The sequence below is a fragment of the Peromyscus maniculatus genome, chromosome 2 (genome assembly GCF_049852395.1).
Source record: "Peromyscus maniculatus bairdii isolate BWxNUB_F1_BW_parent chromosome 2, HU_Pman_BW_mat_3.1, whole genome shotgun sequence".
Classification (NCBI taxonomy): Eukaryota; Metazoa; Chordata; class Mammalia; order Rodentia; family Cricetidae; genus Peromyscus; species Peromyscus maniculatus.
This window is the reverse complement of record NC_134853.1, coordinates 39,650,052-39,708,198: the sequence shown is the minus strand read 5'-3', so window position 1 is coordinate 39,708,198 and position 58,147 is coordinate 39,650,052. Positions and strand designations below refer to the sequence as shown.

Sequence of the window (58,147 nt, the reverse complement as noted above, 5' to 3'; positions counted from 1 at the left end):
CCTCAAACCCACAGAGCTCCATCTGCTTCCTGGTGCTGGGAGTAAAGGCGTGCATCACCATGGCCAGCCATTAATTTACACTTGAAAATAAGTTTCAACATTCCTAATCTAAAAGTCTGAAATATGATACAATCCAAAACCTGAAACTTTCTGAATGATGCCATGATATCATCAGTGGAAAATTCCACACTTGAAAAATTGCTTTATATATAATATCATTTAAAATAGTATCTAAATGTAATTATCTTAAATTTTTGTTTAATATGGATGTGCTTAGACTTTTATTTCCTCACTAGGACCTCTCATTAACTATATGAAGTATCCCCAAATCTGACAACATCCTGAAATTCTGAACACTTTTGGGTCCAAGCTTCTCAGGTAAGGAACACTCGACCTGTATTCTTCCATCTTGTATCTGTAGAAGTGTGATATATCTATAACTAAATTCAACCTAATAAGAATTTTATTCTGGTGATTCAGACTAGTCATCTTAGCTACTTGAGAAATTGAGGCAGGAGAAATGAAAACTCAAGGCCAGCCTAGGAAACTTCTGAGACTCTATTTCAAAACAAAAAGTAAAAGGATGGTTGGAGAGGGATGTGTAGTTCAGTGGTAGAGCTCTTACCTAGCAGGCACAAAGTTATTTAAGTTTAATTCCAAGTATCAGTCCCAGAGTATGGAGGCATTTTAATAATATACAAAACAAAAATGTAAAGCAAAAAGTCATTGTCATAGTATCAACTGGCAGTGTCTTCTTCATGTGTTGCAGGACATGACTGTAACCTAAAATTGATGATGTGTTATTTGTTTTTATTTATTTAAGACAAGGTCTTACCCTGTAGCTCAGCCTGACCTTGAACTCACTAACCAGTCCAGGCTGGTCTATAGCTGCCTTCCTGCCGGCTCTTTTCCAGGATGGAGCTCTGTACATGTGCCTGCATGCCAGGCTCAGCGTGCCTCTAACCTTACAATCAACAGTGTTTTAGACTTGTCAACATGCAGCATTTAAAGAGCTGGTTCCACAGTCAGGGAAACACCTATTTAAGGCTGAGTAGCTAATAGGCCGTGGAGCTGAGATGTAACAAAACAGCGTGGGCCCAATGCCTGGGTCTGAAGGGTCGTGTATGCGCATGTGCTGGGCTTCATACCGTGGGTTGGCTACGTCTTCTGCCCTTGCCTGCGGTTGGTTCCTCAGCTTCCCCAGAGCATCTGAGAGACTCAGAACATGCTTCCTCTTCGGTTGCTGCGATCCATTTCTGTTTCGAGGAAGGCACTAAGGACTATGAAATGAAGGACACTCACTGAGGCTTTAATACGGTGAGAACGAATGAACTCTGTGGGCAGAGGGAGAGACGCGGGGCCCGATGGGCACTCCTGATAGTGCTGAGGAGATGCTCCTTCACGTGTCTTCTGCATGTGACCTGGTTCCAGTTCCTCAGCCAAGCAAGTGCTGCTGTGGAGATTGAAGGTTTAGGGCATCACGGTACCCAGACGGCTTTATTCACCTTTAATGCATTGAAGTGTTCTTCTGCACTAATCAAGACATTTGGAAGTTTGTTGTTATAATTATTTGTTTAATTCACCTTCCCTATTGTGCCAAGTCCACAGGTATTTTCATACCTGGTACTAAGTAAGTGTTCAGACTTCATCTTGATATGCAGTTTTCCCAGCCTGGAGGGTCCTCGAACTGTATTCTTATTTTACAAATGATACTGAAGGGTGTGGTTCCAGAAAGACTATGTGCCCTGTTTTCTCTCAGCCAGAAAGGGGCTATCAGCACTGCTACTCCAGCACTCCACTTATGGTTCCCATTTTCATCTCAAGGCCAGCATCTGTGTCTCATGTGTTCTTCCAAGAGAGAATCTGGAGCCACTTTATCATACCCAGAGGCATAGCTTGTAAGAGTTAATTCGCAATGCTTTGGTCATAGCTGGATACTGACTGGATGGCTGAGCAATGGATGAATGCATACATTCCAGGAGGGAAAGTGGGTGAAGTCCAGTAGCAGCGCTGGAGGTAGGCCCCGCCACGCATGGGAGCGGTAAGCTTGTGAGCAAGCAAATGTACTACCAGAGTGCTGCAGTCACTGCTGAGAAGCAAGGATCTCATGTGGCCTCTGTACCCAAACCTGTCTGCCTGTGCTTTCTGCCTTCCCTTGTGGAGAGATCTGCCTGGGAGGCTCCTGATGGAGGCATCAAAAACCCAGGACACTCTCAAGACACAGTGGTGACTTGGATGTGGAAGGGGCCTGGCAGTAGATGTAGTACTGGTTGTTTCATCACCGAGGGTGAGGGCTCCACGCTGGCTTCCCTGCCCTAGGAACAAGCTCCCTTCCATGCACACAGGTCACAGGTGTCATAGTGCAGACCAGCAACAATCACACTTCTGGTTTCTCCTCTTGTTGATTGTTTTGAGCATGGCTTTCAGAGGGGCTGATGTAGAAGCTGTGTGTCTGCTTCCATCCTCAGAATGCTTAAGGGCTTCATGCTCACTGCACAACCTTCATCCTACACTTGAAAGTCTGAATCAGTGACTGAAGTTGGGACTACAGATACATCTTGGAAAACTTGCTAAGCATGTTTGGGGCTCTGGTTTTGATTCCCTGCACCACCAAAAATATTTTGTCTTTTTAAAAAATTATTTTAAGGTAAGGCTCCCTTTTGGGTTTGTTTTCTTTTCTTTCTCTTCAATCTCCCCACTTGGCCAGGCAATCCTTGAACTCATAGCATCTGTCTTGCTCTAGCCTCCTGAATGCTGGTATTACAGGTGTGAGCTACCACCCTTTGCTGCTTCTTTGGTTTGCATAAGGTTAACCCATCCAGAATTCAAACGCAGGTCCAGTTAAAACAAGAAGACAGTCCTTTACAAGTGGTTTTCTTTCTTTCTCTGGATGTTTGGTGTCAAGATGACAAGTGGCTGGTAGGTGTGGGATCTGTGTGCGAAGTCTCTGACATGACCACACTGAGAATGTTTATTGTAGAAAGGGACCTTTTGCCCTGTGAAGTCACCTCCTCCGAGTCACCAGTAGCTTTCTGAGATTCTATCACAGGAAATTCCTGGTGGTCCACAAAAGCAGTCTTTGGAGTGCAGCTGCAGGGAGAGAAATAATTGCTGAAAGAGACAGTCTAGGAACTGTGTAAGGGGAGCTGAGCACCTGGGCCCTGGGCGATGCAAACTGGAGAACTCTGAACAATGTCAAAATGAACCAAGGGACAAAGGTCAATAGAATTCTTATGGAATACACTCTGTCAGTGGGCACTAGAGGGTGTCCCTTCTGTCCTAATTAGATAATAGAAAACTGCTGATTTTTAAAATTTTTTTCTTGGGGAGATTATGTTTTGATACATTTTTAAAAAATTACTTAGCCTAGTGTGGTGGTGCACACCTTTAATCCCAGTCCTTGGGAGGCAGAAGAAGATGGATCTCTATGAGTTTAAGGCCAGTTTGGTCCACAAAGTGAGTTCCAGGACAGCTGAGGCTGGTACACAGAGAAACCCCTGTCCAGAAAAACCAAAAATAAATAAATAATAAAGATAAAAATTATTACCGGGCGGTGGTGGCGCACGCCTTTAATCCCAGCACTCGGGAGGCAGAGCCAGGTGGATCTCTGTGATTTCGAGGCCAACCTGGGCTACTAAGTGAGTTCCAGGAAAGGCACAAAGCTACACAGAGAAACCCTGTCTCCAAAAACCAAAAAAAAAAAAAAAAAAAAAAAAAAAAAAAAAAAAAAAAGATAAAAATTATTTTAGTTTATGTGTGTTTTGTCTGCTTGTATGTCTGTGTACCTTTTTGCACCATGTATGTGCCTGGTGCCCAGGGAGGCCAGAAGAGGGCAGATGCCCTGGAAGTGGAGTCACAACTGTCCGTGAGCTGTCCTGTGGAGCTGAGAACTGGGTCCTCAGGAAGAGCAGTCAGTGGTCTTCACTGCTGAGCCATGTCCCCAGTTCCCGGATGCAGCTTTTCTGAAGCTGTGAACCTGAACCCATAACTGTCTCATCCTGTACTCAACATTTGTCATCAACACATCAGCTCCAAAGTTTGAATAAGACAGTGGCATGCATAAAATATTAGATCGAGTAACTAACTACCAACCAACCAAGCAATTAGTTAATTAATTTTTCAGGGCTGGGAATAGGTAACAATTCTACAATTGAAGTAGATCCCTCACCTAATGCACCAAATTGTGAATGAATGAAACTGATTCACACAAGTGATTTCAACTGAAAACATTGGCAGGACCCAAATACTTTATAGATTTTTCTGTATCAAGCCTGTTAGCTGGCTGCCCAAGTCTCCTGATTCTCTGGCCCCCGATGTCTTTTCTGGAAAGAAGGAATTTTCCTGAATCTTTTTTTTTTAAACAAATAAAATGTATTTACTTAGAAACATTCAGAATGCCAACAAAACAGCTGCATTTTTTTTTTTTTTTGCAATTACAGAGTGGTATTCAGCTAATAGAACAACAATTATCTTCGTAATAAGCTGCATCAGAGACAACTGAAGATGAAAAAAATAAAACAAAAACAAACAAACAAAAACCCTACCGTCCCCATATATAACTAATTTGTGCTGTGCACCAACAAGAATCTGCTTTAAATTTCCATGCCAATTTACAACCCCCAGACTGTACCAGGCAAGGTTAGTGGCTATTGAGAATACCACCAGGACAGGGCTATCTAAAGACACATTCGGTAGTGTGTTAACTAGACAAAAAAAAGACACTGTACAGTTTAAAAACAAATCTTACACGGCCTTAGATTTCAATTTTTTTCTTTAAAAGGAGTGAGTTGTGTACAGGGGGTTTAAATGCTTTATAGACAAGAAAAAAACTGCGCTAGAACCAACTTATCATCATCATCTTCATCTTCCTCTTCCTCTTCCTCCTCTTCCTCATCCTCTTTATCCTCCTCCTCATCTTCTTCTTCCTTCTTTTTCTTGCTCTTTTCAGCCTTGACGACCCCCTTCTTCGCCGCCTCGGGTTTTCCTTTAGCTCTGTAGGCAGTAATATCCTTCTCATACTTCTCCTTCAGCTCGGCAGCCTTCTCACAGGGCTGCTTGTGGTCTGCAGCGGTGTTGCTCCACATTGCAGTACATTGAGCTCCATAGAGACAGCGCCCGGGCCAGCGCGAGACGGACGGGCACTGGGCGACTCTGTGCTTCGCGGAGGAAAATCAACTAAACATGGGCAAAGGAGATCCTAAGAAGCCGAGAGGCAAAATGTCCTCAAATGTGCAAACTTGCCGGGAGGAACACAAGAAGAAGAACCCGGATGCTTCTGTCAACTTCTCGGAGTTCTAGAATAAGTGCTCAGAAAGGTGGAAAACCATGTCTGCTAAAGAAAAGGGGAAATTTGAAGACATGGCAAAGGCTGACAAGGCTCGTTATGAGAGAGAAATGAAAACCTACATCCTCCCAAAGGGGAGACCAAAAAGAAGTTCAAGGACCCCAATGCACCCAAGAGGCCTCCTTCTGCCTTCTTCTTGTTCTGTTCTGAGTATCGCCCCAAAATCAAAGGAGAGCACCCCAGCTTGTCCATCGGGGAGGTGGCGAAGAAGCTGGGGGAGATTTTCCTGAATCTTTACTCCTCCAGACTCAAGATCCTGGAATTGCATGACTTCCCATATCCCTGCGTAGGAAGGAGCAGACCACACCTGCCACACGGTCTGGGGGCAGGGTCTGGATGAAGTGATGTGTCCTTAAGATGTGTCTTCAGGGTATGCTGAGGGCTGGTGGGTGGTGTGTGCATCCCCTTTCCCAGGAGTACCTACCTCTCTGGCTGGAACGTGAGAGTGGAAAGGAGCAATGCCAGTCTAGAAGATCAGCTCAGGGGGAAGCAGAGGCTGCGCTCTCTATGGTAATGATAACCCATCACTGCAGATTGTGTCTGCCCTTTCTGAAAAATCAGTAACTGCCCTTTCTGGGGGCCCACATGACAAGTCTAGAATTTGCATTAAGTCTTTGTGTGTGTGTGTGTGTGTGTGTGTCTGCACACGGGAAGGGTGTTGTGTGTCCATGTATGTGGCAGTTGGGGACAGCCTCAGCTGCTGTTCCTTAAGCACTGTCCACCTTGTTTTTTCAGGACAGGGTGGTTTTTTCACCATTCTGGAAATCACCAAGTAGGCTAGCTTGGCTTGCCAGAGGGCTGCAGGACCTACCAGCCTCAGCCTCCAGCATTTTTACGTGGCCAATGCGTTCAGTAGCTCACTTGACTTGGCTGTAGCAGCTCTCTTCCTCACCAAATTTTGTCAGCCTCCTCTGCTCTGCCTGCAGTGGGCTTCAACTCTTGGCATTCTGTGTCAATTCTGTGTCACAAGATTGAATCCATAAAACTTGGTGCAGCCACATTCCCCCATCCTCTGCATCTGGTCACCTGCCTCATTTCCATGGGAGGTCTGGCCTTGCTGGCTTGTCTCCAGCAAGACTGTGGTCATTCCATTTTGTTCAGGACCCCACTTTCCAAACTCTGGTGTTTCCTTTTAATAATTCCCCACTTACTGACTCCACCGTACCCTGGATTATGTCCCCCTCCCCATAGATGTGCTGAATGGACCCCAGTTCTCCACTGAGGCCCTTTTCTTCCTGTGGCTACAATACTGACTGACTTCTGTTTTTATTCACTATCTCCTCTAGCTCTAGTTTACTCTGAATCACCCTAAAGGCCAAAATTTCTTTTGATGTCTTATAAATTCCATAATAAGAGTACCTTATAGGGCATGGGTGTGTTCTTGGTCTTCTGGGCATTAAGGTTGAAGGTTTGGGGTAAGACAACTTCACAGGGACCAATGCAGTTCTGAAGTCAGGAGAAGTTCAGTCATCTCTGTGGCCTTCTTCTGGCAGCCTGTACATTCCAGTCATACACTTCCCACCAGCCATAACAACTGGTGGAAATTAATAAATTCATTTATTGGGAGAGGTCATAGGTCAGCAGGAAGATCAGTCCCAGTTTCCCAACAAGAGCCAGTAGCCATCTTCACAGCATGGAATATTTGTAGCAAACTGAAGTGGTTTGAATTCTTGAGGAGCTCAGCAAGGTTAAGGCAGTTCTCTACTCGAGAAGATTTTAAATGATCTCATCACAAGGAAACAGGAAATATTCAAGGTAGTAGATAAGTTCACTCTTGCTTGTACAGGGATGTTCTTAGCAGTATTCTTTTTAAGATTTATTTATTTTTATTTTATGTGTATGAGTGTTTGCCTGCATATATGCATGTGCATGGTGTGTGCTCCTGGTGCCCTCAGAAGCCAGAACAAGGTGCTGGTGAGCCACCATGTGGATGCTGGGAACTGAACACCAGTCCTCTAGAAGAGCAAGAAATGCTAACTGCTGAGTCAATCTCTCGAGCTCTAGAAGCATTATTCTTAATAGCCAAAAAGCAGAAATGGCTCACCAAATCATGAATGAAGAGAGAAATATGTCTACCAGTGCAGTGGGGGGCTTGTAAGTAATAGAAAGAGATGAGGTACTATATCTGCCACACTACCAAATCCCTCAATGAGAACATCCCACTGGTGAACACAGCCAGGCCTGCAGGCCACACTTATGATTTTCTTCACCTGACTGTCCAAAACAAGAAAATCTCTAGGGACAGTGAGTATATTGTGCTTTTGGAAGGACGGATGATATGTATACATGTATATATCTTTATGAGTTCGTATGTGTAGTTTGTATGGGTATGTATGTGTATGTACTCATGTATATCTGTATACTGATGTGCATATGTGTGTATGTATGTATGAATGGGTATATGTGTGCATGTGTGTGTTTGAGTGTATTGTATCTGTGTGAATGTGTAGGTGCATGTGTATGTGTAAATGGGTATGTATGTGTACGTATTCATGTGTATCTGTATAACAATGTTCATATATGATATGTATGTGTGTGAATGTATGTATGTGTGCACATGTGGTGTGTATATGTGTGTGCATGTGTGAATGTGTATATGTGTGCATATGTGTGATGTTTGTGTGAAACTGTTAGGAAAATGACTGATAATGAATTTCTATTTAGAATGATGAGGATATCTTAAACTCAGCTCATGGCAACGCTTGTAACTTGTGTGAATAATACTGAAGTTAAGTCGTGCACTTCAAGTGTGTGAGCTCTTTGCTGTGTGAGTAACTGACACATGGGTAGAGAGTGGCAGGATATTAGCCATGCACTTTCTAGTCCCTGCTGAGCATGCTGTTCTTCCCCCTTACTGATGCTAGCCCTGCAGTCCGAAGGAGGCTTTATTCAGTTGTGAGAGGAAGTGAGCTGCTTCTCCTCCCCTTTTCTTCTTTGTCTGAGTCTCATAGACAATAATATCCCAAATGACATCCTCAGGCTGGTGTTTTGATTAGGGAGAAAAACAAAGATGATCCAATACATTGAAAAACATGCTGCTTTGGCTAAGGTCAACTGAAAGACCGTATGTATGTATGTATGTATGTATGTATACATGTATGTATGCATGCATGTATGTATGTATGATTGTATGTATGTATGTACGTGTGTATGTATGATTGTACTCTTCAAGTTTTAAAGATGATGTTCAATTGCCCAAAGTATCCTTTCTGTTTGTTCTTGAGATAGGACCTCACCATGTTGGCCAGGCTGGCTTGGAGTTCTCTGAGTGCTGGGGTTAGAGGCCTTCCCTACCATGTCTAGGCTGTGTGAGCTTCTGAGACTGGCTTGTTCACAGCTCATAAATTCTCTTGAGATCCATCTGAGTTGCCACCCTTGTGTCTCAGGAGTTTGTTCCTTTTGAGTGGTGTTGTACAGTGTGGCCAAACCAGGGACACCAAACCATTTAGGCCTGAAGGTATACTGGTTGTGTCTAGATTTCTTGTGTTCAGGTTTTTCCATTCTCCCTGAGATTCTCCTTTGGCTTCTGCCTCTGGTGCTGAGATTACAGAAGCAGGCCACCACACTCAGCTCACAAAGGATACTTTTTAAGGAATAAATATTTGCATGCTGCCTAGTTTTTCCCCTTGAACGTATTTAAAGCACACATACATGCAATCCCTGGAATAAAACATTTCTGACTCTCTTATTTTCATCTTTTCCAGCTCCACCTGTAGCATTTCTCCTTTGATGCTTCCTGAGTAATGGTCAAGACAGAAGAGGAGAGACTGCTCAGAAACGGTGGAAAGTTGAGATTTTCGTGCTACTCATAAGCTTTCAGGTGATGTGCCCATAAGGTCAAGGAGGCATGAGGCCTGAGGCTCCTGAGCCAGACACAAAGAACTTTAATAGCATGGCTTGAGTTTTCACATTTTTTCATTCACACCTCTATTTTGGTGGGGTAGGCTTTTACCCATCCTGAAAGATATCTACAAATACTAGCAAATATTTATAGCTCCAAACAGTAGGACTGATTTCAGTAAAGCCCAACTCCCCATCCCCAGGCCCATTTTCTCCAGTCCAGATCCCTCGTGGAATCTTCCTTCCCACATTGGGGTTTACCTGAGCACAGGTGGTACATCTAAAGGTAGTGTCTTTAACTAGGCTTTCCAAATTTGAAACATAATACCTGAGTCTAAGAAGTTAATTTTTTATGGCCCCTAGCTGAGTGGCTTGGTGGAGATTCATAACCAGTTACCTTCCAGACTTGCAGGAAGGATGGTATACTGTTGGCAACATCCACCATTTTTGTTTATCAGTGTGGCTAGTTCTTGCTTTACCCAGTCATTCTTGCCCTGGCTGTATGCTGAGTGGTCCAGTAAAGTGGGCTTCAGCAGGGCTACCAACACCTGGAGAGACCTCATTGATTCTAGGACCACTTTCTTGGTGGCCAAGTCAGCCACTCTGTTGCCTCTGGCTTCTGGGGAATCCCCTTTTGTGGTTTCCTTTATAATAGATAACTACCCTCTTGGGTAACCAGACAGCTTTCAATAGGGCTAAGATTTCTTCTCTACTTTTTGATTTCTTTTCTTACAGAGGTTGGCAGTCCTCTTTCCCTGTCTAGAGCCCCACTGACATAGGCTGTGGCAGAAGCATGTTGGCTGTCAGTGTATGTGGTGATAGCCTTGTCTTTTCCCCAGTGGAGTTCTTGAGTAACAGCTAAAAGCTCAGCTCCTTGAGCACAGGCTTACAGACTGTGTTCACATGGTCTTATCTTGGGGCACCACCACTGCTTCTGCATACTCAATCCCATCTTGAACAAAACTGTTTCCATCTGTGAAATGAGAGCTAAAGGATGTATATATGAATATAAATCAATTTATTAATGGGTGCTATGGGAAAACAGACTCACGGATACAGGATAAGGCAGATTGCAGAGTCCTTCCGTTTTGACCAGGAAAGATGGGGATTGACACATGCCACTCCATACTGCCTGATTGGGTCTCCACTACCCAAGAGAGAGCGACCCCCTCTCTCTCCTCTTTTAAGTGTTCATGTAGGCAGAGAAGAAGCCAGGCCCTAAGGCTCATACACCAAAACTATTGGCGGGACAAATTCCCACAATACCTCCCTTTTTGTCTAAATAAGAAAGTTCTAAACCTAATAGAAAACTATATATAATAAGAACAATTATCAAGTATTGTCCAGGAGAAAGAAAGGGTAATAACATAAACAAAAATGAAACTACAACCAACAATAACAACATCAAGCAAGAAACACATACTAAATGTCCAGGCCAAAGGTAATTGGCAAGTTACAGAGATTACTCCAATAGCTGTCCTATCTTGAAGAATCTAAATCTTGTATCTGATATGCTCTTAGATAAAATACAAGAGGATTGTAACTGTAACTATCTAGTCTTCCACCCCATCTAAGATCTGAGAAAGAAAAATAATATTACTTGAGTGAGCAGGAAGCAAGAACCTTCTGAAAAATGCAAGAAGTGATAGAGACAGCTGGTGCCTGCTTCTCTGCAACATTGGGGCATCCACTTTTGGCTACAGGCCTAGAATATCTGGCAGACCATTTTCAGAAGCATGAGAATTTGAAAGACTCTTCTACACTGTCTTGGCAAGGTTCAGCAGTTGCATTTTCTAGTGTCCTGCTTGTCGGGATTGGACAGAGTGCTCCCTGTCAGCAGTCAAGGCAAGGGCAGCACTTTGCCTAACAGCCATTTTTTACCAAGAAGAAGACAAACAAAAATCAACAAAATGTATTTCCATTTATTTATATCTTTAAAAGTCTTTCCAGTACTTTATTTTAGATTTTAAAGAACTTCTACTTCTTGGACAACTCTCTTCCTGTAGATCTTATTTTTGACATTATGTAATGAAATCCTAATTTTCTTTTCGGATTGTTCATTTCTAGTACACAAGAACAGAACTGACGTTTTGTGTTGACTTTGTATCCAGCAATTATGCTTAATTCACAGCAGCCACAGCTTTTGTGTCATCTTTAGGTTTTCTAATACTAAAAATCCTGTTATTTGTGAACAATAATCATTTTATTTCTTCCTTTGGACACCCTTTGTCCTTCTTCTTTCATTGAGTAGTGAAAATAGCCTTCCTTCCTAGTTAATAATCTTAGGGAAAAGCTGTCCTTTACAGTGAATAATCTCGTCCCTTTGCTGAAGATTGCTTGATCAAGTTTCGTGGAGTGCACGTCAGCTGTGGGTCTCCATCTGTGACCCACTTATGCTCAGTGAGAACATCTCCTCCTGCTTCTAGTGGACTGAATGGTTTTGTTTTTGTTTTGAGACATGTATTCCTGGCTGTCCTGAAACTTAATATGTAGCCCCAGATGACTTTGAACTCACAGAGATCTTCCTGATCCTGTCTCCCAGGGTACTGGGATTAAAGGCATGTGTCACTATGCTGATTGGATTGAGCGTTTTTGACATAAAAAGTTGTTTGACAGATGGTCTGGATATGGAGCCCAGGTTGACCTCAAAACTGTCATTCTCCTACTTTAGTCCCCCAGGGTCTAGGATTCAAGGTGTGCACCACAACCCACGCACAGTATCACAAGAGCTGGTCATTCATTTTGTCATCTAGTCTGTTAATTTCATAATCAAGCTGATTTTGTAATTAGTTTTGCTAGCATTTTATTGAGAGTTTTTGGATCAAACTCATAAGGGGTATTTACTTAAAGATTTTATTTCTTTGAGAGTATCTTCTGCCTTCTTTATGAGGGTAATGCTGGTCTCATAGAACAGCTTAACTGTATCTTCCTCCTCAGGTTTTCAAAATAATTTCAGAAAGGTTAGTCTTAATTCCTTTACGCATTTGCTCTAATTCCCCAGTAAGGCCCTTAGACCCTCAGTTCTGCTGGTGGTGGGAGGGTTTGGATTAGTCATCAGCGTCCACCATGGCTGTAGGTACACTTAGGTTTTCTAGCTGTCTATTAGTCAGATCTGGTAGGTTGCATACATTTAGGAACATGTTCATCTCATTCACATTATTTGGTTTTACAACTTTCCACCATAGGTGTCTTTGTGGTTTGTCTATGTATCTCTAAGGGCCTGATCATCCTGCCTCAGTCTCTTAAATTCTGAGATTACAAGTGTGTGCTACCATGATTGACATGGAATAGTTCTTGAAGAGAGTGGTGGGTGATATATTCTCAGCAGACATTTCATATCATAACCATTTGTATGTGTCTAGTTCAGTGGTATTAATTATAGTCAGACACTGTGAATCACTACAATCACCGATCTAGGAAAGTTTTTCTCAACTTGCAAATTGAATCTCTATAACAATAATCCCTCTCCCCACCCAGTCTTTATGAGTTTGACTATTCTAAGATCCTCATATAAATGGAATCAGCCAATCTGTCATTTTATGACTGACTTATTTCACCTTGAGGAACTGTTTGGTTTGGGATAACACTGAAGTGATAATTTGAATGTAATTGGCCCCCATAAGTTCATACAGAGTCGCACTATTAGGGGGTGTGGCCTTGTTGGAGGAAATGTGTCACTGTCGGGGTGGGCTTTGAGATCTCCTATGGTCAAGCTATACCTAGTGTGGACACAGATTCCTGCTGCCTGCAGATCAAGAGGTATCTCCTTCTCCAGCACCGTGTCTGCCTGAATGTCACCATGTCCCACATGATGATAATGGACTGAACCTCTGAACTGTAAGCTGCCACTCCAATTAAATATTTTTCCTTTATAAGAGTTGCTGTGTCTCTTCAGAGCAATAGAAACTCTAACTAAGACAATCGATAAACCAGATCAATGAGTTACAGAGCTGTTAAGAGAAGAGAGTTCAGGGAGAGGCAGTGTTGTGGGGCAAATCTGTTGACTTTGATAATGGGGGAGCAGCAATGGAGAGGTGGCATGATCAACTTTACTTTTTAATGGGATTCCTCTGATTTTGGCATGGAGAAGGTGAAAGGTGTGGAGCTAGAGTGAGGAAAGAGGAACACTCTTGTCAAGAAATGGTGGGAATCTCCTATCTGTTTTAAACATGGAACCAACAGAATTTGCCAGTGATGAGCTGGTGTGAGAAAGGGGCTTGTTTACAGGCTATCAGGAGCTTCCTGTGTCATGCTGCTCAGGGCAAGTTGCTTCTCAGCAGCACTAGTGTCCAGAGGATCTCCCTCTGATGCCCTGAGCCAGGCTTCCGTGTCCTCTTGGTGCGCCATTGTCCACGTCCTTTGCAGCCATGACTTGTATCTCTAGTGCAGTGCTCCTCCATCTCCCTGCTTTGTCTTCAGTTTCCCTGCTGACTGTCCTGACCAGGAGGCTGTAGTCTCACCTGCCCTGTTTACTATTGAAAACAACACTCTAACTCTGTAATTCAGCCAGTGTTCAGCCACAACCATTGACTTTTTACTACACTATCTTCACCCGCTATAATGGCGATAAGGGTGGTTTCTCATCTCAAATGTAGAGCTTGGGGTCCACTCACAGGGGACTCATGTATATTGAAAAGTCAAGTGAAAATAGTTCCTAATTTGTAGGATTTGACTTTGAAATGTTCAACGAAGGCTTACTTTATGAGCTCCATGGTCAGCTGACTGGTTTGAGGGAAGTATTGGCTTTTAAGGCTCTGGTCGAACCAGTGAACAAGCTCCTTGATGGATTTGAGGTGATGGACAGCAGAACCTAGCTGGTAGAGGCTGATCACTGAGTGCCTGACTCCAAAATGTAGAAACATATATCTTGTCCTGAACCTGTTTCTTGGTCATTCTGCTTTCCAGCTCAACGCAGTGAATGGCTTTGTCTATTACTGTTTCTGCCATGTTCAGCCTGAAACCACAAACCAGAATGAAATGTTTTCCTTTGGAGTTTTTTTCTCTTCTTAAGTATTTTGTCTCAGATAGCTGAATAACACCAACTATGACTTGCTGGGACAAAGCTGTAAAGTAGCCAATTCCTTATGAATATTTTGCATTAATTTCTTGTTCATAATAATTCATTAAAATGATATTTGTCTTAGTTACTGATGTCTGTTTTACTGTATAATTTTGGTGACCTGGGAAAGTAGCTGGGCTCCAGGCCCTGACCCTGGCATTGTTGTAGGGCATGTGGGTGATAAGCAAGGTACTATAGGGTATAGGTTTAGGGTATCATGTTTTCTGATTGGTACATGAAAGACTTTAAAGAGGAAGGTCTTGTGGCTTAAAGACTTCAGTTCATCTGAACTGCTGTAGCAAAAATACTTAAATTTGGGAGGCTTAAAAGCACAGATTTTCTCACAGTTTAGAAGCTAGAAATCCAAGATCAAGGAGTTTGCATAGTTTGATTTTGGTGAGTCCTCTATTCCTGCCTTGAAGGCAGGGTCCTTGGGTCCTCCTGTGGCTATCTGGTATGTATCAAGTGTGAGCTCTAGCATTTTTGCCTCTTGTAAGGATACATTTCTCTCAAATATGGTCTCAATTAATCTTTGTTGACTCCACAAAGCCCTTATCCTTAAATACAGTCAATCTGAGAGGTAGAGTTTCAACATCCAAGTTTTTTTTTTGACAGACACAATTGAGCCCACAATAGTAGTAGGTCATGCCATCTGATGTGGGAACTTACATGGGAAAACCTAAGTTGTTGGAGTTGAGTGGAAAATGGAGATGAGATAAAGCTGAGTTTTGCTTTTCTCTTTCAAATTAGCTGTGTCTTCCTGGACTCATCAGCTCTTGCCTCCAGACACTGGCTTCTCCTTCTCTGGAGTCACTTAATGTCATTAATTTCACATGGAGATAGAGATTGATCTGAGAGGTGGGTAACAACCTTGAGGTAAAAACTCTAGGTGATCGGAGACAATGCTCAGTGACGATCAGGGTACATTTGGGAAACAAGTGGAAATAGGCATGACATGGGATTCGATGCAGCTCAGTGGTAGAATGTTTGCAACCATGCACAAAGCCCCGAATTCCATCTGTAGTGTCACAAAAGAAAGTAAAGAAAGAGAGGGGGGAAGAGAAGGAGGGATGAAAGGAGGGAGGGAGGGAGGAAGAGAGGGAGGGAAGGAGGGGGGCATTGACACTTGTAGTTAGGTTCATCAAGCTGTGTTCTTGGACTCCATGTGGATGAAGGGCTAGTGAGGGGCATCCATAGAAACTGCTATTCTGCATTCCAGTGGCTGCATACTCTTACCCCACAGATTAGATCTTCAAGCAGACATTGGGCAAAAGTCCCAGGTTCACAGACATCCTTAGGTCAATGAGGAACTTTCCATAGCTGTCCAGTTGGAGAGAGAAATGCTGAGTCACAGATTCGTTTCCTTCGGATTCCGTGTGGGTCTTATCGAGTTCGTCAGGAAGTGCTAGCACACCCAGCCATTAATAATGATGGTGAAATGAAGTTTCCGAGTAAATCCGGGGTGGAGGTGAGGGTCACCTGCCTGGCTAACCTACACCTCTATCTATCCAGGAAGGAAAGGCACTATCTGGAGTCAGCTTAAGGAGACAGGAATGACCAGCAGGCTGAGAATCCCTCAGCTTCACACGACAGGACAACCCAAGCCTCCTGAAGGTCACTGTTGGGTGGTAGGTGTGGATGTTGGTGTTGGCATATTTTTCCACCCAACTCTAAAATTTCTTAGTAGGCAAAGTAGATTAAAACAAAGGAATGAACAAACCAAACAGTGTGGTGGTCTTGCAGTGGTCTTACAGTCCAGGAGGAAGTGCTTGTCTAGATGAGCACAGGACCATTCTCACCCCATCAGCGTGGATGACTTGTTTTCAGTTCTCTTCACTCTTAGTCCTCTGGCTACCTTTTGAAAAGCAAGAGTTTCATGCATGCAATTCACTGGTAAATACTAATTTATCCCAACATCCTTTCCTCTAACTTCCCTGTCTACAACCCCCAAACCCATCCCCAATGCCCCTTCAGTCAGCTTAATTGTATTGATGAACAGCAAGTGTTTGATGCCTGGAACTCTCTGGAATTTATGATTATCAAGTAATCCCAAGAAAGTCTTCGATTCTGTGTTTTCTACCAGAGGTGGACAGTTCTGACTAAAGCCCTCAATGCATAGACTATTTTAGGCAATGGTCTGTGTCGTTGGACTCCAAAGGTCATGACTTCATCCATATCCCAGATGGAAAACTTCACTTTGGTGACAGAATATACATCAAGTTCAGTCAGTCCTTACTGACATAAGGGAAAATTATGCTCAACTATTTTTGGCCCCTTCCCCTTGTAACATTCATAGCTGAGAAATTTTCACAACAAAATTAAGTTTCCAGTATTTAAATCAGGCTATTAATTAACTCAAGGAATCCAGGAAGAACTGCTGTTGAAATCTGTTACTACAAGCACAGGCGTCAGGGCACTGCAGCTTACTAAAGCAACATATGTGGACACGTCATTTATCATGCCAAAAGGCGCCACCTAGTGCAGTAATTACTGTTCACATATGGCTTCTGGAATGTAAACCGAGTTAAAAAGAGAAAGTCAGTTCCTTAGGTATACCAGTCACACTTCAGGGGCTCAGTAGTGCATCCTGTGTGCACGTGGCATGTGGGGCTTCTCTTCATCCCTGTTTTGTCGTCTCAGAGGGGGAGATGTTGCACGTAGAGGCCCTGTACACTGTGAACTGCTCCCCATACCTTGTATTAGTCCTGGCATGGCATTTGCAAGGATGAAGAGTACAGTCCAGGGTTTCTAAAGAAAGGTTGTGTGAAATAGTATGACTGAACATGTATTTCTAGGCATTCTAGGCGGAATGAATGCTACCCACTGAACTACACTTTCAGCCCCTCCCTCCCACCTTCTCTTTCTCTTTTAAAACCTGTTTTCTTATGTCAGGTTTCAACAGGCAGCGCAAACTGGCCTGGGACTTTTGGTCCTCTCGCCTTCTTGACTACACGGGTGCTGGCATCACCATGCTTGGCAGCTTTAGTGACTCTTTCTAATGGTTTTCTGAGTTAGCCTTATTTCTTTTACTGTAGTCAACAGGGTTAAAAAGTCCCATCCCTAGGGCAGGAAGAGCCCTTCTTCACCCACTCAGCCTGAGAAGCTCTTCCTGGACCAGATTCTCTTGGCTTCTTGGCACGCCAAACTTCAGCTTCCAGGAGTAAAGCCATGAAACACCTCCAGGAGCCTCACGTGTCTTTTGCCTTCTCTACTCTGTCACACACCCTGGGTGCCTCTTCTCCCCCACAAACCTGTCCTGGAACTAGGCGGTGAAGATGTATCTCAGGGAACACTAGGCTTCGAGTAGGTAAAGGACTGGTGCTACTCTTTCATTCTCACTGACTTTGAGAAGTTACTTGACTTCCTTGGTATAAATTTTTTTTGCCCCTTTAATCTGTATAAATAGAGGAAATAACCTCCATTTTATAGAATTGTTGCAAGAACCAAATGAGCTAATGGGTACCAAATGCTTAGTGCAGTGCTAAATAATAAACAATAAACAATAGATGTATTATGCAAGAGATGTCTCAGTCTGGGGGAAATGGTTTCCCACTTCACTTACAAAGCAGTGGAAAGATCAGACACTGTATCTGTTAGATGGGATTAAACAGCTTCAAGCAAATATGCTAGATACCCCTTGTATGTTATGGTAAGTAGATTTGGCATCAACCTACACCATCCCAACTTTGTTTTTTTTGATAACAGAATACAGATTTTGTTTGATATCCAGAGCACTTTCTTGAGGTCTGAAGTACTGGATTGTCATTGGTCAAATCCATAAGGTTAATAGTTCACTTTCCCAGCGTGTCTTATGAAAATGACCAAGTGGCATACTTTTGATTTGTGAGACACAGAGAAAGTTGAGAGGAAACATAGTTCCAAGGAAGGTTTCTTGCCTAGAAAAATGAAAGGAAAGCAAGTGAGGCCCTGCCGTTCGATCTAAGATTGTTATCTCCATGTGGACTGGTAGCCGTCTATATCCATGAGGTGACAAGTTCAAGGACCAAGCCATCATAACAAATGACAGAGAGAATATAGATGCATGATGACATCATGCTGTTACATCAACCATCCCCAGAAGCACCCAATTTCTAGACTTCTTGGTAAGATAATAAATTAATGTTACCATTTACATAAAAAAGCTGACATTTTCTGTTATTTATACTGACAGTATTCTAAATAATATGCAGTATAAGTAATCAATGCTTACATACTATCTATGTGTGTCTTATAGTCCCTTTTTAATTCTACCTTCTTGGAGATCTTTTGTTCTTGTTCAGTCTCCTAACACCTGATTCAGTATCTTGCACATAGGAAACATTAACACATAGCTTATAAATGAATGAGGAAGTGAAATAATGTGAGGAAAAGGGGTTCTAAGAAGCCTCTACCACAGGCTGATAAGACAGAGGGTTGGTGGTGTGGAAGGGTGTGGAGATAGTCAGGACTGGATTATGCCTTCTATTCTGTGTAGACACTGTTCCTCATGGGGACACTGATGTAGCAGTCTGGTGCTGCTGTTGCCTCTTTCCTCATGCCAAATTCTTGTCTTATCATCTTGGCTTTTGAGCTTATTCAGGGTAAGCAGATTCTAGGGGAGGGAAGCTTATATTCTCTAAGCAAATGAAAATTTCCAGAGACAGAATGACCATGTCATTTATTATAACAGGAGAACCACTTTTCAGAAGGAAATCTAGACTAAGGCCAGAAGGTGGCTTGTAGGGACAGATTAATGCAGGGCTGTAGAGATTGTCCCAATGTCTCAGCCCCATAGGCGCATCCCCTGGTTTACAGGGCCATCCCACTCCCAACTGATGGAGACTTCTGCCTTTTCTCTGCTCTCTTCTTGGTACCTATGAGGCTGGCAGTAGCAGTGTGAAATATTAGGAACCTAGACAGACTCTTGTCTCACTCTCTGCTGGCAATAATTCTAATGCTCTGAAATGGACTCTCAGTCTTCTAGCACTCAATGCTGTGAAGTTCTATGTCTTCTCCAGATCTGAGCAGGATGACTTTTACCTCCCCATGATCTACATTGCAGTTTTTCTTCAGGCCATGGTGCAGTTGGCTGAGCAGCCAGGGAGTTCTCCTGGAGAGGAAAAGCCATGTGAGGAGGACCTTGACTTTCTATGGAGTGTGAGACAGAACACTTCTATTGTCACATGGGTCTTCACAGCTGGCACTGCACAGGGAGCTCTTGTGTCATGGTTCCCAGCTGGTGGCTATCTCCTCTGTGAAGGCTAGACAGAGGTTTTCAGGATGACTCACTGGCAGACCCTGACTGATTCCATCTCCACATCAAGGAATCTTGTCCCTTTCACTCTTTCATGGTCCTCTGCTTGGACTTTTCCCTCCAGAACGCCCGTCTGGTGGCTTAGCATATGCCCTGTGACCTGCTGGGAAAACCAGGGTGGGTGGTGATGGGAAGAGAACTCCATCCTGTGGCTTGTGTGTGGAGAGGACACAACACTCTACAGCTCCAAGTGTTGTGAGACCTGTGATGTTGCATTTCAGATTTGAGGAGTGGGAAATGAGTAAGAGAAATTTAAAAAGTGTACCAAGAAGGAATACAAGGAAACGGAGCAAGGCACAGTGGCCAATATCTGTAATCCCAGCACTGTGGAAGGTGAAGCAGGAGGATGGTAAGTTTGAGGCCAGTCTGGGTTACAAAGCCAAACCAACCAAACAATAAACCCAAAACCCCTGAACAAAACAGGTCAGCAAGGAGGGCGCAGGGAATAAAAATTGCAACAGAAACAAATGTAGAGGAAACAACCATAAGCCACTCTGAGACCCTGAAATTTTCCCTTATAATCTGGGGAAACTGACCTACATCTCCCCGATTGCTGCTTGTGATACAGGGAATGGAACCCGGGCCCTTTTTAGTAAGTACCGTTCCATTGGTTGATAAGACTCAGTGACCAAGGCTGCATACAGTGCTAGAGGGACATGAGTCCATCATGTCAGGGACACATGGTAACCAGCAGCAGACATAATGCTGGAGCAGAAGCTGAAGACTCACATCGTGAACCTCAAACACCAAGAAAGGACTGCACTAGAAGTGATGTAAGTCTTTTAAACTCTCAAAGCGTGCATTATTGATATACTTCCTTCAACAAGATCACATCTAAGCCTCCCTAAACAGTACCATCACCTGATGACCAGTTTTTCAAATGCCCTAGAGCATGGGGGACATCTCATTCAAGCCTCACACGTTAGGCCAGATTTCTGCCACCAAAGCTACATCCCACACCAAGATACATTTTAAAAGATATTATCTATTTATTATTATAATTGTGAGTGTGATGCAAATGTCACAGTACACATGTAGAGGTCAGAGGACAACTTTGTGGAACTGGGTCTTATTTTTTAGTTTTTCAAGACAGTGTTTTTCTGTGTATCCCTGGCTGTCCTAGAACTCACTCTGTAGACCAGGCTGTGCTCAAAAACAGAGATTTGTCTTCCTCTGCCTCTGAAGTGCTGTTATTAAAGGTGTGTACCACCATGCCTGGCTAGAATTGGTCCTTTCCTTCTACACTTACATGGATTCTAGGGTTGAACTCAGGTGTTAAGCTCACAGGGAAGCATTTGACCCACTAAACTACCTCCCTAAGCCCCAGATAGATTTTTGTGTTAGTTTTGCACATAGTAATAATATAGTGGGGTCGTTCTTGTCATTTTCAATGACAGTTTGTTCAATGCCTCTCACCGTCGTTCTTGTAGAAGTTAGAGCCTTAGCCATGAGAAGAAGCCTGGAGGTCTGGTGTTGAGCTTTTCAGAGAAAGGGACTCCTCAGGCTAGAAACATATAGTAGGTGACCCAGGGAAGCTAGGATTGAATTCTTCCTGTACCAGGGCTCCGACAGTTCCAAGCAAGGCTTACGGTGCCCTCAGGCCTGTTTTCAAATACATTCATGCTTCTCTACCTACCGAAATTTGTAATTTCTGTAGCACTTTCTTACCAAGCTTTATGAATTTAAATCACTCTCTAAAATTGCTAAATAGCATTCTATCATGAATGTAAACTATTATAGAAACATTATTAATTAATGCAGAGTCACATCTTGAGCCTTTTTCCAAGGTCAAGTACATTAACACTGTAGCACATTACAATTTAAGAGCTAATATTTATAGAAAACTTATTATGTGTCAGGTATTTCATAGTGTGTATATAAATGTGTATTTAGTTCTTATATCAGTATGTTAATGATTGAATGATTAATAACTTAGCTGATATTCAATGAAATTTATACCATATTCAGACACTATGCAGCTGTGTGGTTACAATCTCAACTCTCAATTTATATGTTGAATTTCTTGCCCTTACTACTGACCTTATTTGAAAATAGTGTTGTTATTATGTGGAGTGATTTATAATTCAATATGACTGGTGTCCTTATCACAGAGGGGAGTTAAACCAGAGAAAGACATACATGACAAGAAGATGGTGTGAAGCCAGAAGTTAGGCAGCTCCTGGGCAAGGAAAGAAAGAACCTGGGGAAGATGTTCCCTCAAAGCCGCAGGAGACTTTGATCTTGAAATTCTAGCCCGCAGAACTGTGAGAGGACGCCTTCCTGTCATTTAGTCTTTTCAGCCTCTGGTACTTTGCAATGGCAGCCTTAACAAATAAATACACTGTTACGTATTTTCACTCTCACAGTCAAACCTACATGTTGATACTTAGAAAAAGAAAAAAGTTAAAACATTCTTAGAGTGAAGCCATTAACCTAACCCCAAATGTGGAGTATTCAACAAGGAAAGTGATACAGCTGTTCTAGCAACACAGTGCTGTGACAGGTGGCCCAAGATATGTGGTCAACCACACACCAAATGCAGATTTAATTTGCATTGTGTTATAGCGAGAACAGAAAGAAAAGGCTCAAGAATACCAATTGCCACCACCCGCTTCTGATTCCCGACTGTGAACAAGAACTGTGGACTCTTAACTACTGGAGAACTTGACTACGGATTAGATATGAGATGGTGTTAAGGAATCATTAGTTTTCCTGGATGTGACAGTAGCATAATGGTCACATTAATACGAATAATCTACGTTGACAGCACGGTCCAACAGCACAGTGCCTGCCTCTCTGTACCAGGTACAGCATCATGATGGGAACATGTAGTCTAGCACAGCTATTTACTTTATGGCAGCTGGGGATCAGAGAGGGTGGTGGCGGTTAGCATTCTTGTGCCTTTTCAAGGACACACACTGAGTGGCCTCTTAGAGGTTCTACTTCCTTCAGCTACACTGCAGACTGGGACCAGGCCTTCAAGCTGCAGACCCTGGGATGCACAGGGCCCACACAGTAGCAAATGTGTTCATTCATTTGTGTTAGTCATACAGTGCCTCTATACAAATTAGCATGTGTACAACTTGAATATATACCATGTTTGCTAATTAAATATTTAAAAATAAAAATTAGTATACTACCAAAACAGTTTGGCAATGCAATGATAAAGAGAAAAACTCTGTGGCATTCTGTTATCACTATTTTATAGAGATAAACTGGAACTTTGAAGGTGCTGTAAGTGTCCTCCGTGTGGCTTCAGAGTGTAACTCCACATGAGCATGTTAATAAACTAATTTTCAGTGGCAAAATGCTGATGCTCCTTATCCCTTCTAAAGCCATTCTCTGAGACACACAGCAATTCTCCCTTCCACACATCTTTAAAATGGAAGCAGAGGTGCAGAGAGACATGGGCACCCTCTGCAAGGCTGGACTAAGATTAGAATTCAGGCTACTTGTCATGTGGTTAAAGACCAAACACACCCATCAGGAACAACAGCCAATGTGCATCATATTTACAAAGGAATTAGGGATCCACTTCTGCATAGGGGTCCCTTGGATAATTTACCTCAGTGGGCCCCAGATATTCACTGCATAAGCAGATGACATGGCCCTGTGTGCTGCATGTCCTGAGGTCCAGGTGAAGCAATGATTGGATAAAGAAGTTGGTTAACTGTAAAAAGTGCTATGGTGATGCTGCATGCATGCCCATCTATTTGAGTAGCATCATGTATCACTGGTATGGACAGAAAAATGGAACTAAGTAGATTTCAAAAGAATCTGTTTTGCAGGTGCTGTTGAGATGGCTCAGCTGTAAAAGTGATTGCTGCTCTTGCAGAGGACCTAGAGACAACCCAAGTTCAGTTCCCAGCACAGCACCCACACCAGGCAACTCCCAACCACCTCTACCTCCCACTCCAGGCTATTCAAGACCCTCTCTGGCTACTGTGGGTACCCATGCACATCTCTCTCTCTCTCTCTCTCTCTCTCTCTCTCTCTCTCTCTCTCTCTCTCTCTCTCTCTCTCTCTCTCTCTCTCTCTCTCCTCTCCCTCTCCTCTCTCCTCTCTCTCTCTCTCTCTCTCTCTCTCTCTCTCTCTCTCTCTCTCTCTCTCTCTCTCTCTCTCTCTCTCACACACACACACACACACACACACACACTAAAATTAAATCTTTTTTTTCTTTTTCTTCCAGATTGTCAGATGTACTCTTACAAGAGTCTAAGATCTTGAGATGAAGTGTGGGCACAGGGGATCCACTCAGACTGTTCCTGGGAGACACTTGGCTTTTCTGAACTTATTCTTGACATTTGGATTGTAGATGGAACACTTTCAGCCTACACTTCTCAGAAGCAGCCTGCATTGTCCATTAGGGCTGTCCATCCAGTCCAACTTAACAGTGATAAATCTCACAGCCTCTAAGGGTCCTCACAAAGGTGGGTGTGGTGTGCTGATAGCAGGCATGATTAAGTGTTTTCCTGTGTCAAATATAGCTGTAATATGCTACAAACAGGCATTTGAGCTTTATGCAAACTGATCTGGCCACTATCAGCTACTTTGACATTTTATACTAATACTTAAAATAAATCTAGAAACAGGAAAGAAAGTACAGAATTATTGTTTTAAGCAGCTTGTGAGAGCTTATCTTCAAAGTGACAGAGGTTCCATTGTATTTAGAGAAACTGCTCACTTCACTGGCATAAAGGTTAGTGGCCTGGGCTGCATGGCTGCACTGAGCCAGTTTCCCACGTGAGCACAGAGGTTCACAGGCAGCAGAGCACTTACTGCCCCCCTCCCCCCCCCCCCCCGGCCCTGTCCTCTTGCTTGTATGAGGACTGTCCCTTGCACCCAAAGGCACCAAACACATTTTCAGAAGCAATTTAGACATTCACCTGAAAACAAATAAAGCCATTGTGATCTTTTTGTTGAAGGCAAGCCATAAGAACTGGAAAGCATTTTCCCTGTTAAGCATGTTGATCTTTACCTGGTATGTGATATCTTTGCATACATACATACATACATACATACATACATACAGCTCAAAACAAAATACTCTGAATTTTCTTTTTGGCATAAGAATCCAAGGGAAAAGTGTCCCTTGAGATGGAAAGCTGAGTGTTAGTTTTTTTTAGTTTTTTTGTTTATTTATAGTTTTGGGGTAAAGTCTCTCATGTAACCCAGGCTGACTTTGAACTACTTGGCCCAAGGAAGATTACTCCAGTCATGTAGCTGGGGCTGCTGGTGTGTGCCATCCTGCCAAGCATTGAAGACTTTCTTCATTTTGTTATCTGCTTGTTATTGCTTATTATACAGCTTAGGTGGCCTCAAACTCTCAGTTCTCCTGATTCAACCTCCCTGTATCCCCATGCCTGGCCCTAAAAGGTGTGAAGAGATCGTAGCTAGCCCCTCCAGTAGTTCTCACCTCTGCCAATACACCAGAGTCACTTGGGGGGAACTTTTAGAAAGTACTGTTCCTAGAACCCACTACTAAAGTCCAATGCAGTTGTCTGGGTTTTCTGCGTGTGAAGATTGGGACACTGGTGGTATCTGATACTGGACATGATTCTGTTGGGCAGCAGAGGAGAAACCACTGCTTGTCTCTCTGGTTCACCAGACTGGTGGTGCTTGAGATCTGGAAAGCAGAGCTGTGGGACTCCCTGGAGGGGTGGGGAGAAGGCAACCTGGGCTTTCAAGTTCCTCATATCATTCATTAGGATTTATTGGTACCTTTTACTGAAATAAATTTAAGAATGGACTTAATGCTCAAGGGTTGGATTGTTTTCTAATTTTATCTCATAATTTAAAGAAGTTTTCTTCTACAATATAATAATGTGTTTTTAAACTTTTGATCTCTGGAAACCTCTTTATTTCCTGCTTGTTCCTTTCTTACTCAGCAATTTTGTGCAAATTTGGGCCCATAAAAGACTAGAGGCTGGAGAGATGGCTCGGCAGTTGAGAGCACTGGCTGCTTTTCCAGTCAGGGCCAGGTTCAGTTCCTAACACCCCATTGAATCTCACACTCATCTGTAACTCCAGTGCTAGGAAATCTGATGGCCCCTTCTGGCCTCCATGGGCACAAATGCACACAAAGTGCACAGACACACATGCATGCAAAACACCCACACACATAAAATAAAATAATAAAAGAGGAAAGGCTGGAGGCTCATGCTTATGTTCATTCTGTAGAGATGAAATGGGGGTTAAAAATAATGCAGCAAAGACAGACCAGAGTAGAATTGATATAACTTGGCCCAGTGTTTAGAGAACTCTTCCTGATGCCATTTGTAAGAATGAGAAGTTAGTTACTTTTTCAACTCTAATGGTCTCTTTTTTCAGGGAAAATTTTCAAAAAAACATTTTCTGTCCAGGATCTAACCCAGGCAATACAAGATTGTAGAAAGCATATGCCCAGGATTTTCTGAGATTGTCCTATTTTAACTATTCTATTTTAATAGTCAAACAAAAAAGTAACTAGAACTCAGAAATGTCTATTTTTTTTTCAAGACAGGATTTCTCTGTGTAGCTCTGGCTGTCCTGGAACTTCATCTGTACACCAGGCTGGCCTTGAACTCACAGAAATCTGCCTGCCTTTGCTTCTCTGAGTGCTGGGGTCAAAGGCATGTGCCACCACCCCCGGCAGAAATGTCAATATTTTGGTGTCTGAACAATATTTCTCAGACTGTAAAGATGGTATAAAATCATTGTTAGCTGTGGTTCACCATTGGAGATAATTACGAGGTCACTTCCATGGTATATGTAGAACCTCTTCAGGGCTCAAAGCTGAAGGAAAGGGTCATTGGTCTTTTTGTTTTGTCTCCTCACATGTGAGGAGGAACAGCTCCGGAAAGCGGGTGACAGCACTCTGCACTCGCCTACCCAAGGTTACTAGTCTCACTAGGGCCGGAGTTACCCAACCTTGCTAAGTCACAGGAAAAGCCTAACCAGAATGTCTTTTAAAAATTAAACAAAATGAACAAGCAAGCAAGCAAGCAAGCAAGCAAGCAAGCAAGCAAACAAACAAACAAACCCAGGTCCTGGATTAAGAGGCTGGGTCTTTTGAACGTTGGGTTTATTTGCTTAATGGAGCAGGATGGGTAGAGTAAGCTGCATGGCAAAACGCTGTTGGGAACGGCCAATCACAACGCTCACTCCCAGAGATAATGGCTTGGGTCACACATTCTGTGCAGCAGGGGCTCAGTTGATTAGTGCACACAGTGTGACACTGATCACTGCCTTCCACATTTTGTGTCTTTCACACCTTCCTACTCACAAACATCCTTGCCATTTTGTTTTTCTGTTTTGCTCAAGAACAAATACTGTTACTTCTGGAAAGGACATCTACAAAAGAGCTCATGCTCCGCCTGTGTATGGCAAAGCCTTTCCCACGAGGAGGGCCCTTCTTCTGCTCCCTTCCCCCTCACACTTTTATAAAGATGACTTACTGAACTGCCAAGTGTGTTACAGTCCCAACCCTGTGTTGCACAGATCCAGCTGCTCACAACACAAGAGGCAATTCAAACAACTGTGACTTGTAGATGTTATGGATTAATAATGAGTCTTCAAGCTCCACTGTTAGCAGTGTGTGACCCTAAGTGAATTTCTAACCAATCTAACCCATATTCTTCATCTAGAAATAGATACAATAGTAGCACCTAGTTATCTCAGATGTGTTGAGTGCTGAGGGACTCCTGTGAAGTCCTTGCTCAGATCTTAGTAAGCATTTAGTAAACATTAACTTATTTTGAAAAGATGGCTGGGACTTTTTCCTCGAAGTCTTAATCTTTTGTGTTAACAGTGGCATTTCCTTTAGAGAGACATTAAACTGAACATTTCCTATAACTAAATATGACACAAGGAGGAGACAACTCCATCCAAGTCCAACATTATGTCCTGATGTCACACTGGTTCTGTGCTTCCCCACCGCCCCACCCCCAGCATGCATCATGTGTCTTGGAGGGTTGTTAGGCCACAGAGCTGGGTGAGTATAGAGCAGTGCTTACATTTCCAGGTGTATGTTTTCTCCTAACACTGAACTTTCTAGTTGCATTGGGCGTGATATCTCTGCTCACACACAGCTAGGTGCTAATTTAGCTTTTTTTAATCTCACAGTGGATACCAAAAACATTTATCATATAAAAAGAAAAAAAGTGAGAAAAATCCAGAACTTTTTCATAAAGATATTTTTCTATTTCCCATCTTAGCTGGTATCCTGCACAGAAATTGGTTGTAAGTTTTGGTTAAAGTGAGAGTGACACATGTGTGTTTTAAGGCTAGAGATCAGTGTGTTGGGAAGTGCTGGATGGCTGTTTCTAAAGAGCAGACCTGTGAGTTGATGGAATTTACCTAAAGAAGTACTCAAGGTCCTTCTTGAAAAGAGAAGCCCTGACCTTCAGAATTTTAAGGTCTAATAACTTGGTAAAAGGTTGAAATCTCTTGTAATTAAACAGGGTTGAATGAATAGTAAGCTCAGAGCTGAATGACACAAAAGATTCATAAATTGAGATAAATTTGGCTGGAGGGGTGGTAGACTGCTTGCTAAGCATTGTGAAAATCCTGGGTCCTATTCTTAGCAACAGAGTGGGTGGGGAAGATAAATTTACTGAGAGAAAATTTGATGATAAAGATATTTAGGATCTGATGAGGGGGCTCAAAGCCAAAGTGCTTTTCAGCAAGACTGATGGTCTGAGTTCAAATTACAGGAGCACATGGTGGAAGGAAAGAAGCACCTCTAAGTAAGCTGTCCTCTGAGCTCTGTGCATTTGTGTGTGTGCATGTGTGCATGGGTGTGTATGTGTGCCTGTATGTGTATGAGTATGTGCATGTGTGTATGTGTGTATATGCATATACATTCACATGCATGTATATGTGTATATATAGCATCCATATGCACATATATAAATGTCATTAAAAATAAAAATAACTAAAAATGTATTGAGGATTTATGCTCTATGTATAGCAGAATGTTCCACTTGAAGTTTTCTTCTCCTTAATCTCCTTACAACAGGAAATGCTAGATGACAGCCAGGCCTGTCCCACTGGGTCACTTCCCAGCTCTGGCTTTAGAACACAGGGTCAGACTAGGGTAGGCTTTTATTGAATTACAACATTTTGCTGCCAGCCTCTTGACTTATAAATCATCCCGGCTTCACTGTCACGTGTAATTAGTGTTTCTTCAAGGTGACTATGGCTCATGTGACCACAGTGAGCAAACCGGGCTCATCCCAGCCCACATTTCACCAAGTGCCTTTTAGGTGGTCAGTCTCAGGCGGCTCATGAAGAGAGACTGAAGGCAGAGTCATGTCACAATTCACAGATGGACTTTGATTAGCTGACCTCTGACAGTGTCGCCACCTGATGAGCCAGGACAATGCCTAATAAAGTTTACTCCTGCAACCTTCCACTGAGCAGAATATACCCAGATAAGCTGGGGAACATTCTTAACCTGCTTCCCCAGCACCTGCAAGGAAGTCACTGTAAGATTAGAAAAGGTAATTACATCTGATAGAGTGATTGACAGCACATTGTTTAAAGAGAGGACTTAATCTGCCCTATTGTGAGAAGGTTAATGGAAGCCCAGGCCACTGGTCTCTCACCTCAGGCAGAATGAAATCTGTTTGATGTGAATGTTTAGAGAGCAGGCAAGGGCTGCCCACAGTCCCAGCACCCACTGGGTACCCATGTGCTGTCAAGCACCCTCATCTAGCTGAGTGCTCAGTTCTCTCTTGCCCTCTCCCTGCTCCTCCCTCCCTAGCATATGCCTTGCTCAGCACTGACTTCACTTTATTAAAATTCTTCTTCACTCTCGAGACTGAAAGACCCTTAAGAGACAGGGACTCATGTACTGTGTATTCCTAGAGTCGAGCACAGATTCTGCCTTGGGACTCACTTCCAGTGTTTGCTGATTTGACTTGAGTTCAGAGAAACTCTTGGTATGATAGGGGAATCTATGAGGTCTCAGGGTGAGCTAATCATAAAAACCCCGAAAGGTTGGAGGAAGAGGGAGTTAACATGGAAGGAGAGAAAAGCTCTAGAGGGAAAGAAATGACTACTGAAACAGAAGCGATCACCCAGTCCAGACTCTGCTTCACAGTCTTGATGAAGACACAGGGAAGGACCATGACTCTATTTTTCTCTACTGTGTCATGAGGAAAGTGCCATGTGACATGTGGTCAGAAACAGTAAATGTATTTCTGTTTTTTTCCAGGAATGAGTATGACACTTTAATGAATCAAGAGCTTGGTATAGATCAAGATTTGCAACCTAAGGACTTTAAAAAATGCACAACATAGATGTACACATAAAAATAAGACATTTTGTATTGTGAAATTCTTAATACATTTCAGAAAAGGCCGCAGTCTTGTTATCCAAAATTAGGTTTTGATAGAAAATGTTCATTGTGACTTTCTCCTCAGCACTTCTCCACTTCCCTTGCTAATGTTCACCTTTTACCTCAGAGCTTGGACTTAATGCGTCCCGTGCTGGGCAGAAGCTCTTAGTCACAAAGACACTGGGGATGGCCCAGTGAGGGCAGAACACAGGTGATGCAAGTGTGCAGAGCACCGTGTGGAGCAAGTGTGCAGAGCCGAGGGAGAAGTGTACCTGCCCCAGCAGGTCCTGGGAGGCCTAGGGCATGCGTGCAAGCAATCCATCTCTCCATAATGTTCAACACAAACACAGATGACTTTCTCTCACCTGTGATCAGTCTCTTTGCTTCTTAGCAAATCCCAAAGAGATGCACAGGACAGCTGAGCGTCCAGCTGCAGGACAGCGGAGGGAACGGGATGCCAGGGTAATTTCTCCTTTTCAAGGGACCACATTAAGGGATGCAAGGCATCCTCTCACACCCAGTGTTCTGTCAGGCAGGCATTCTCACTGTGGGTCATGAGGAGAGTCATCTACATCAAGATCCTCCACCCCAGAGAGGAGGAAAAGGCAAAGAACATAGCACATTCAGGCAGCCCCGAGAAACATCTCTGACGACACTGTCAACAGGGACTGTCCAAGAGCTTGGTGACAGCTGGGCACAATCACCTGCTTCAGGTAGTAAGTGCCACATCATGGGGAGTAGATTTCCAGGCAACTGCTACCCAGTGCCTCCTTGGCTATTTGCAGTAAGCCTCTTACCATTCTTTTACAGACAGTGCAAGTACAAAGATGTCACACTACTCGGAAATCACGAAGCACAGCTGTAGCTGCATGCTTACAGGGTTTGGTATTTTAGGCCAAGAATTTAAAATCCATTCAGTGGTGCTCACTGAGCCGCACAGATAATAAATCCTGGAACGATGCAGAGATTAGCAGGTCTCCTGCTCAAAGATGACATGCAGAGTCACAAAGCATTAAAAAAAAAAAAATCCATGCAGTGATTACTATCCACTTCTGGCTTAGCTAAGCAGAACTAACCTCTTACAAGTAATTGAAAATAGCATTAAAGTTCCTTTTAAATGGAGGTTTCACACCATCACAGATCTGTGCAAAACCCTCTGAGTGTCTTCTGTTCATTGTATGTCTTTGTAGCTCCAAAGTGGCTTTGCAGGAAGGCAGCAGGCTCCAGGAGGCAGCGTCACAGTCTGTTTTTCCCGTGTCAGCTTTCTGTAAACAGGCTCAGTAGTCTTTATATTTTATCAAAATCAGAGCAGGGACAGAGATTTAAATGTCTCCAAACCTGGTCAAGGCATCTGTGGTGTGCGGTGGCAGCCCAGACATGGTGTGTGCGCAGAGCAATCCACAGGAGGATGGCTGAACTCTGAAGGCTGAAAACGAAGGGAGAGGCCTGGAACTCTCACTTGTATCTGCCACAATGGGGCATTGTTAGGTCTGGGCTCCATCAAACAATGGCCTCGATAGGACATAATACCCATTGAAAAGGACAGCTTTGCACCCTGGCTCTCCAGGCACTCCAGCTGCCTCTCCACTTGTTCCGTCTGTGCATGCACACGGATGTGTTTGATTATTGGACCTGCCTGTCACCCCCCATGACTTCACATCTTCGCACTTCTGATGACTCTGGATGGCTCTGCTTGATGAAGTGCTGCATTTGTGAGCACAGTCTTAGTCTTTTTTACATTCCTTGTTAGTAGGTCACAGTGTTTAAAATGAAGAGAGCTTCAGTGACTTCTACCTACACAAATGAGCACAGCCTTGTTAATAAGCAACACATTCATCATCTAAAGCTTCAGTGGTTTGGCCATGCAAAGCATAGCAAAGCTTTTCCTGGTTGTATTAAAATGGGGAGTACACTGTGGCCTCAAGGCAGGTCAGCTTCAGTATGCTTCCCAGTTTCTCCAAGCTTATGATGAGACTCCAGGCCAAACCACTGACTGTATTAGTTGAGTCTTACTCTTATTTATTTATTTTTTTGTTGTTGTTTGTTTGTTTTTTGTTTTTTCGAGACAGGGTTTCTCTGTGTAGTTTTGGAGCCTGTCCTGGATCTCACTCTGTAGACCAGGCTAGCCTCGAACTCACAGAGATCCGCATGGCTCTGCCTCCTGAGTGCTGGGATTAAAGGCGTGTGCCACCACCGCCCCAGCAATATGAATGTTTAATTGTTCTACATGCTTGCCCTCACTTGCTTTTTTTTTTTTTCCTTCCGGAGCTGAGGACTGAACCTAGGGCCTTGAGCTTGCTAGGCAAGTGCTCTACTACTGAGCTAAATTCCCAACCCCCTCTTCTTATATCACAGGGGAAATGTACTTATCTTACTGGAGAACACATTGAAGCCTTCTCCAAAGAATTTTATCTACCAGGGAGAAAAGGCTTATTAAAAGCCTCATAGTATAAGCCTGAGTCCAGTATCAATATCAAGTATTTTAAATTTTACAAGATCATTTATTTTGCAGTTATTTTCTAGGGTGATATGCAAACTGTACTGTCAAATAAATAATGTAAAAAAGTATAGAATATATATTTATTCCTTACAGGAACAATGAGAATACATGTGTGCATGTGGATAATGGCCACAAATTATAGCTAAAGGCAAAGACTCATATTTAATAATAACAATAATGAGATTTACAGCTGCTTAAAATTCCCAAGAGTTTTCTTGTAATGTCAGCTTATTTTATGACTTTGGATAGTAGCTGATGGAATGCATTTCACCTCACTGTTGCAATCCTTATTGCTTATGGCATATTCTTAGTGATGTCCAAACTGTGAATCACACTCCAACCTTTAGGACACCACCAAGGACCCCTGGAATAGACAGTGAGGCCCTAAGATTGGATCATCTTTTCTTCTTCCTGTGAAGTTAGAAGGAGCGAGAAGAAAGCAGTCATTCTGCTCCTGAAAATGCCTTCCATGCATGATCTCCAGAAGCCTAAGCATTGGATAGTCATCACTTATGAAAGGGTCAATTAAGGTATAATTGCTAATTGAAATGCCTGTATCATTAAGTAGACTTTTGCTCAGCTATGGGCTCTACAGACTCATTCATCCTGTTACAGTGGCTGTTGGGCCTAAAATGTGCTTTGTAGGAGCTGCTGTGTCAGGAAGAGTCCCCATCACTGGTCAGGTGAGGGGCATGACAACCTGGGTGGCGGTCAGGGGCTTGCTCTTTTAGTACATGTATGTTCTCACCCAGCTGTCACAATTTAGGTCTCTCTATTTTATGGTGAAAAGAGGTACAGGGAAGTCAAGTTTATGCTTGACTCCCCAGCTTGTAAATAGCAGAGCCAAGATGGGAATTTCTCTTCCAGAATACCATAGGCGCTGAAAAGTATTTGCAAAATACATTTTATATATTTTTGGTTCCTAAGTAAGTCAGACAGGTGGAATTAAGAATCATACAAATATGTCTTATGTAAAAGAAATTTAAGATTTCTTTAGTTTCTTTAGCTCTGACTATGTAAAAGGGCATTTTCCAGGAGATGTCCAAGCTCTGGAGTTAAATTTTCCTCATGAATTGAACTCACCTCTCTTTGTTCTCCCAGGGACTTCCTAAAATCCAAGGTGACCCTGCCTTTCTTCCCTGTTAATAATGGATTCTTCCATTTGTTGCCTTTTGTACAAAACCTTAGGAACTTGGGGCTGAAGTGGGCAGAGTACTTGCTTTACAAATATGAGAACCTGAGTCTGAAATCGCAGCATCCACATAAAGCCTGGGTGTGTGTTGTACATATGTAGCCTCAGTACTGGTGGAGCAGAAACAGGGGACTTGTGGAAATGCCAAACTTAGTGTTCTGTGAGCCCCCTGTCTACAATGGTTGGTCAGGAGCTTCTCAGATGCAAGGTGTACAGATGTTCTGTGATCTCCTTGTCTACAAAGGATGGTCAGGAGCTTCTCAGATGCAGGGCATACAGATCCTTTCACATCACTCCCCATCAGATTTGCAAAGAATAACTAAGGTCTGTGAACTTTTTACCTAGAGGGTGAAAAGATCCTGGCTTCACTCGATTGTTGAAAGGTATGTTTGCTTCTCTGTTGCTGTGATAAAACACTGACCAAATAAACTTTGGTGGAGGGTTATTTGGCTCATACTTCCACATCACAGTCCATCATTAATGGAAGCCAAAAGCCAAAGCAGGAACTCAAGGCAGGAACATGGAGACAAGAACTGTAGCAACAATCATGGAGGAACAGTGCTTACTGGCTCCACCGGGCTTGTTCAGCAACCTTCTTTATACAACCCAGGACCACTTCCCAGGGATGGTACTTCCCACAGTGGTCTGGGCCCTTTCATATCAGTCTGTCAATCACCAAGAAAACAGCCCACAGACATGTTCACAGGCCAGTCTGATCAAGGCAATTTTTCAGCTGGGGTTCCTTCTTCCTATGTGTGTCAAGATAAGACACAACTAACTAGGACCCAGGCTCAAATCTTATACCTAGGGAAATGGAGTTGTGCAGACACAAGATCAGACATAGAACACTCAAGTAGTGTGGGCTTGTTGCAAGGAGGAAGGTTGAGATTGTTCTCCTTGGGTAGAAACAAGTGCTCATCACATCAAATAGTAAGTAATCTTATCCTACCAGGGTATGGATGGCTCGTACTTACTTATCACTGATGTCTAAATGTTTACAAATGCACTCGTGAAGCTAAAGTGAAACATTAAATGTTTGACTAATATGAGTAGATTTTTCCCATCTGTTGCAAGACTACAAAGACTGCTGGTTAACCATAAGGGCAACTGCCCTGCTCAAACCACAAGCATGAAGGGGCTACTGGAGAATTCTGGAGGGTTCTTCTGAAGATGACTTCTGTGCCTAGAAAGAGTCAAAGCTTAGAATGTAAACTCTCCAAGGTCCTGCCATGGAAGAACCATGATGTTTCATGGTCTAAGCTGCCTACACTTGGATTTTCTGCTTACTGCATCCCCTTAAGACTACAATGCTGCCCAGTGGTGGTGGCCCACACCTTTAATCCCAGCACTAGGAAGCAGAGGCAGAGGAATCTCTATAAGTTTGAGGCCAGCCTGGTATACAGAACAAGTTCCAGGACAGCCAAAGCTAGAAACCTTGTCTCAAAAAATAAACAAATATAAAACCCCAAAAAACCAACCAATCAAACAAACAAAAAGAATACAATGTTGTCACATTGTGTCACAAAAAGTGGGCCCCAACTTCTGTTTTAGACACGTGTGGTGTGGGTTCTAGTTGTTTTTGAGAAGGGCAAGAAAGCACAGCTATGATTTGGGAAGGAGGCACACATGTGTATAGAAAGGGCCAGATAATTACTCTTTCAGACTTTAGGGGTTATGTGTTTCTTTCTCTTTCTGATTTCTTTTCTTTTCTTTTTTCTTTTCTTTTTTCTTTTTTTCTTTTTTTTTTTTTTTTTGAGACAGGGTATCTCTGTGTAGCCCTGGCTATTCTGGAACTTACTATGTAGTCCAGGCTGGTCTCAAACTCACAGAGATCTGTCTGTCTCTGCTTCCCTGTGCTGGGACTAAAGGTGTGTGCCACCAGGTCTGGCCATGTCTTCTTACATCTGTTCCACTCTGCCCTTGTGGTTGAAAGTGGCAGTACAGAATAGAGAAATCAGAATGGCTGTCCATACTAAGACTTTATGGGAGCTGAATTCTCTCTCTCTCTCTCTCTTTCTCTCTCTCTCTCTCTCTCTCTCTCTCTCTCTCTCTCTCTCTCTCTCTGTATGTGTGTATGTGTTTTCACATTTGTCTGTGTATGAGGAGGCCAGAGGTTGGTATTTAATGTTGTTCTTCATTGTTGGTGTTCACTTGCTCTTTATCTTATTTTTTGAGACAAAAATCTCTCATTGTACCTGAAGCTCACTGATTTGGCTGCAGTGGCTAGCTAGAGAACCCCAAGAATCCTCTTGTTAGGATTGCAGGGGATCACTAATATGCCTACCTTTTTATGTGGGTGCTGGGGATCAGAACTCAGGTCCTTATGTTTGTGTAGAATGTACTTTACTAGATCTGCCACCTCTCCAGCTCCAGTATGCTGAAATTTTGAGGTCACATAATTTTGAGTTTTCACAGAATTCTTTAGATTGTTTGTTGTGTGATGTTTTGTTTGTGTTCTGACAAATAAAGCGTGCCTGGAGATCAGAGGGTGGAGCTAGCGACTAGTTAACCACAGAGGCAAGGCAGTGGTGGCTCATGCTTGTAGCCAGAGTTTTTCTCTCCAGGTCCTACCAAGTCCTGGCAGTCTCGTAGCCCACTTATAAAATAAACATTTTAACATGTTTTAACATATTTAAACATTATTTAAACTGCTCGGCCATTAGATCAGGCCTACCATTGTCCAGCTCTTACTCTTATACTCAGCCCATTTCTGTTAATCTATATGTTGCCACATGCTGTGGGATGTTCTATATGTTAAATGTGTTGCTCTGATTGGTTAATAAATAAAACACTGATTGGCCAGTAGCCAGACAGGAAGTATAGGTGGGACAAGGAGAGAAGAGAATTTTGGGAAGTGGAAGGCTGAGGCAGAGAGACGCTGCCAGCCACCGCCATGAGAAGATGTTAAGATACTGGTAAGCCACGAGCCACGTGGCAACTTATAGTTTAATAAAAATGGGTTAATTTAAGATATAAAAATTAGCTAGAAGCCTGACATGGCCATACAATTTATAAGTAATATAAGTCTCTGTGTGTTTACTTGGTTGGGTCTGAGCAGCTGTGGGACTGGCAGGTAAGAGAGATTTGTCCTGACCAGATAGGAAAACCCTAGCTTTACCTGCTGTCTTTATATGATGCTCCCTGGACAGCAGGCTGGCATTCTCCTCTCCACCTTCCTGTTCTCTCAATTCTCCTCTCTGATAGTCCCACCTATACTTCCTGCCTGGCTACTGGCCAATCAGTGTTTTATTTATCAATCAATCATCCACAGCACTTCCCCTTTTTCTTTTTTTTCAAAAAGGAAGGTTTTGACTTTAACATAGTAAAATTACATGTAGCAAAACAATTATCAAGCAAGAATTATAGTTACAATATTAAAGAAGATATCCTATCTATCTTATATTTGTGAGTCTAAGGTTTTATATCTAACTTATCTTTTATCACAACTGAGGAAATTATAACTCTAGTCTTCAACTACATCAAAGACCTCAGAAGGATATAATATTACCTGAGAAATGGGAGAAGGACACAAGCAACTTTCGGGAGTCTCACAAGAGTAGATAGAGACAGCTGGCAGCCTGGACAGTCACCTAATGTTTCTTTGTAAAGTTGGGGCATCTGTCTTTAGCCCACAGGCCTAGAGTCTCTCAGTTACTTCTCTCTGTGTCCTCTAGAATGTCTGGCAGTTTCCTCTGTGAAGCAGGAACCTGAAGGACCATTTCACCAAGCAAAGTTCAGTGGTCACCTTCCTATGGGTCCTGCATGTTCAGTTGATCAAGCAGTCCAGGCAAGAACAGTTTCTTGCCCAAATGGCTATTTTTTCCAAGAATAAGATAAACTCCACATAGAGTGTCTTCGATGCCCATCCTCCTCTCTGAAGTAAATCAGTGCTGCCAGGAGCAGACATGTCTCATTGTCCAGAAAGTCTAACTTTTCAAAACATTTTAAATGCTATAATCTGTAGGTCTTTGAAGTATTTGAAGATTACCTACCTAATTGAATTATATCTATGTATACCTAAAAAACTTAACATGACTACAAGTATGATTATCATAGATGACTAATTATTAATCTATTTTTTAATTATCCATTACAATTTTAAATGAGCTGTGCAAACATAATACCTTAAACAAGAGTAGAAATATACATACAGTATAACAAATTTAACTTCAAATTTGTATCAATAAACTAAAATCTATAGCAGTGTAAAACATTTCTAAACAAGTTGTTCTTTAAAAGCAGATTCAATAATCTACCCTTTCATCCTATCATATCTGTATCATATCCTTTTTTATTCTTTAGAAAGACATTGCATTTATAATCAACGTGGTTTAAATAAAAATATTGGTTTTTCTCTGTCCCACACCAGAGGGCTTTTTTGATATGGGACTCAAGAATCTCTTAACATGTCTCTGATCCCAGCACTTGAGAGGTGTACGCCTTTAATACCAGCACAATTGGGAGGTGGAGACAAGATCTCAGGCCCCATTTGGTCTGAGGATTTGTAGAGGTAAGAAGTCTTTTATGGCTGTTGCTCTGCTTCTCTGTCTTTCAGGTTATTAACTGTTGCTAGAGTTTTCCTGCCTTGCCCACAGTCAGGACAAATCTCTGTCACCCGCCAGTCCCACAGCCGCTCAGACCCAACCAAGTAAACACAGAGACTTATATTGCTTACAAACTGTATGGCCGTGGCAGGCTTCTTGCTAACTGTGCTTATAGCTTAAATTAGTCCATTTCCATAAATCTATACCTTGCCACGTGGCTGGTGGCCCACCGGCATCTTCACATGCTGCTGGTCATGGCGGCGGCTGCAGCCAGTCCTTCTGCCTTCCTGTCCTTTTATTTCTCCTCTCTGTTAGTCCCGCCTATCCTTCCTGCCTAGCCACAGCCGATCAGGTTTTATTTATTGATCAATCAGAACAACTTGACATACAGACCATCCCCCAGCACAGCCAAGTGCAGACCATCTCAGACACCTGCACTCAGGCCCATGGTCCTAATCATCCTCTATGCGGACCTGCTGGGTAACGCCACAAAGAACCCAAGAAGGGCTCCCACAGGACATACAGAACATCCCACAGCAATTAACCTGATATTTGACTCCTGGTTTTTATTGATAAGACTAAATAGATCCACACTTCAATTATTTTCAATCATCTATGAAAGAAGGAGTCTTAGCTTGTGGGCAATTCAACAGTCAGAAGATGACTGAGCTGGTCTGTGGGCTTCAGTTTTCAAGGTCTGGTCTACTGTGCAGAATAACCAGTCTTGCAGTATTGTAATATTCTGGGTTTGGAGGAACATGTTGGCCTGAACAAGGGTAACATATAGTGGCTAGACAGAGAGGACTGACTGAGGATATGGCTTCTTGCCAGAGTTGACAGGATTTGGAGGATGCTGAAGAGGGTCCTGTTGAGGAACATTCTCTTTTGAAAAAGTGGATAGAAAATAAAGGAACAGAAATAAGAAGAAATTCATGGTGGTGTGGGAAGAGGAAAATAAGTTTGGATTTGGGATTGTTAAATCTGATATATTGCCAAGATATTCATGTCATGATGCTTAGACAGCTAGAAATAGAACAGACACTGAGACATGGCTTGAGGTAAGACCTGGAAGGAGGGCTGGTGCTTCACCACAACTGTGGTCCTAGCTGCTTAGGCTGAGTAATAGGAGGACTGCTTCAGCCCAGTAGTTTAAGCAACATGGTGGAAATCCCATATGAATAATAATAATAAAAAACCCAAACTAAAAACCAAAACACCCAAACCCCCAAAATTTGGAGTTTTGGAGAGAGAGAATAAATCTAAAGATAAAGCTTGGAGAATCAAATTGTATCACATATAAAAGCCAGAAATTACAGTAATATCTAAGACATTTAATGTCTCCTCTAAAGAACAATGAGGAAGTTATGATACATCATCAAGTATGAGGCATAAAATCAAGCACAGCTAGCTTTAGTTTTCAACCCAATGACACTCTTAAAAATTATTTAAAAAAAAAAAAACCCTCCATACAAATGCTGGTGAATGACAGTGGGGCTGTGCCCAAGCATCATACCTGCCTCCTGGACCAGACTTCTGATTGCTTCACCTTCTGGTTGTGCAGCTCACTGGAAGCCCAGCCTAATTCTGCCATGCAGTCCTAGAGGGATAACTACATAGTTATTACATGGTGGCTCATGCCTGTCATTCCAGGCCTTGGAGGCTGAGGCATGTGTATTTTGAGTTCAAGGCTGGCTTGGGCCATATAATGAGACCATGTCTCAAAAAACAAGACATAAAATAAAACAATCAAAAATTTAAAGTACCATTTTTGTAGAACATGGACTGCTTTTCTATGACTGTAAAATTGAAAAGATTTAAGTTGAAGCATAAATCAGAGGCCATTTGTTCATAGAAAAATAGGTATTTGGTAATACAAGTGTTAAGTACATAGATTCTGTAGCCAAAAGTATGAAATATATCAAAGATGGGTGTTCTCCATCTATCATGCCACATGCCACTATCGTTGTAGATGTCATCACCCTAGGTCAGTGGTTCTCAACCTGTGGCATGACCCCCTTGGCAAACCTTTATCTCCAAAAATATTTACATTATAGTTCACAACAGTAGAAAAATTACAGTTATGAGGTATCAATGAAAATAGTTTTATGGTTTGGGGTCATAACACCATGATGAATTGTATTAAAGGGACACAGCATTAGGAAGGTTGAGACCACTGCCCTAAATAATGCTATTTTGAGAACTTACCCAGAGTCAGAGGCTAGTCTCAGCTGTCTGGATGTTCTTACATCTTTTCGGTGAGTCACCCTAGGAGGGGACAGTGTCCACATGCTCACTCTTGGAGATGAGGCTGCTGATGCCCAGTGAATGGAAGGTGCTGTCCCATTGGAGGCGCTGTACTGACCCAGGCATCTCCCATTAGCCTACCACCCAGTCCTGACAACATCCTGTCATACAAACCAAAGGCATACGTGACATGAACATGTAATTCTGGAAAATGAAAAGCAAATTTTAGTAGGAATAAGGAATAAGTGAAACAAACTCTAGTTATTCTGAGAGATCAACCTATCTCTTAATGAGCTTAAACAATAGCAAAAATCTGTGGAGGGACTCTGGAGATGAAGGATGTGTATGGAAAATTTTTATTGTCTCTAAAAGCAGAAATCATAACCAATAAACAGTGCAATTAAGTTTAAATGTACAATTAAAAACAAGGTAAGGGAAAAGAATGGAAAGTGTAGGCATCTGGCATTTTGAAACTTATCTGAATTATTTCCTGGTTAATTAAGTTTCATATTTTTAAAATCTGATTTATCAAAACTTGTAAATGAAGCAGGGCATGGTGGCTCATGCCTTTTGGAGACAGAGGCAGGCACATCTCTGGGTTTGACCATTCTGGTCTACAGAGTGAGTTTCAGGACAGCCAGAACTACACATGGAAACCCTGTCTTCAAAAACAAAAAAAACAAAAAACAAAACAAAATAAAAGTTAATGGACAGTATATACTTTACATACTAACATCTAGACACAGCAAGTTGAGAGGCATGGTTTTGCTGTTAAATTCAATTGTGTGTATTTGTTTGTGTGTCTATGTCCCAACCTCTCTGTTCTTTCAAGGGTACCATTCATGTTGGATTTGGACCCATTCCAATCCCACATGACTTCATCTCAACTTGATTATATCTGTAGAGAATCTATTCCTAAAACACAGCCTTGCTTATCAACTCTGTGTAGATTTAAAATTTTTTTGCCTATTTTTCAGGAATGTGATAGTTTTAACATTTTCTCCACACAGATGAGAACAGTTATTTTAAGCAAGATGTGGACTGGGGGTGTCTCCTTCCTGTTTTCCTGCATTTCCAGGTGACCTCACTGTGTTCCCCTTCTCAGATCTCAGCCTCTCTTCACCTGGACATGTCAGTCTTCTAGCAGAGCCAATGAGTGCAGGGTAGGTGGAGTTCCAGCCTGTGAATGAAGGGTCATGTGGAAGAGGAAATGATACAACTATACTATAATCTCAAAAATAAAAAAAAATCATTTAATAAAAAAGGAAAATTCCTGGGTTGCAAACCAGGTACAGCAGTACATGCATGTAGTAAGTTTTCTCTTAGGAGGCTGAGGCAAATTATTAGTTCTAGGCCAGCCTAGGCTCCATACAGAGACTCTGTCTGGGGAAAAGAAGTTGAGCTGGAAGTTGGCATTAATTTCTGCCATGGAAATATTTACATTAATTTAGGATACTAAGTTAATAGATAATAGTAACTTTGTTTCTTTCAAATGTAACACTACTGCAGTGCCTGTATTGTAGGTCACTTTTGAGCTGTGTTACAGTTTAGTGATGTAAACCAACTGGGCCAGTGAATCACTTTTTAGTTTTCCTTTTTTTTTTTTTTTTTTTTTAAAGTAAAAGCTGGAGAAGGGAGCCAGCTAAGTTCAAGGCTGTTTAGATTGTATCATTTTCTGGAAACCATCTTAATTGTTTGGGGTAAGAAGTTGAAGGTTTATTTTTATGTGACTCTGTTTTTAGCTGCAGACCAGCTCTAGGGCTTGTGGTGGAAGCCCCTTTGTGTGACACATCCCCTGCTTCATTTGTCCCTGGAGCATAGCATGTGCCAAATCATCACTGTCCTAGGCGAGCTGGCTTTCCAGAGAGAGGAAACATCTTGATAACTCACTGAGACGCTGTATGTCAGAGAGAGAGAGCGTCGCAGCTGCTCAACACCTCACCAGGGCATCCTTAGGGGTAAGGGTCTTCCAGCTTGCCTGGCCAGGGCTGTTGCTCATCACATCTTATTACACAACTGTGCCATTCGGCTGCCATTTTCTCAGACACTTACGCAGTGGTATTTGCTAACGACGTCAATTCTTTTCCTGTCTGACCTCGAAGATTACAGTGACTCAATGTTGGCTAGTAAACCTTAAAGATTAAATCGAGGACATTGGCTTAATGATTTTAGCAGTGAGTGTAAAGGATTTTCCAAGTATGAGAATCAAGATATAAAATAGAATTGAGAATTTTGTTTAATCTTAAAGAGAAAGTAGCACAGCTGAAAACAGTCCTTAGGATTGTATTTTCCTTCCTTCCTTCCCTCCTTCCTTCCTTTTGACAAAGCCTTGCTCTGTAACTCTTGCTGGCTTAGAAAGAACTATGTAAACCAGGTTGACATCGAACTTGGGATTCTCTTGTCTCTGCCTCTGAGTGCAGAGATTATAGGAATGTGCCAACAAGCCCAGTGTGAAGATAGTATTTCTTAAAAAAAATAAGTTTTAATTTCAAGCACATGCCTGCAATCTCAGCTCTTGGGTGGCAAAGGCAAGAGGATCACATGCTCAAGGCCATGCCTGCTCCATGAGACTTTTGTCTGAAAAAGAAAGAGTAAACCGGTGTGCTGGCATAATCCTTTAGTCTCAGGAGTCAGGCAAACAGAAGTCTGAGTTTAAGGCCAGCCTGACCTACATAGGATACTTTTGGCCAGGCAAGGCTACACAGTGAGAGCCTCTCAAAGGAGGAGTGGTGGAGAAGGAGAGGAGGGAGATTTATATAGAAATTTCTCTAAGGAAGAATCAAAAAGTCAACAAGAAAATGGAAAAATAATTGATATAATTAATAAGGGAAATGTAAAAAGCCATAATAAAATATCACCTCCAAATCATTTGAGTGGCCAGTACCCCAAAATCAACCAACCAAACAGATCTGGAAATAGGAAGCCTTGACTGTGGATCCTACACTTGATCTTAGCCACAAGGCTGAGAAGCGATTGACTGTGGATCCTAACATCATGCAGTGGGATGGTCAAATTGCTAGAAATGGAACTGCTGGAAGATACTGTTCACTAACCAGTTACACTCTACACAATCGAACTCTGTCTGGGGAGGTGTTTTACACCTACGTTTACAGCAGACTACTTACAACATTTGGGAGGTGGGTGGTAGTGGCCCACAAGTCTACAGCAGATGAGTGGAAAGACAAAGTGTGGTGCACACATAGAATGGAAGGACATTTGGATGAGATGTGAGGACAGAACCTGAGTGGAACACGTATGTACAAGAAGATAAACAGCAATGATTTCACCTATATCTAATTGTCAAATCCCTAAAGGCAGAAACAAAATGGTGGACACCAGGAGCTGGGGGCCTGGGAACGGAAGTGAGGATGGAGAAAGTACAGAATTTCAGTTTGCAAGATGAAGTTTAGAGGTGAATAGGGCAGTTGTCGTGTGATAATCTGGACACACTTCACATTTCTGAGCTTCACACTTAATAACTATGGAGATGGTACACAACAACCCCAAAGCATCATTTGTCCTCACAGCACTTCCTCTGCTCACTTCTAGAACTCTTTGTTGCAAATCACCACACTGCTTTAATGATACAAGCAGAAAGAACTCCGTCACAGAATGTGTCAGACTCGCTCTCCATAAGAGCATCGCAGTGACTGGAGTGATGTTGCTCCATCTTCCTGGCGTCTGTACAGAGGTCAGCTCTCTGCTGGCCAGCCCTTCTTGAGGTTTACTTTCTGCTGGAGGGAACTACCTTACCTGAGGCTACACCCTACACAGACTAAGACTGTATTAGACATTTTTTTTTTTTTTTTTGATTTTTCGAGACAGGGTTTCTCTGTGTAGCTTTGTGCCTTTCCTGGGACTCACTTGGTAGCCCAGGCTGGCCTGGAACTCACAGATATCCGCCTGCCTCTGCCTCCCGAGTGCTGGGATTAAAGGCATGCGCCACCTCCGCCCGGCCAGAAGACTGTATTGGGTACAAAGGTACAGTTGTCTTGCTTTTGTGTAGGACAACACAGAGGACCCTCCAGCTTCAGAGTCTCGTGTGGTTCTGCCACGGCCGCTATTTCTGTTCCATTGCAGCTCACATCTTCCCCTGACTGTCCTGATGCCTTGGTTCCTTACATACATTATCCAGGAAAGCCGTCCCCGGCAGCTGCTCACAGGGCCTCTCTTCTGAGGAACTGGTCTAAGTTGGCATGTCCCTATTTGACTGGGCATCAGCTTTTCTTTCTTAGTGCTCCACTAAACAAAAGCCTGACCATTAGTGGTGTCTTAGCCTCCTCAGAAGAAATGAGCATCCATCAAGTGAAAGAGCTGAGGGGAAGGGGAATGCTGATGTAGCCTGGAGCAGTCTGTTTGGAAGGCCTTGTTTTTCTATTGAGTTTGACTTTGTCTTGAAGAAACATAAGTAAATTTTGTTACTGGGAAGATCTGCCATCTGCCTAGTTGAAAGGTGAGACTAGATGGGGAAGAACAAACTTTGGACCTTGGGAAACAGAGTAAGTCTCTAGAGATAGTTTATGGGTACACGTGTACTTTGCATGGAAGCATGTCAGTAGAAATACAAAGGAGTGATGTGTGGACAGGTGGGATCTAGAAGTGTTGGCCACATGCTGACTGTAGGATTTGCACTGGTGCAGATTTCTAGAAAGAGAAGGGCCTGGCTTGAGTACCATGCTTCAATCAACCAGGCTTGATTGTAAGATATACCCATATTTTGTATACTAATGCCCACCCTGTTAACAGTGACTTGTCATAGGTTCTAACACAATGTCAGATAACTAAAAAGATAAAGAATAGGCATATTAGAACTTTACTTGTAGTTTTGAGATCATTTAAGCCAAGTATATAATGTAACACTTACCACAGACAAATAATTTAGGCAATGTAAGAAATTCTGTGGAATAGAATGTGGACATACTGATTTCTAAGCTATAATAAATGGTGAACAGGATCAATGATGCCCAGGGGTTCCCCTTTCAGGTAGGTGGCTGCAGATCCCCACTATGGCTAGGGAGACTGCTGCAAGCAGTCTGTTTCCTACCATGTGGCATCTAACACTAATCATGAATCAAATGTCTATAGATAGAGGTGGCTGGAGAGGGCACATTAGGCAAAGAGAAGAGCAAATGACATTCATATGAGAGAGTAGCGCGTGCGCGCGCGCGCACGCACACGTGTGTGTGTGTGTGTGTGTGTGTGTGTGTGTGTGTGTGTGTGTGTTGTGGTGTGTGGTGTGTTTTGTGTGTGTGTGTGTGTGTGGTGTGTGGTGTGGTTCTTGTGTGTGTTGTGTTTTTTTTTGTGTGTGTGGTGTGTTGTGTTTTGTGTGTGTGTATATGTGTGGTATGTGGTGTGTTTTGTGTGTGTGTGTGTGTGGTGTGTGGTGTGGTTCTTGTGTGTGTTGTGGGTTTTTTTTGTGTGTGGTGTGTTGTGTTTTGTGTGTGTGTGTGTGTGTGTGTGTGTGTGTGTGTGTGGTTTAGGCACCAGGACAAACTTCTCTTTTGTTCACCATGAATAAATGCATCTCTACTCTAGCACAGGCTCTCACCAACAGATATTGGGAAGAGGGTAGGCCTGAAGGCACAGGATTCCTGGAATTGGAGTTAAAGATTGCAAGTCCTCTGCAAGAACACACATGCTCTTGACTGTTGAGCTGTCTCTCCAGCCCTAAATGCAATTCTTGAGGAGAATATATACATATAGGCTGGGCACAGTGATGCACGCCTTTAATCCCAGCACTTGGGAGGCAGAGGCTGGTGGATCTCTGTGAGTTTGAGGCCAGCCTGATCTACAAAGAGATTGCCAGGATAGCCAGGACCATTACACAGAGAAATCCTGTCTCAAACAAAAACAATAACAACAAAACAAACAAACAAATAAGGAAAAATCACAGGCTTTTGTTGTGATTGAACATAGACTCCAGGTGTGTGAGATAAGTGTTCTGCCACTGAGCTACAGTTTCAGGCCTAGGATTGGCTTCTGAATGGCTTCTGTGGCCCAAAGGTACTGATTATTCCCATGTTTCACAGGCCATCTTTATAGACTCTACAGTTTTCAGTCCCAATGCTCTTTTCACAGGCTACCAAATTTAACATGGCTCTTAGTGCCCTGCAGACAAAGTCGTGCTGTTATTGTGTGTTATGTACATTATCCACAGCTCTTTCTCACTAACAAAGAATTGTGCCTTAGATAAAATCTTAGTTAACACTCTGGGCCTTTGGAAGACGTCAGACTGCAGGGGTGCCAGGAGCAGCTTCCCCGGAGAAGAGGGGCAGGACTTAGAAAGTTAAATTCCTACAGGACTTACAAAGGTGTGTGAATACTTTTACCTTCATTAGCCACATGGATCCACAAGAAAGACAGATCTGAGGACTGTGAGGCCGCGCAGTTAGGATGGGACAGAGGCGGGCTGTTGAGCCTTCCTGTTCTTACTCTTGGATTTTGTTTATGGATTACAATTATCACATTTTAAAAAGTTGAATTTACAACATATAATGGGAGGACTATCGTACTGTCAGCATCCCCTGAATTCTCAAGCACTTACTTCAGGACTGAATCTCTGTTAGAAACTGTGAGCAGCCTTCTCTAGAGCCAGCTCATTTGTGTCCCCAGCCAGGCATTGATTGGGAGGCCTTATCTTCCTCCCTGATGTATCCCAGCATGCTTTGCCATCTTCACAGCTATTGTGCTCTGATCTCATTTCCATGGCATTTATCCTGCTGTTTGCTTCTGCTCAGTTCCTGCTGGGGTGAACAATGCACCTGCTCAGCACAGTTCACACCATGTTTCCCTCAGTACCTCCCTGCTAGCATTTCCCAGCACTGTGGCTGTTTGCCTTGAAGTTCTGGTAGATCTTTCCTCATTCTGTAGGATACTTCTCAGGTGTGCTCTTGGTAGACAGCACCAAAACAACATAACAACACACATTTGTGTGTGCTACTCAATCTCTAACTCGTAAAGTTTTAATTTGCTGGAGTGGTAGTTGGTACAATCATGACCAAGAAAGCATGGGTGGTGTTCTTTGCCCTTTGGTGAACACAGCAGCATTTCTCTCCCACTCTTCACCCATATTTTCTAGCTAATAAGCTTGTTTATTTGATAAGGTACTTCAAGAGGTTTAAACATTATCAGTCCGGCCATTGCTGAAGTAGACACAATAATGCCCAAGGAAGCTAAAAGCAAAGCTCAGTTTGGGCAAGAAGAAAACCATTTCCAGCCAGGTAAACACCTTTAATCCCAGCATTTGGGAGGCAGAGGCAAGCAGGTCTCTGAGTTCAAAGCCAGCCTGGTCTACAAAGTGGGTTCCAGCACAGCCGAGGCTACACAGAGAAATCATTTTAAAAAGTCATTTCCCTAAACCATGGGAAATGTATGATGGTTTGTAAGAGGCAAAGCCATGACTTCATATATACAGGTGAACTGAGATAATTTCAACTACATGAATATTTCCTTCTCCAAATCTCACCTCTCACAGGGTCAGAAAATTAGGAAACAGGCAAGATTACAGCCATGGACCTAACTAGACATTAACCCAAGACTAGCTAATGGGTGCAACAGTAGTAGAAGGAAGCAAATGGTCATTGGAAAGATTCATTTAAGGAAAGTCACAAAAGCATGGTAATGATGAACATCCGTGGACCCTTCCTTCTTATGCATTATTAACATCTTTGCACAGTTGTTACATTTCTTCGATAGTTTAGCATTCATGTTGTGTAGCAACAGGACATCTTCACACAAATCATCATTTCACTGTCATTACACCAAGTAGATTCATTACTTTTCTAACACTGTGACAGAAAACCAGATAGAGCAGGTGAAGGGGAGCAAGAATTCTTTGGGATTGTGGTGCCAGTCCATCCATCACCATAGGGAAAGCATGGTGGAATTCACAGTGCCAGTCCATCACCGTAGGGAAGGCATGGAGGAATTCATGGTGCCAGTCCATCACCATAGGGAAAGCATGGTGGAATTCATGGTACCAGTCCATCACCGTAGGGAAGGCATGGAGGAATTAACAGTGCCAGTCCATCACGGTAGGGAAGGCATGGTGGAATTCACGGTGCCAGTCTATCACCGTAGGGAAGGCATGGTTCCAGTCCATCACCATAGGGAAGGCATAGTGGAATTCATGGCAGTTTCTCGTATCTTGATGGATAAGAAAACAAAGCTTGAGTCAATACCAGATGTGGCTGCTCCTACAAGGCTGGTTCCCAGCAACCCACTTTAGCGAGACCATAGTTTAAAAGGTTAACCTCCCCAAATACCTCTATCAGCTGGGGGCTAAGTGTTCAAACACATGAGCCTATGGGGGTATTTCTCATTACAACAATAACACCTAAGGAGAAAGTTACCCATTCAACAATATGTTCTTCCCCATGATCCATAAACTATCCACCATTTCCAAAAGGTCATTTCAAGAAGCTATTATCTTGTTTTCAACTCAGATCTCATGGGTCACACTGCATATTTGACTGTACCCTCTCATGAGTTGTACTGTGTGAGACATTTTCTTGGTGATATGGGAGCATCTATATCCACCAGTGAGCGGTCTCGGATCATGTCCCAGAGAGGATCACAGCCAGAGTAAAGTATCTGAATCAATTTATTTTTTATCAATAAAAATCAATAAAAGAAAGTACTTAGGACACATGCTTATGTGAGCCCTGACTTGGAGTTTTATATTCTACTTATGTTTTCATCTTTTGCATAATGTGGTTCAGAAATGAGTTTGTGCCAGCATGCTGTTCTGTGTAGAGGGGGGTTCAGTGCACTGTTCAGTGTATGTGTGTTTGGGGGCATTCAGTGCGCTGTTCAGTGTATGTGGGGGAGAGCATTCAGTGTACTGTTCAGTGTATGTGTGGGGCATTCAGTGTACTGTTCAGTGTATGTGTGTTTGGGGGCATTCAGTGCACTGTTCAGTGTATGTAGGAGGGCATTCATTCAGTGTGCTGTTCAGTGTATGTGGGGGAGAGCATTCAGTGTACTGTTCAGTGTATGTGTGGGGCATTCAGTGTACTGTTCAGTGTATGTGTGTTTGGGGGCATTCAGTGTACTGTTCAGTGTATGTAGGAGGGCATTCATCCAGTGTGCTGTTCAGTGTATGTGGGGGAGAGCATTCAGTGTACTGTTCAGTGTTTATGTGTGGGGCATTCAGTGTACTGTTCAGTGTATGTGTGTTTGGGGGCATTCAGTGTACTGTTCAGTGTATGTAGGAGGGCATTCATTCAGTGTGCTGTTCAGTGTATGTGGGGGAGAGCATTCAGTGCGCTGTTGAGTATATGTGTGTGAGAGGTGACATTCTGTGTCCAAAAATATACTTGTTCTGGGGAAGAGACACCCACAGGCTAAGCCAATCACCACTGTGGCAGCCAATCACCTATCCTGGTGAATAAATGAAGAATGTCCATCACTGATTTTAAGACCTTGCTAATATTGAACACCTAATATACACCTTCTGTGTGCATTCATGCTTCAGTACTCATGGGAATTGATCCAACACCCTGTGGATACTGAAATCTATAATTCTCAAGACACTTATGCAAGTGGTATATTTACATATGACATATACTCCTTCTTGAGTACTGCAAATCAGCTTTGTGCTCTCCAACCTAATACAATATAAACACTGTCTTCATAGCTGCTGTGCATTGGGTAGTGAAGACAGACAAAAATGTTTGCACATATTATGTACAGTCCATTAAAGTTCCCTTTCTCTCTGTAGTTGCTTGAATTTGTAGATGCAAAACCTAAGGCTATGGACATAGTTTTGACAGTTTGAGAATTTACTGTCTTTCTTTTTTTTCTGTCCCATTTTGTTTGGCCCATTGAGATGCATTTAATCTAGGCAGACACATCAGCAGTTTCTATTTTGCACAGCACATCGTATGAATCTGGCCGAGTTTCGCAAGCGACTTGTTTTTAGACATAATTCCCCCACTGTGCAGTTTTCTCATTCCTTAACAGATTCTAACATTCTGAAATAAGATGTCACACACATACATGTTAAGCATCTTTTAATCTAGAACTGTCTCATTTCCTTTAGTTTTTAATTGCATTGGGTTTTTGGAAGAGTCTAAACAAATAGTACTTTAGAGGATCCCATATCTTCAACTTTTAATTTGATCATTTCCTTGTGATTAAGTTCAGGTTGAACATTCTGTCAAGATTCTTTGTAGATGCCTTACCCCAAGTGGACAGCAGTTTAGAGCCGTCCTACTCAGGATCTTTGTTCACTTGGGATCCTTTAGTGGGGAAAATGTCCCTCGGTTTTGATGCAGTTTGTAGGGCATCATTTTCACACGGTGTAAACGGCCTTCTGGTAGACCCGAGACTGCTGCTTATGAGCAGACGGTTCAATCAGTGATTGCAAAATTCTTTGTAGGGCTTGTACGTTCTCTGTTCCCTGCATCTAACAGCAGCCTACTTTCCTAGAGCTTTATAAGTGGTGTATGAGCAAGCTGTTGAGTTTCAGGGATCAGATGGGGACATTTTACTTATGAATTAATTTGTGTGTCTTTTGTACAGTCAAATATAATTGGCTCATTTTGTTCTGTGGACTGTTACGCATTTTTTTTTTTTAAATCAATGTGATTTAAACTACTTTGTTTTTTTGGGTTTTTTTTGTTTGTTTGTTTTTGGTTTTTCGAGACAGGGTTTCTCTGAGTAGCTTTGCACCTTTCCTGGTTCTTGCTCTGTAGACCAGGCTGGCCTCGAACTCACAAAGATCCGCCTGCCTCTGCCTCCCCAGTGCTGGGATTAAAGATGTGTGCCACCACCGCCCAGCCTCTACATTGTTTCTTTATCTTGAAAGTTTTTCTGTTTACAAAGTCACAGGCCCTTTGTTGGTGGCAGCGGTATGCTGCCCTGTTAGACTGACATTTGTCTTTTGCTTTCCCTTGTGGAGATTTGTTGTCATTGCTCTTATAGAAAATTTGTGACTATTTTATGGAACCAGGCTGAGGAGTCTTTGCCTCTATTACTTTTGGAAATAGGGTAATAGTTAGTGGCAGTTCCTACACCCATGTTATAAATAAATTCATCAAAATTTCTTCTAATATTTGTATTGATTTATTTCTTATACTTTTACTTATTTATACTTTCTTATTTCTTTTACTCTTTGGAGTTTATTTGAATATAGATCAAGGAAACAAAATTTCTACTAAAATTATACTATATGATCTTCCCCCAAAAATGAATTTCAAAGTGGAATTCTTATTTAACAGAGAAAGCACTATGCTAAATATCTAAACAGGAAAATCAAGCAGCCAAATAAAGAAGAGAGAAGTTGAAAAAGTATTTAATGAAAGAGGGAGTCTAGTAATCTAGTGTCAAAAAAGTGTACAGAAAAGATGCTCATTAATTACAGCCACAACAGTGTGAGGTTTTCATGAGAGGGAAAGGGGAATTGGAGGAGGAGGAAGGGAAGAAGGAGGAGAAGGGGAAGAGGAGGAAGAAGAGAAGGAAGAGGAAGGGAAGGAGGAGGAAGAGAAAAAAGAGAATGAGGAAGGAGAGGAGGAAGAGGAGATGGAGAATGAGGAAAAAGAGGAAGAGGAAGAGAAGGAAGAAGAGGAGGAGAAAGAATAGGAGGAAGAGAAGGAGGAAGAGGAGAAGGAGGAAGAGGAGGAGAAGGAAGAGGAGGAAGGCAAGGAGGAGGAAGAGGAGAAGGAGGAAGAGGAGGAGAAGGAAGAGGAGGAAGGGAAGGAGGAGGAGTAAGAGGAGAAGGCTAATTATAGAATTGAAGCCATGTATGTGAAAATGTACTTTAACTCATGAGCAGCTAGGGAGATAGAATTAAAATAACAATTAACTGTTACTTTGTATGAAGAAAATAACAACAAACCCAAATGAGAAATAATTCCTGTCACAAGCATACTGAATGTTACAGCGTTATTGGAAAGTCATGTGTCATACCTACTAAAAGAAAAATAAATGCAACACTGTGATTCATTCAACCCTGCATGCTCACTAGTAGTTGGGAAATATAGGTGTAAGAACTGTTGCCATAGTTCTCTGAGGTTGAACAGTTTAATAAAGTAATGGTTGATTAATTATAACATGTGACACTACAGGATGTTATGCACACTAATAAAGAATGAATTAGAGATACTACACTTGACTAGAAGGCGTTTCCACAAAGCCGCATTGGCAGGTAGGAAGGCAGTGAGAAGCACAGAAAGCGTCTTACCATTTGTGCGAGGCGACAGCAGCCACACGTCCTCAAGCACAGACACACAAGGGAGAAGCAGAGAGGCTGCTCTGTGTGCTTACACAGGCTTTGTGTGTGAGGTGGCGTTCTGGAAGAAAGAGCCGTGTGAACAGCTCAGTCTATGGGCTGAGAGTGTACACAGTGGTCAGGGCTTGTCTAGCACACAGTGTCTCTAAAGGAGGATTGCTATGGATGAACAAATAGCAAGACAGTTCCTTACAACTTCAGAGGAAGAGCATCAGCAAAGAGGCCGTCTTAAAAACGGTGATCTCTCTGTGTTGTTCCAGGCATTTTTTTCACTTTCCTTCTAAGTGAACTGCATTTTTTTTCCGGATGCCATGGGCCTATTTCCTCATTTTCATGTCCTTTGCCTCTGAGCTACATCCCTAGCCCCTGCTTTTTGAGTGCTCACTTAACTTCAGGCTGTCTTTGAAATTGCTGTCCTCTCGTCTCTGTCTCTGGAGGGCTGAAATGACAGGTATGTACTACCAGGCTGAGCGACACACTTTCCGAGAATAGTGATGTGGACAAGCTATGGTCGTGAGTCCTGCTACTAGAATATACTGATTACGAGCTGCAACTCTGTGAATTTACTTTTTGGTACTTTTTTTTTTTTAGTTTTAAAAGTAATAGGGCTTGTGGTAGAGCTTAGTAACAGAATGTCTGTGTACCTCCTCATAACTGCTTCTCCCTTCTCAATAAAAGTAATAGCATAGCCTAAAAACAGATTTCTATACATTCATTTGATCAATCAAGATAGGTAAGTATGTTATTGCCAAAAGATAAAATACATAGAGCATGTACAGAAATTAAGAAGCTACAAAGAAGCATATTCCATTCAACAGCCATCAAGAAATGCAAGTAAAATTCAGTATTAGATGTAGCATGTATCTGTATAGTCATGTGCCACAAGACAATGTCTCAGTCAGTGTTGTGCCACCACCAGCTGTGATCCAGCATGCATGATGGAGCTGAAAAGTTCCCAATGAGCAGCATAATAGCTACCACAGCACAGGGCAGTATTTGCATGTGTGTTGTCTGTGCAAATAAACCACTGTGTTACATAAGAGAACTGACATGTAGTTATTACAGTACATACAACCCCACAGCAATAAACAACTGATACAGCCATAGATATTTACTATACCTCCCACTGTTGTAAGATTATATCCTATATTTTATTTGATCTTATTTTATTTTTGTAGCCCTGGTTGTCCTGGAACTTGCTGTGTAGACTAGGCTATCCTTGAATTCAGAGAGATTCACCTGCCTCTGTCTCCCCAGTGCTGGGACCAAAGTACTCACTAATACCTGGTTTACCATGCACAGATGCATATACACAGAGAGAGAGGGAGAGAGAGAAAGAGAGAGAGAGAGAGAGAGAGAGAGAGAGAGAGAGAGAGAGAGAGAGAGAATTTTGAGCACCAGATCTCCTGAACCTGAAATTACAGATGGTTGTGAGCCACTATGTATGTGGTAAGAATTAAACCTGGGCCTCTGGAAGAGCAAACAGTGCTCTTTGCTGCTGAACCATCTCTCCAACCCCTACTATTTATATTTTAAAAAATTAAGTGTGATGCTGGAGAGATGGCTCAGAGGGTAAAGGTGTTTGCTGCACAAGGTTGGTGACTGGAGTTCAATCTCTGGAATCCCCACATAAATGTGGAAAAAGGGAACTTGTTGCTATGATTGATTGATAAATAAAACGCTGATTGGCCAGGAGCCAGGCAGGCAGTATAGTGTAGGTGGGACAAGGGGGGAGGAGAATGCTGGGTGGAAGAAGGCTGAGAGGAGACACTGCCAGCCGCCAGAAGGAGAAGCATGATGTAAGATACCGGTAAGCCACAAGCCACGTGGCAAGGTATAGATTTATAGAAATGGGTTAATTTAAGATGTAAGAACAGATAGCAAGAAGCCTGCCACGGTCATACAGTTTATAAGTAATATAAATCTCTGTGTGTTTATTTGGGGGACGTGAGTGGGAGAGATTTGTCCTGACTGCTGGCAGGCCGGGACACAGGAAAACTTCAGCTACAGGAACTGACCCCACAAGGCTGTTTGTTGATCTCTACAAGCACACTGTGGCATGCAGGTTGTGCATATGTGTCCATATATACTTCTTGTGTGCTCATAAGCACACATATGCACACACACAAAATAATAATTTTAAAAAGTGTGAAACAGTCTCAGGCAGGAGCAACAAAAGAATTTATGAAGGCAGTGTTACTGCAGGATGGGCTACCTCACATGCTTCCACAGGACCTCCAATAGGGTTAGACGTGGACGTGAGAGACAATGGTACTGATCCTGACCTTGAGAAGGCCAATGCTTGTACTTGTGCAAGTGTGCATGTGTGTTTGTATGCATACCTTAGCTTTAGCTTCTAACAAAAATGTTAAAAAAAGGAAAACAAAAAGAATAGGAAATATAATTTAAAAAACTAGAGAAAGGGGTGGGGAATTGGCTCGGTCAGTAAAGCTGTTGCTTTACAAACATGGAGAGCTCTGTTTGATCTCCAACAGCCACATAACAAGTTGAACATGGTGGTGAACACTTCTGACCCTAGCACCAAAGAGGCAGAGATGGGCAGATCCCTGGAGCTCACTGGGCAGCCAGCCTAGCCTAACCTGTGAGCTCCAAGCCAGTGAGAGACCCTGTGTTGAAACAAAACAAAACAACAAAAACACCAAACCAGTGTGGGTAGCTCCAGAGGCATGGCACCTGAGTTTGATTTCTGCTCTCTACATGCCTGTGCAAACACAGGTGCTAGACATCGGCACCCACATGTATCCAAGTATACATGAACACACACATACACACACACCACACACACACATATCAAAAAATACAAGAAGGGTACAAAGGGAGAAACTTTGTTTGTTTTTGGGACAGGATCTCACTATGTGTTCCTGGCTGTCCCAGAACTCACTGTGTAGACCAGGCTGGCCTTCAGCTTATAGAGATCTGCCTGTCTGTGCCTCCACCTCCTGCTGGAACACTATTTTGTACAGCTACACAATGTGTTTCTATTTTAAGTAAAACGTTTGTAAAGCAAAAATGCTACAGTAATCAAAGATTCATTTATGAAAAGAAGAAAACACTGAAAAACAAACTTTTGCTCACCTAAGGCTGCAGTGTTTGTGATTGAGAGCCTCCACACTCGGCCTCCACACGCGTGCTCACTGTTTCACCCATGTCAGCTTCCAATCCTGCAGGCGCTGTCTAGGCAAGAGTGTAGACAGCTGTGCCATTCAAAAACATGTGTTCACACTGTATCTTTGTGTACTTCTTGTTTTAAATAGAGATTTATTTTTATGTGTGGTGTGGTATGTGTGCATGTGTGCCCATGTGCCATGCTTGTGTGGGTACCCTTCAAGGCCAAAGAGGGCATCACATCTCCTGGAGCTTGAGTGACAGGTGTAGATGTAACCAACCATCTTATTAAATAAGAAACACAGAACCAATGTAAAAGAGAAAGCCAAGAGGTCAGAGCTCAGAGCTAAAACCTTACTCTTGCTCCTGTGGTGCTCCTACCTCTCCAAAAGAGAGCTACTTCCTGTGTGTTTGTCTTTACATAGTCTTTCTGTTCTGCCTTCTCATTGGTTGTAAACCCAAACACATGACTGCCTCATCACTGCCTGTAAGTACAGCCCTCCAGGTCTTAAAGGCGTGTGTCTCCAATGCTGGCTGTATCCCTGAACACACAGAGATCTATGGGATTAAAGGCATGCACCACCACCACCACACTCTTGCTATGGCTCTAATAGCTCTGACCCCCAGGCAACTTTATTTATTAACATATAATGAAAATCACATTTCAGTACAAATAAAATACCACCATAGACAGGTGGTTATGAGCTGTGGGTGCTGAAAATACAACTCAGGTCCTCTGGAAGGGCACCAAGCTCTTACCCACTGAGCCATCTTTCCAGGCCCACATACCTTTCCTATGTTAAGACGCACACAATTACCATTGTGCTGTGACCATGTATAGTGTTCAGTATAGTAGTATGTTGTCCATGATTGCTGGCTGTGAGAACAGGCTGCACCATATAGCACAGCCATGTAGTAGATAGTGTCATTTATGTTTGTGTGAGTACTCTGTGATGTTCACACAATGATGAACTTACCTAATGATGCTTTTCTCAGAAGTGATGCATGCCTAGTCCTGCATACAGGTAACTACATGTTTATACACACATTTCTATCATAATTTTGTTTTGTTTTGTTTTGTTTGAGACATGGTTTTTCTATGTAGCCCTGACTATCATGGACTAGTTCTGTAGACCAGGCTGACCTTGAACTCAGAGATCCTCCTTCCTCTGCCTTCTGAGTGCTGTGATTAAAGGTATGCGCCACCAAGGCCCAGCCTCTCATAAAAATTGTATACATGAAGTAACATTTACATGAAATCCACTGTAAATATTGTTGAGAGCATTTTGCTATGTGAACCAAGAGCTTTAACATATTATTTTTGGAATTTGTTTTGCAAACGTTGTTAGTGAAATCACTCCATACCCAGAGTAACAACTTGAAGGGAGGTTTGTCATATGGGCAATTGGGTTTTGTTAGTCTATTGTTCTTGCAAAGTGTACTTTTGAGGAAGACATTAAGGAAACAAATGACAACAGGAAGGTAGATATATGTGCACTTTTCCCTTTTCTCACAATGCTCCATATAAGGCATGACTTGGAAGCACAAACTTTCATCTTTCCCTGCACACCAAACATAACAAAGAACTTTATTGAAGGGGCAGGTTAAGGGTGATATCACTTACTAACAAAGTTTGCAAGATGAATTCCAAAAATAATATGTGGCCATTTACTGCTCTTGTCCTTGGGTGCCTCTCAGAAGCTGAAGGTAAGGCCCTGTTGCTGACACCACATACTTCAGACAGAGTACTTGGAGGAATCGAGCTGTAACTGACCTGGAAGCCTCCTCCCTGAGAACTGACTCTCATAGTCTGTGTGTGCTGCTGCCAAAGAAGAAAAACAAGGAATAGTCCTCCCCAGCTGCGTGAGATTGGAACCACAGCAATGACTGTCTGGGCAAGAAATTGACAAAGGTGCCGTAGTGGCACTTCTCAGACCTAAGGCCTACTCAATAGGAAAGAGTTCAAAGTAAGCTTGCGCATGCCTGGTGAGGTCATGGACCCCAGGGAGAACCTACTGCTGTCACTTTCTTAAACCAGTGTAATTCCAAACTTCTGTCTAAACACCCATCCTTAGATCCACAGGTAAGTGCAGCTCTCAGCCCTCATCACAGAACCTTCCTTTGCAGCAGATGGAGACCATCACAGAAATCCTTAAGTAGTCAAGATACAGAGAACAATTGACCATAGGGTACCCATCTTCAACTGATAACATCTGCAACACAACCCTGCTCCTGAGGCCCAGGGAACATCAGGAAGAGAGAAAAGCCAGAGGACAAGAATGTCAGAGGATGAGAACGTCTACTGTGAGATGGTGTCCTCTCTATATGACAGGGAGCCGCACCCATGAAATCTCAACAATATGGCTGTCTAAACAAGACCTGCACAATGACACCAGCTGATATGTCTATGCGGGTGGGAGACTCTTACGAGGCCCCACCCCTAGATGAAGAG

General features: G+C 42.6%; 3 long non-coding RNA genes across 9 annotated transcripts; 2 read left to right on the top strand and 1 right to left on the bottom strand.

Moving 5' to 3' along the window:
* Window positions 1-562: 562 nt before the first annotated feature.
* LOC143271817 (uncharacterized) lies at window positions 563-31,313 on the bottom strand. Its single transcript, XR_013049013.1, has 3 exons — window positions 30,223-31,313; window positions 15,964-16,098; window positions 563-3,090 (listed from the first exon to the last, which is right to left on the bottom strand). It is a non-coding gene; the product is annotated as an uncharacterized LOC143271817 (long non-coding RNA).
* Window positions 14,144-25,285, top strand: LOC121827174 (uncharacterized). Of its 7 annotated transcripts, none has more exons than XR_013049008.1 (6): window positions 14,144-15,101; window positions 15,756-18,346; window positions 19,758-19,885; window positions 20,105-20,309; window positions 23,325-23,480; window positions 23,726-25,285. It is a non-coding gene; the product is annotated as an uncharacterized LOC121827174 (long non-coding RNA). The 7 variants fall into 7 exon arrangements; XR_013049011.1 differs by having other exon boundaries at window positions 14,150-15,101; window positions 15,756-15,871; XR_013049007.1 differs by lacking the exon at window positions 14,144-15,101 and adding an exon at window positions 15,326-15,619.
* Window positions 31,314-31,319: 6 nt separating the features above from the next.
* LOC121827550 (uncharacterized) lies at window positions 31,320-41,668 on the top strand. The gene is made up of 4 exons (XR_006069850.2): window positions 31,320-31,569; window positions 32,705-32,887; window positions 37,919-38,059; window positions 41,348-41,668. It is a non-coding gene; the product is annotated as an uncharacterized LOC121827550 (long non-coding RNA).
* The last annotated feature ends 16,479 nt before the right edge of the window (window positions 41,669-58,147 follow it).